Genomic DNA, 72,089 nt, shown 5'->3' on the forward strand with positions numbered 1-72,089 from the left:
TATGATACTCATTATAGGGGGAAAAATCAACAGAAACAGTTTCATTTTCTAAAGCATCTAGAAAAGACTTGTCCTATGCATAAAAGTTTTCCTAACACAGGCCAGTTGAATAAATGAATGCACTATCGTGGAAGGAAAAATGCTTTCATACCTGAGTGAATGAGGTAAAATTTATAGGATTCGGAGAGTGAGCAAAAATGAGACAATGATAAAACTAGTTTCAAGCTCGAGTGGCTGCCAGTGTTAGGGATAGTGTTAGGTCAGAAAAACTGCACATTGATTACTGAGACCTGTTCTCATTAATTTTGGAGTTGCTGATCATCCTAGGCCACACATGCAATCCTGGGAGCAAAGGACCGTAGTACATAAAGAGCTGGCTGCACAGATGAGGTACCTGAAGGATGTACATGGTCAAATCTGGTAGCGTATACACCCAATCATCAAATTTCCTGGGGAAAGGTACAGAGAGAGGAGAGGAGAGAGGGCCAGAAGCTTGAAGAGTGAAGTTATAACAGATGAGAGTTATCTGATCAGGACAAGGACGTAGACATCATCAAAATAGCTCTTTTCTAACATCTTAACTATTAAAAAAAAAGAAACCTGTTCCTCTGGTATGATGCTACTGTTAATAAATTGTAACCCTTTCTCTCTCTCTTTTTTTTTTTTTTGTAGAGACAGAGTTTCACTTTATCTCCCTCGGTAGAGTGCCGTGGCGTCACACAGCTCACAGTAACTTCCAACTCCTGGGCTTAGGCGATTCTCCTGACTCAGCCTCCCCAGTAGCTGGGACTACAGGCGCCTGCCACAACGCCCGGCTACCTTTCTTTCTTTTTATTCCAAGAAACAGCTCTCTTGTCCTCCTGCTTTGAATTAATAAAGTAGGAATATTCGAACTCATCTCAAGATGACTGTCCATTTTAAGGCAAACATAAGGGAAATTATTAATGAGATCCCAAAGATAAGATAATACAGAATGATTTTTGAAAAGTAACATTTACCGGGCGGCACCTGTGGCTCAGTTGGTAAGGTGCCGGCCCCATATACCGAGGGTGGCGGGTTCAAACCCGGCCCCGGCCAAACTGCAACCAAAAAATAGCTGGGCGTTGTGGCGGGCACCTGTAGTCCCAGCTACTCGGGAGGCTGAGGCAAGAGAATGGCTTAAGCCCAGGAGTTGGAGGTTGCTGTGAGCTGTGTGATGCCATGGCACTCTACCGATGGCCATAAAGTGAGACTCTGTCTCTACAAAAAAAAAAAAAGAAAAAAGAAAAAAAAAAGAAAAGTAACATTTACCAATATTTTCTATTTGAAAAATTATTTAGCTGTTATGTTGTATTACTTGTTTTACAAAGCTTAACTTTTTTTTTTTTTTTATAACATTTGAATCCCAAACTATTAGTGGGCAATACAAATCTTAGGTACCTTTTATTTTTTTAAACAGAGAGTAAAATTATATATACATATTAGTTTAGAAGATTATAAGAATTATTCAACATTTTAGAAATTGAAGTGCTAGGTAATGAAGAAAGAAAATATATATCAAGATTCAAAATTTTTATACTATTTAACAGAAATGTATATATATACAGAGGGTGCCAAAAATGTGTACACATTTTAAGAAAGGAAAAAACTGTATTAAAATCATAGTACTCTACCAGTGCCTGTGGCTCAATGGGCAGGACATTGGCCCCATATACCAAAAGTGGCAGGTTTGAACCTGGCCCCGGCCAAACTGCAACAAAAAAATTGCCGGGCGTTGTGGTGGGCAACTGTAGTCCCAGCTACTCGGGAGGCTGAGGCAAGAGAATCACCTGAGCCCAGAAGTTGGAAGTTGCTGTGAGCTGTGATACCATAGCACTCTACAGAGGGTGATAAAGTGAGACTCTGACTCTACCAAAAAAAAAAATAGTACTCAAAATATAACAATAATGTTTATCTTGTATAATCTTGTGTCTCCTAATTGCAGAGGTCAAATGTGACTTTTGAGTACTACAATTTTAATGCAGTTTTTTTCCCTTTCTTATAATGTATATATATATTTTTTGCGCCTTGGTATATATGTATGTGTATGTGTGTGTATGTATATATATATATATGAGAGTAGAGAGTAGATCTTCCAGGAACTTATCCATCAACAGGTAAACTCATTTTGGAAATGCGATGCTTTCCTTGGTAAGGGGCAGCCATATTGAAGGGTGTCAGACACATGTGAGAGACAGGAGGTACCCATGGAAAAGCCCATCCTAGTTACCATAAAGGTATATGATAGGAAGAGAGCTCTGTTTTACAAAGTAGCTTGGGTATCGGCCCTTCTATCTGATCAAGTCTCCCTGAAATTCTGAGATCTGCTTGGTCACTACTTCTCTTCTTCCTTTTATGCTTTCATATCAAAATATTCATTTCTCATTATTAGCAGGACATCAACTTCATTGATTCAATTGTGTATAGAGTGCCTAGTCTAGGGACATACATAACGTGTACAGAATAAAAAGGAGGAAAAATGATGGGAAAGCTGTAGGATATCATTCTCTGACAAACAAATCAAAGCTAAATAAGAATCTTAGAGCATTAGAGCAAAAGGTCTGAGAGATTACTTAATAAATACTTACCTCCCCACCACTGCCTGCATATCTCTCAGAAAGCATAGAGGTTAACTCACATCACTAAGCTGGCTAATGGTGAAACAAGCTCGCCATTTTCTCTCTTCTCTCACCTCTCTCTGTCTCTGCACGTACACGTGTGTGTGTGTGTGTGTGTGTGTGTATTGTGTGGTTGGTGAATAAGTAAGAGAGGAGGGAGGGGCTGGGAGAATGGGAGAGAGACTAACCATGAAGCAAAACTTTCAAATTAAAAAATAAAGAAAATTCAAACACTCATTCTCTCTATTCTTCAAGTCTTGATTTTGCACTCACTACCATTTCAGCTGAATGTTATTCCACAGGGAGTAACAATATAATCAAAGCAGTATTCATTTCTGTGAGCTTTGTAGTCCTCTTTCGCCATTAGAATTCTAAATGGTGTAGTAAAAAAGCATAGTGGAATACCCCAAATTTTCTTGCACTCGGTGGAGACAGGGTCATAATCTCCGTGACACATTGGGCATTTGCATACAGAGGAAGGGGGTTTGGAACAGAAGACAATCAGCAGGGACAAATACACCACCAGAGCACAGGGATCCCATTTCCAGGTAAGGACTTTGCTAATGAAGAGAACTACAGAAGAATGCCAACGATCACATAAATAGAATCCTCCAAAAATCCACTCTAAATTTAACTTTCTATATAAAGCCTTGTTCAGAATTTTCCATAACCTATTAAAACATCTTAATGAATATCATATTGAGATGGAAGGAGGCCATTACACTGTGTGGAGAATTTGCATTAATAGCTAAAAAGGTATTGGTCTCTTGCTCCTTAGCAACTGCAAATGATTTCTTGTAATATTTTTCCTAATTTTAAGGTGACCTTGTTCTTTTCCTTCCTAATTTGTAGCCCCCAAAAGATAGTCACAAAATGGTTATAAAAAATGCAAGTTTTATGAATGTGCTCGTTGTCGAACTAATATTCGGAAAGAGATAAATTCCTCTCACTCTGTAAACTGTTCTAAAGGGGTGGTATTGTGTTTGTGAGATTATCTTATCTTAATGAAATCTACAACAATTATGTCTAATATTTGTGGAGAGCTTGTATGTGTCAGGATCTGTTCCAAATGCTGTGTGTGTATTAACCCACTTCCAACCCTGTAAAGTTAATGCAAATATTATCCCATTGTACACATGAGGAAACGGAGGCAGAGAGATTAAACAACTTGCCTATTGTCACCTGCTACTGAGTGGTAAAAGCAGAATTAAAATTGAGTCAATTTGCCTTAATTTTCAAGCCAGAGAGTTTCTCCCACTGAACAAAATATAGGTTCCACTGTTGAAGTTGGCACTCACTCCCAGGAAACCAGGAGAAAGACCCAGGCAGAATTTAGCAGCTGGATGGAGTTTGGGAATTCTCAAATCTGAAATAGTAAGGGTTTAAAGAGTTTAAAGAGTTTAGAAATCATAAATTCTAAGGCCCCATTTTATAACTGAAGATCTTGAAAATAGTTATGAATTTAGCATATGAAAGAGCCAAAAGTCATATAGACAGCTAGAGGTTTCCATTGATGCTGCATTAAATCTTAGGTCAGTTCAGGAGAGGGCTCTGAACAGTCATATGTTCTCATGGATTTGGGAAATTCATTTGTACTGGCATAAATAATTTCAATAAATGTTTGGGTACTGTATATTAGGTTATAGGTTACATGATTTTATATACGATCACACACATTATCCTTATTTTCAGGTGAGAAATCTGCAATTTAAGTTAAATGTTACAAAATGGTTTTGTCTAGTTTATTTTATTTATTTATTTGTTATTTATTTATTTTGAGACAGAGTCTTACTCTGTCACCCTGCGTAGAGTCTCATAGCATCATCATAGCTCATAGCAACCTCTAATTCCTGGGCTCTAGTGATCCTCCTGTCTCAGGGTTTTCTACTTTTAGTAGAGATGAGCTGTCATTCTTGCTCAGGCTAGTCTCAAACTCCTGAGCTCAGGCTATCCACCCACCTTGGCCTCCAAGAGTGCTAGGATTACAGGCATGACTCACCACACTTGGCCAGTTTTTGATCTAGTTTAATTCAGAACCTGACTTTTCTATTTCTAAGCAAGCTGTTATAATGGACGCTAAACTGCCCACTGAACAGAGCTTTCACATCCAAGGCAACGTCCCTTTCCCAAGGGTAGCCCCAATTCAAAGAATGCAGAGGCTAATTTTCAGGGACCATTTCAGCCTCTGAGCTCCTTAAGAGGTGGTAGGGTTGGCTGAGGCCATATTGTGACTACTTGATGGTCCAACTTTTCTTTCTGCCAATCCTGCTCTCTTTACTTCCTTTCACAGTTGTGAATTCATAGTTGTGAATTATAAAAACTCTTTCCAGCAGATTTCCTACAAGCTCATGTCTACCTTAGAATCTGCCTTCAGAAAAACTGGACATGTGGCATTCAGCTGTGCTGGAAGTAAGAATTTTTACCAAGAGCTAAGAACAGTCTATGCATAGGTGCAGCAAACACAAATAAGAATGCATATAAATATAAACACCTCACTTTTCTGATCATCCACCCCTTATCCTAAGGTAATATATTCTCATGATCTAAGCTTCATTCCCTGGAATGGAAATGCTTGGCAATGGCATTTCAAGTTCATTGTTCTTAGATCAGAATTTGATATTTCTGAGCCCTCATGCTTTTATTCTTCAACTGTCCTTGAAATGGAAATTGGGAGGGACCTAGCTCAGTGTGAAAACATCATGTGAACTATACTCCTTTCCTGGGGCTTCCATAACAAAATGTCATAGACTACATGGTTTAAACCAACAGAAATTTATTCTCTCATAGTTCTGGAGTCTAGGAGTCTGAAATCAAGTTGTCATGAGGGACACATTTCCTGTGAAGACTCTAGTGAAGAATGCTTTTGACTTTGGAGGCTCCAGGTACTCCTTGCTGGTGACAGAAAGATTACAGTCTTTGCCTTCATCTCCACATACATCTCCACATCTCCTTCTTCATATATCTCCGTGTTGTCTCCATTTCTTACAAGGAAATCAGTTATTGGATTTAGGGCCAACCTTATTCCAGGACGATTTCATCTTGAAGTTCTTGACTAATTATGTCTGTAAAGACCCTAGTTCCAAATTAAGTCACATTATGGGGTTCTGAGTAGATGAATTTGGGGGTGGAGAATACTATTTAATCTAACACTAATAAATAATTATTATGACAGCTGCTAGCTGCTCTCACCGGCACTCACCTCTGTTTCTTAATCTCAGCATCCCCACTCCTATCTGTTCCTGTCAAAAGTATGGTCAGTTCCCACAAGTTTCTTTCCTCCAATATTGCTATATTAGAATTTGGAATTTACTTTTCATTAACTTATATACTTTTAAAATCTAATTAACAGAGGTGTATCAATCAGCATTCCACCATGGAGCAGAACCAATAGGATGGTAAAGTAGGATAGAAAGAGATTTATTTCAAGTAGTTAGTGTCTAGGATTGCCGGGGCTGGCAAGTCTGAAATTCGTAGGGCAGGTGGGGAGGCTGAAAATTGGCCTATGCTGCAGCCCACAGGCAAGATTTCTTCTTTCACAGGGAAGCCTCAGTTTTGCTCTTGAGGCTTTCAGTTGACTGGATGATGCCCATCCTGATTATCAAGAAGAATCTCCTTTCCATAAAGTCAACTGATTTTAGATTTTAACCACATTTACAAAACATCTTCACAGTGGCACCCAGATTAGTCTTTGACGGAATAGCAAGGTACTATAACCTAGCCAAGCTGACTCATAAAACTAACTACAGCAAGAGGGGGAGTCCATTATTGCCGTAACTACTTTATCTATCTAGAGAGGCCCTATTTGACAATATTAGAAATCAGTTATTTTTTTCCAGCTAGCTCATCATAGCCCAAGTACAAAATTACTTTGTCCACTGTGAATTTTTTCAAGAAATAAATAGTTTTACTATTTGAACCCTAAAATTGTGATCTTTTACAGAGCAGGCAAACATAAAAATATTCTACAGAGGACAATCCTCAAAACATAAGTAGAAACCTATTATATCTTTCTTTTTTTTTTTTAATTAAATCATAGCTGTGTACATTAATGTGATCGTGGGGCACCATATCCTGGTTTCATAGACATTTGATACATTTTCATCACACTGGTTAACATAGCCTTCCTGGCATTTTCTTAGTTATTGTGCTAATACATTTACATTCCACATTTACTAAGTTTCACATATACCCTTGTAAGATGCACCGCAGGTGTGATCCCACCAATCTCCCTCCCTCTGCCCCCCTCCCCCGTCCCGCTCCTCCTTTTTCCCCTTCCCCCTATTTTTAGGGATATAGCTTTCATATATTAACCAAAGTTAGCAATGCAAAGCATTGAATTTCTCACTGGATAACTTCCCCAAGGTCACAAACTGATTAATAGGAAAGCTTGGATTTGAACTCCCTCTTACCGGATAATAGAGACAAAGAATACTCTTACTGGTTCACTAAGCCATTAACTAGAAAAAGCAGGACTGGATCTCAGGGTTCCTGACTGTCCAACACTAGATCTCAGGGTTCCTATTGTCCAATTGGCTGAAGCCATATTGTGACTGCATGATGGCCCCCAACTTTTGTTTCTGCCAATCCTGCTCTCTTTAGTTCCTTTCACAGTTGTGAATTCACAGGTGTGAATTATAAAAACTCTCTCCAGCAGATTTCCTGCAAGCTCATGTCTACCTTAGAATCTGCCTTCAGAAGAACTGGACATGAAATGTAAGTGAAATGGCAGAGTCCCTCAGCAGAAGAAGGAGGGACAATATAGCCTCAAAGTTAAGTTTAGCTGACAAAATCTATTTTTTTTTTTTATTGTAAGCCTATGTCTTCAAATCTAGGCCAAAACAAATCTATTTAGGTTTATATAGGCTGGTGTATCTTGCACAATATAACTGATAATAGCAGGAGAAAAGAACTATGCTTTATCTAAAAATCCCCTCATAAACTCAGTGTACATTAACTAGATACTAGTCTTACTGTGATTGGTAAATATTAATAAGCATAGTTCAATGATAATCTCATTCTACCTTTATAAATCTATAATCTAAAATAATTTTCTAAAAGTTGGATTAGTCATGACAGATCAAATAGGATATGTACATATGTACACACACACCTAGATACATTTATAAAAGGGAATTTATTAGAGAAATTGGTTCACATCATTATGGAGTCTGGGAGGTTCCAAAATATGTCATCTGTAAACAGCAGAACCATGCCAGATGACCTGGCTCAGTCCAAGTCTAAAGGGAAGCCAGGGAAGCTGATGGTGTAATTCTTAGTCCAAGGCCCAAAGCCTAAAAACCTGGGAGACCACTGGTGCAAGTCCAGGAGCTCAAAGGCCAGAGGGGAGTATCTGGATTTTGATGTATGAGGGTCCAAGGCCAGGAGAAAATGTGAAAGTGTGCCCTAGCTCCAGGAGGGGCGCAGGAGGGAAGAGAGACAGAGAGAGAGAATATGAATTCACATTTCTTTTGCCCTTTTGTTTTCTCAAAGTGGTAGGCTGATTGGATGGTGTATGCCCCTCCTGGACGAGGGCAAATTCTTCCTTACTCAGACCACTGAGTCCATCTTTTCTAGAAACACTCTCAAATACCTACCCCCAAATAATGTTTTATACACTGCCTGGGTATCCCTTACATCCTATCAAGTTGAAATGAAATTATCCATTGCAGGAGTACAATGTCCAAGAAACAAAAACAGCAGAGCATCATGACTCAGCCCCTGAAAATGTCTAAATTATAAAAGTTTGAAATACTAATGTGGGCTTCCCCAGGAGAAACTTGTTAACAAATCTTAGGCTACTGTAATGTATCTTTCATGGTCAGGCAAATGTGTGAAGCAAATTGAAGTCAACTCTTGTCAGTTGGGACATATTTCCATGATTCTTATTTTGTACCCATTATTCCTTGTTAATTTCCATAGTTTTAAAGTTTGACAGCAGTTTCCTGAATAATCATATTATTTTCACACGAAATATTGCTTACAGCTTAATGTCATTTCTCAGCTCTGTAATTCTCTATGAAGGCAACAAGAATTTAAATGCTCAGCAGGAAGGGGTTATATAATTCACCTTCAACATTCATTTTTATTTTTTTGAGACAAAGTCTCACTTTGTCTCCCTGGGTAGAGTGCTATGGCGTCATAGGTCACAGCAACCTGAGTCTCTCGGGCTTAAGCAATTCTCTTGTCTCAGCCTCCCAAGTAGCTGGGACTACAGGCACCTGCCACAATGCCCAGCTAATTTTTAGAGACGGGGTCTCACTCTGGCTCAGGCTGGTCTTGAACCTGTGAGCTCAGGCAATCCATCCGCCTCAGCCTCCCAAGTGCTGGGATTATCACCTTCAACATTCTTAAACAAAACAATTTTCAGCCCAGAATTCTATAATCTGCTAAAATAAGCTTCAAAATTGATGGAGAAATCAAATCTTTTACATTGCTGGTGGGACTGCAAACTAATACAACCTTTTTGGAAGGCAGCATGGAGAACCCTCAAAGAACTCAAGCGAGACCTCCCATCTGATCCTACCATTGCTGAGCACCTACCCAGAAGGAAAAAAATCTATTTACCATAAGACTAGACTATTTGCACTAGACTGTTTGTTGCAGCTCAATTTACAATCTCCAAAATGTGGAAACAGCCTAAATGCCCACCAACCCAGAAAAGTACCAACAAGCTATGGTATATGTATACCATGGAATACTATTCAGCCACTAAAAAGATGGAGACTTTATTGTATTAACCTGGATGGAGGTGGAATACATTCTTCTTAGTAAAGCATCACAAGAATGAAGAAGCAAGAATCCAATGTACTCAATTCTTTTATGAAGGTGGCAGATGATCCAATATAAGGTGGGGGGTAGGAGAATGAGGGATGGGGTGACGGGAGCCGGGAAGGAGAGGGGATCACAGTGTATGGCACGCCTCTTAGGGGTGGGACAATTACAAGAGGGATTTTACCCAACAACCACAATCAAGGTAACCTAATTATTTGTATCCTCAATGAAACACAAACAATAAAAAAAAAGTAAAAACAAATTTTTTTTCTCAACATTTTTTTTTTTTTTTTTGAGACAGAGTTTCAAGCTGTGGTCCTGTGTAGAGTGCTGTGCCATCATAGCTCACAATACCTTCCAACTCTTGGGCTCAAGCGATCCCCTTGCCTCAGTTTTTCTATTTTTAGCAGAGATGGGGTCTTGCTTTTTTGCTCAGTCTGGTCCTGAACTTGGGAGCTCAAGCAATCCACCCACTTCGGCCTCCCAGAGTGTTAGAATTATAGGCATGAGCCACTGCGCCCGGCCTTTCTCAACGTTTTAAAACAGAATATATTTCTTTTCTTATGTCATCCCCTCAGCCAGCTGTGAAATCAGTAGGTGCTTTTCCTGATCACCCAGACTTGAAGCCTTCGAGCTGGGTTTGTGACTCCCAGGCCTTCAGGGAATAGACACACATGAGATTAGAGAAAAATGGGGGCTCTTCTCGAAGGAGCGTCCACACACCCTCCCACTCTACCACCACCAGGCCTGCCACGTTTCACCCCATCTGGCCTCTTTTTCGTTCTCTGATTTAGACATTCTACTTATTTCTTTCAACCTTGTTATCCATATCTATTGTCACCAAAGCTTGTACCTTCTTATTTCCTGTGTTCCTCTCTTGCTTCCTTTCAGTTCTACAGCAATCACAGTAATTAATCCCGTATCTCTCAGACTTCCACAACATTTTCATAGATGCAATTTTTGTTTTTACTAAATTTGTCTCTTTCTAAATCAATTTTTTCCAAATTTTCCTTTTTTGATCAATCCAAGGATGTATCATTAAATTAATGTTTACATAACCTTTTTAGTCATAAGATTCCAGCTCAAAAATATGATAAAACTTCCTATCACCCACAGGTTAAGCACAGACTTGTTACCAGGATAGTAAGATCAGTTGCAACCAAGTGGGAAGCTGCCTCCCAAACGTTCCGTACACTGTACCTTACAACCAGTTAAACTAGTCTTCTGGTAATATTGAGCTTCTTAATGTTATGATTTGGTTTATAGTATCGCACTCTGTTTATAATGCTCTTTTTGTTCCTTTTACTTCATTTGTTTAATTCTTCCCCACCTCCAAGGCCAACTCACATAAAGCATCTTCTTCAGTAAGTTTTTCCTCTTAACATGACTAGAAGTTTCCCAGGTGTCAGAATCCCTTTGGATATCCTTTAATGTTTACAACTTGCAATTTGTATATATCTCTTACTTCATTTAATTCTTTTTTCTTTCCTCCTCATAAAATTGAACTTCATCTTCCCTTGGTTTTTCTCTCAATATCTGACATTTAGATAAGGTTCCCATACTTAGAAACAGCAGGGAAAGAATTATTCTAGCTTAGTTTTTAAAAAAAAATAGTTATTATGGATAAATACTATTGTACATATTTATGGAGTATTTGTGATATTTTAATATAAGCATTTAATGTACAATGATCAAATAGGGGTAACTGGAATATTCATTACCACAAGCATTTATAATTTCTCTGTGTTAGGAACATTACAATTCTACTTTAGTTATTTTGAAACATATAATAATAATTCCAGTTTAAGAGTGGTCTAAAGAGCTAGTGAAAGGTAGATCTTTTCTGCCTTACAGTTAGTGTTCCCCAATATTATACCACCAGGCTGGTTCATGTTCTAAATAAGTTGATTGTAGGTATTTCATCATACCTTAGATGTTTGATGTTTTGAATTCATAACCATTTGTTATTGTACTCAGCCCTACTATGAAACTAATTTATGGCTTTCATATGAAAGCTATAACCCAGTTATAATCTAAGAATACGGGGAAGGGGGAGAGGGAAAGGAGGGAGGGGAGAGGATGGGCGGAGAGAGGGTGATTGGTGGGGTTACTCCTGTGGTGCATCTTATAAGGGTACATGTGAAACTTAGTAAATGTAGAATATAATCGTCTTAACACAATAACTAAGAAAATGCCAGGAAGGCTATGTTAACCAGTGTAATGAAAATGTGTCAAACTGTTTATAAAACCAGTGTATGGTACCCCATGATTGCATTAATGTACACAGCTATGATTTAGTATTAATAAAAAAATAAAGTGCTGCAAAAATTTCAATAGAGAAAAGTATGTGTGTAGAAAATAAACAACACATGTAAGTTACTAATAATACCTGTAACATAAGAGTAGCATTATGTAATTTATGTTTAGGAAACTTTAGATATATGACACATCATTTCTAAAATTTTAATATGTAGTAATGAAGCACAACTAAATGGTCTTTGAAAATCATTAAGATATACTGAACATTTTCTGTCAAATTATAAAACATACAGTAGAAAATGGATGGTTCGCCTGTAACAAGGAAAAACTATTTTGTATTGAGGCATTATTTAAATATTCAACATTATTTTAAAAGAAAGAAAGCACAAATTGCAACGGTGTTCATATCAAACATCAATGAAAATTACATAGTTTGATTACTTAAGGAAATCAAGTACAAAGGATAAAACGAATATTCCTGTATGTAATTGACATATTGTGAAGGTTAATGAAATCAAACAACCTTGACGGGATGTAGGTGATGGGTAATATACTACTCTGAATTTTTGGATTAATATTATAATAAAACAACCTGATTTATTTCTGTTTATTCCAATATTCAAACCAAGTGAAACTCCTGGGAATTATTAGAGAGACAAATTAAAACAACAGATGGACTTGCAGTTGCCTGAATAAGAATGTCTTTTCACAAAGCCTCCTGACAATTTCAGAGATTCTAAGGTGATCTATTTAATTTCAAATAAATAATGCCACATTTTCTCCTCTTACCAGGCTGTCAATCTCTGAGGTTCCCCTCCCACCCCAAATGACTTGAAAACACAATGAAAGTATTTTCTCAGGTGTTTTGAGTGTTTTGTAAGGCACATCTTGATGACTGGGATGAGACTACTTTTAAATGATAATAAGAAGAAAAATAGGCAGGCAGTTTCCATCTCCCAAAGTATGATCTTCATTTTGGGTATGATATGAAAACAATTATTTTTATGGAATCAATTTTTGACATGAGTTTTAAAGAGAAACTAACCATTTTTATAGTATATCTTTATTGCGCATAATTAAAAGATTCTGTTCCTATTTTATGGATCACTGAGTTACACTAGTCAATAGACGAGTGGCTATGTTAGCACCTGGCTCTGTATAGGTTTTGCCCCTAGAGTTTCAGGTCTGCAGCTAGGAAATTTTGTTTTGCATTATTTTTGAAGATGTTCTAGATAAATAAATATTTTGGTCACTCATTAAACCTTGTAAGAAAATTTCATCTTTTTTTTGATAGGAGATTCGTGTAGATACCCAAAATATATTATGGGAATCTTTAGTGTGGACAAAAGCCTAATTTCAAAGATTTAATTGTACTAATTATACTGAAGGCTTATATAAAGAAGACTATATGTTTATAAAATAAATTATCAAAATGGGCCCTAGGGATTTCTGCTACCAAAGAGTGGCTTTGGCAGATCAACCTTTCTTCTGAGAATAATTGGGAAGGCTAGAATTCTTTTAATCTCTGAAAGCCTCAAAGAAGTAAAAACAGGCTTAAGGAATCATAATCCTAGAAGCAAAAATAAAAAATACCCAAGGTAAGGCACCCAACCTTCATCACCACCTTTCTCTTTGAGGTATTTGTTGGTTCTTAAGAGGTGATAACCTTGAGAAGCAGACTTTGAGAAAGTAAGCAGAGCTGGCAATGCTATTTGTCTGGGAGCAAGCAAAATTTTGAGTATATTGACCACAATGGGAAAGAGACTCTAATAATTGGTCTTGAGTGTCAGAACTGATGGTGGATGACAACCTGTGGTAGGGGGAAACAAATGGATTAGTTCTCAAGGACACTGAAATCTAGCTAGAAATCAGATCAATATTTGATTGGATTAGAGGGATGTATTCTTAGCCTAAATAATTATCAGAAGCAAAACCAAATGCCTTCCAGATAAATATAACATCATTATTTCTATTTTCATAAGTTAGATACAGCAATAAAAAATTTACAATGCATTCCATGAGACAAGATAACAAAATGAACATAAAAGGAAAACAAAATAGCAGAAACAAATATTTGAACATTTGTAAATTCATGTTATCAGACATAACTATTATTAATATGTGCAGATATATAAATGACATATTAGAAAATGTTACCAGAGAACTGAAAACGATAAAAAGAATAAAATGGGTATTCTACATACAAAATTTAATAACCTAAATAAAAAATAAATACATGCATTTAACAGCAGAAGAGATAAACCAGAAGGGAGGATTAGGAACTGGGTGATACGGTGATAGAATGAAACACACATGAAAAAAGATGAGATGTAAAGGATATAGAGAAAAGATCTGAAATGCATTTAATTAGAGTCTGGGAGGAGGAAGGAAAAAGAATGAAAAAGAAATGATATTTAAAGAAATAATGACTGGGAATTCTATAACACCCATGAAAGTTAAAAATCCAAAGAACTAAGAAATTCTAAGAGCCTAATATGGACTCATAAAGTAGCAGAACTAATCTATGATGTTAGAAATCTAGAAAATTATTAAATTATTTTGGGAGAGTAAGAGCTGAACAAGAGCAGGAGGAAGGGTTGGAATTTGGGCATATTCTTTTTCTTGTTGGAATGCTTTATTTAGATATGAAGGTGAATTCAGTTTGCAAAAACAGTTGTATTGTACACAAAAGACATACGCCCTTTTCTCTTGTTTGAAGTAAAAATGTATAATAATAATACTAATAAAGAAACTATCAAAAATTCCTAAGTAAGATAAATACTATGAAAACCACTTATAAGTACAGCAGAGTAAAATTCCCGAAAACAAAACCCAGCTATGTGCTGTTTACAAGGCACACATTTTAAATAAAGGGACAATGCAGGGCTGATTGTGAAAGGATCAAAAAGAAAAATTAGGCTCATCTCACCAAAAGAATGCTTATATAACCATACAAATATCATACAAAGTAAACATCAAGGCATAAACAATATGAATAAGGGCATTTCATAACAATAAAGAAAATAAGCCACCAAAAAAATACAATTCTAAATTTGTATGCAATCCAAAAGGTAGTTTCAACTTATAAGAAGCAATATTTTAACAATCTCTCTTTGTGGTGGATAAACTGAACAGGTCACAAAACCAAATTAGACTATGGAAGACCTGCCTAGCACAATTATAAATTCAAACTGAATGTTAATTATGAGTAAAACAAGATAGAGAACATAAATTATTTAGAAATACTTATGAAATGCTTACCCAAATTAACTTAGTCAAATGTACCTAGTCATTTTATAAACTGTGACATTGAACTGATTACCTCTGAGAGCAGGAGAAATGAATCAATTGGATCAAGGTTATAAAGTAGAGAAGAGCTTGTGTCAGAGCACAGATCTAGAACCAGGTTCACGGTGCTACAGCCTCTTCAACATAAATAAGCAAGACAAGAAGCATATTCTAATAAAAGCTTTGCAACTTGATCTTCTGGTAACCTAGACAAAAGGCAGCTATAAAGATTGTGCTATAAACAAAACAAAAAAAAATTTAGTGACTGTCACTTTCTGTATCAATTAGTGGTAAAATAATGTCAGACAATAGGTAAATTCAGTGCACAAGTATATTGAGGGAAGCTTACAATTTATGTTAGACAGTATTATCAAGGTGTAATGCCCCAAACATAGCTTATAATAAGTGATTGCAATTTGCTCCTGCTTATTCTAGTAGACTACACATGATGAGTATGAGTCTCTGAAACTTTCAACCCCAAACTACTATAATGAGGTGAAATTTGACAGTAACTAGGTCTATAGATATTGTTTCTGTGTATATATTGGATATGAGTGCAACTCTTCCCTAATTTCTTTGGAAATAGCAACAAACAGAGGAAAACAGTATAAATATTTAATGAGTGCTCTCTATACAAAATATTAACATTAGCAACATCTATAGGATTGAACATTCTTATACAATTGCTACATCGGCCGCTATTTTTGACCCTATGTTCCAGGCACCCTGCTAGATAATTTACATATGTCATATTTAATGTTCACTAGAAAATTTTAAGGTGAGTATCAGTCTCCCTTTTTAACTTATGGAGATCCTTGAATTTCAGGGGATTAAGTGACTCACCAAAGGTCAACAAACTGAGCTAAGTTCCTATATCATGTCTATCTTCAATGTCTACTCTCAGTCTATTTCTACCCTGAAATCTGAAGTAGAAAGGTAATAATTCCAGGGAAGAGTGTGAAATATAGAACAACAACATATGATACAGAATCAGAGTCCTGATTGAAGAAATACCAAACAAAACCAGAGCAAACGGTTTGACCCTATGAAACAGTAGTTAGAGAAATCCAACCTGCCTTATTCATAGTTTGGAAAGAATATGTGTGTTACGAGGGGAGGAAGATGTGTACATGTGTGTGCAAAAGATTATATATGTAGTATCTTTTAAAATTAACTGTTTAGTAAACTGTAATTTGCTTATTTCATAGCATGGATTAATTTTCAATTAATCCTTTTATAAATTAATCCTTTTTGGTAGGTGATTTTTGAAATGTGAGCATGCATCAACATCATCTAGGGGGCTTGTAAAATATGAATTACTGGGTCCCACTATTAGAGTTTCTGATCCATTATATTTGGGTGAAATCCAAATTTTTCATTTCCAACAAGTTTCCAGGTGATGATGATCCTGGTCTGGGAACCACATTTTGAGAACCACTGCTTGAGATATTGAAGTTGAATGACCGTAAATTTTCAGGGAGGGATAAACTAGTAAAACAAGTAGTTGATGAAAATAAAATCTAATATTTACTGAGCCATTTTTTTATTTTCTGGCACTACACTGAATACTTTACACCTTGACCCCATTTAACCTTCAGAACAATCCTTTGATGTAGGTACTGTTGGATTTGCATTTTATAGATAAAAAAAATAGAGCATGAATATGTTTGGGTAACTTGCCCATGGTCTTGTTGTTAAAACTATTTGAACCCAACTGGTCTGACTCCAACAGGAGTCCCAAATCTATACATATGTGATCCTTAAGTAATGGCATGCAAAATGGGTCATCCAAAAAGTTTTATACAAATTCAGATTTCTGGATTCTATGTTCAGAGATTCTGGCTCAATATCTTTATAATGAAGTACAGAAATCTGCATTTCTAATCCATTTTTAGACATTGTATTAAGCTGTAAAATGTTCTGGTCCCACAGCATACAGGACAAGTAAGTAGTGGAATCCATTTTATTACTTTGTAAGATAAAGCTTTATTCTTGTCTGCTGGTATTCTACAGACTCCATAGAGTTTTTCATCAATGTAGAGTATGAAATAAAGCTAGATTTATTTTGTTTGTTGTTTAACCATCAGTCTAACAATTCTATAAACATGTAAAATACAAGGGCCATTATCTATGGTAATTACATCTGTTCGTAATGGTCACACACATATTTTACTCTCAGTCAACTGCTGGTCTCAACTTAGTAGTGGTTCCCCAGCGTTGAGGTATATTAAAATCCCTCAAGAGTTTTGTTGGTGGGTGTCATTTGCTTGTTTTAATGACCTTTGGAGATGCTTATTCAGTAGGACTTGGGTGAAGTTCAAATGGCTGTATTTTTACATTTTAGGAATGATATCATCAGCCAGTTATGGAAACCACTGTTCCAGATCATTTTCTAATTTGTTATGTCTAACTAAAAATCTGAGCTACAAAGAGCAAATTCGAACTTTTCGAGTATATATCCCAAGTCAGCCCTTTCATTGGGTTCCCTGAGTCACAGGTAGTGGTCCTGCCATCATATCAGCCTGGCCAACAGCTACAGTGAGAGTTTGGAGAGGGAGCTGAGCAGAAGGGGGGATCTCATGACCCAGACCCCTGATACTGGCACTCAATTGAAAAGTAACAAGTTTTTACTGCACTGATTTTTCTCAAGTAGTCAAATAATTTTAAGTAAAAAACCCACCCACTTGGTTGAGAAAAGTAGCAGTAGGATGGTGTGGAGAGAGTTGCTGGAGCTGAGCAAAGACCCTCCAACATGCCCCCAGTACGTGCTGCTCGGTCAGTAAGTGCAAGGCGCTGTTCTCAGTGTTGGTAAGCTGCAGGAAACGAGAAGGCAAATGCCCCGCACTCTTTATGTCTTAAACTGATTAGTGGGAGTAAGAAATGAAAGACATGATTAAGTCTGACTGCGATTGGCAAACACTATACAGAAAATAAACCAGAATAATCTGAAAGTGAAGGACTGCGGTTGAGGTGGGGCCTCTTAGTAAGGTGGTGATGAAAAAATACTTTAATGAAATGTCCCTTGAGCAAAATGTTAAATGATGAAAAGAAATTAGCCATGTGAAGAAAAAGGATAAGAGATAGAAGAGAGGCCATGTGTAACCATTTTGAGACTGGAATAGCCTAATGCATCACGGAAGCAGAAGGATAAATGGGTCTAAAAAAGGAAGGATGGGCCAGATCCCGAGGCTGTGGCCATTGACATGACATCACACACATGCATAAAAACCTGAATTCATATTTAATATAAAGGAAAATTATATTCTCAGGTTAAAAATTATAAAGATGAAAACTTCCCCTAAAGAAATATGAAGAAGTTTTTTGTACTTGATAAAGGAATTACAAAATTGATGGAGTAAAATAAAAGGCAAGAAAGGAAAAGGAGATCCAGGATAGAGAAGTAACCCTTCTAGGTTTTAAAATGTAAAGCCTTAGTAATTTGAAAAGTATGGCACTAAAACAAGAATCAGTTTTCACCCATCACACGGAGCTATCAGTGGAGCAGAATAAGACCTCAAAGGTAGAGGCAAATAGACACAGAGCTTTAGAATACAGTAAAGTTTGGCATTTCAAATCAGTGGGGAACAGATGTGTATCAATAAAAAGTGTGATGGGACAACTGAATAACCATCTGGAAAACAAAAGTTGGATTCATCTTTCATTCACAGGCCTGAGTAAATTAATTTCAAATAAAAATGTGCATATGTTATATGTTAATATGAAAATGCAAAATACTATAGCTATTTTAGAAAACACTTTGGCAGTCTTTTATAAAGATAAACACACACTAACCATGTGACCCAGATATTCCATTTCTGTGCTCTAAAGAAATGAAAGCATATGTCCATACAAAAAACATGAATTTCTATATTGGCTTTATTTATAAAAATAGGAAACAACCAAAATGTCCCTCAACTGGAGAGTGGATAAACAAACTGTAGTGTGGCCATACTATAAAACACTCTGCAAAAACAACAAGAGACTAATTATTGCTACACATTTTAACAAGGATAAATCTCACATGCATTATGCTAAAAGAAAAAGTTAGATTCTCAAGGCTTCTTATTCTATGATCCCATTTTATGACATCCCGGAAAAGGCAAAACTATATTCACAAAAACCACACTAGGGATTTTCAAAGTCTGAGGGTGGCTAGAGGGAATTGATTATAATCTTTTGCTCTCCAAAAATGTATGGAACTACAGAACCCAAGAGGGAAATTTTCATTGTGTTTAAATTTCACCTCGATCAAGTTAATATGGTTTATTAAACCATAAAAATATTAAAAGAAAACTTTGTGGAACTGTTTCATGACCTCTCAGTGAGAAGACTTTTCTGATAATGATGCAAAATTTGAGTTCTAAAAAATGACTTCAACATATTTCACTACCCAAGAACTCAAAAAACTTATGCAAGGAAAAAAAGCATTGTTAAAAAATCCAAAGACAAATAATACATTTGAAAATATATTTATAGTTTTTATCACAGAAAAAGTGTTATCCTTCTTAATATAGGAATTCTACAAATAGTTTTTTAAAAAGCAGTCCAATAGACAAACTTGTAAATAAATAGATATTTCACAGAAAATGAATCAAAATTAAACAATTTAAAAGATAACCTCAGGAGAAATAAGGAAAATGCAAATTAAAATTTCATTCTGACTAAAATATTCATCTGTAGTATTTTATATATATATATATTTATATAAATACAAAACATAACCCACAAGCAAAGCTGTAAAGAAATGTTACAAGGTACATGTGAAACTTAGTAAATGTAGAATATAAATGTCTTAACGCAATAACTAAGAAAATGCCAGGTAGGCTATGTTAACCAGTGTGATGAAAATGTGTCAAACTGTTTATAAAACCAGTGCATGGTGCCCCATGATTGCACTAATGTACACAGCTATGATTTAATAATAAAAAATAAATAAATAAAAAATAAGAAAAGAAATGTTCCCTCACGCATTTCATGTAGGAGAGAATATCGGCACAGCTCTCTGGAGGGTAATTTCTTATATAACAGAATTACAAATCAATATTAACCTATCTATGACTAGGCAATCTAAGTTATGGAATTTTTTTCCACAAGTATACATTTGTGAAATGAAATATATATAAGATTAGGCATTGAAGCAATGTCTGTAATGACAGCAATGGATGTTTATTCAGTATTTTCCATGGTGTACCACTCCCATTCTAAGTGTTTGCAGGTGTTTGACTTCATCAGCTTCCTATAACCTCTCTATGGGGTAGGTTCTGTTCCTGCATTGTACAAATTAGGAAACAGAGACACAGAAAGTAAACTTGTCCTACATTTATTTACCAAATGGTTGCCTTCAATTAACAAACAGGTGCTCTGGCTCCAATATCCATTATCTTAACACTTACACACCATACAATGAGAAACCAAATAAATTTCCATCAGTAAAAGAATGGCTAATTAAATATGGCACACTAATAAAGTGAAACACTACACAGCTGTAAGAAAGAACAATAGCACTTTATGAACATGTATAATAAGACATTCAAAATATTATTTTACCACCTATGTAAAAAGGAGGGTAATAAAAAATATGTTTGCATTAAAATATCTCCCAAGAGAACATAATAAATTCCTAACAGTAGTTACCTTTGGGGATGAGGTCATGGGAAGGTCTATAAATGGGCAGGCACTTGGTGCTGGGGTTAGATGGCCAGTAAAGAGTCTTTTCATTTTACACCTTTGCATGTTTTTGAGATTGAATTAAATAACGTAAATGAAATGTCTAGTGTACAGTTAAATAAATTAAAGATAAAAATTAAGAACTACTTACCAACATATATCACAAAATTGAGTGAAAATTACATCAGAAAATATTTGCATTTCTTATAATCAACAATACTTTACAGAGTATATAAGGTATTAATTTCATTCTAGAAGAAAAAGTTTAAATGACACTATAGAAATATGAAAAGGGATTTTACAAAGGAAGAAACATGAAGTAATGAAAGATATGAAAAAGAGGCTCCGCTCCCCTGGTAATTAGGAAAATGTATTAAAACCAAAATCATATATCTTTCAAGCTTGCCAAAAAAGTAATAAAAATGAATGATAGTCAAAACTAGTTAAGGTTGGTGGTCATCTCTGGTATGAAAATAATAGAATGGAATTAGGAGATGAGCCCTGTACCTCTATCTGGTCCCCATTAGGTGGGAGCTTAGAGAACCCCTCCCCATCTCCCTCTTTCTAAATTTAATTGTGTTTGGTTCTGTAGTTGTTTGTCTGCTAGTATCAAATCAGTATTGAGTACATGGGATGCTTGATTTTAGTTCTTGAGATATTTCATTAAAGCGAATGTTCTTCTACTCCATCCAGGTAATTATAAAAGATGTAAAGGCTCCATCTTTCTATGGCTTAATAGCATTCCATGATATGCATATTATGTGAATCTTGATTGCGTTTCATCTCTTTGGAAGACAAAACTAATCAGAAACTTTCCTTTGTTCACCTTGACGCCTATGGTGGACATTTGACCTAAGCTAGGTCAGTTGTAATTTTCTACCTAGTATTATAAAACTTACATGAGTTAAAAAAAAAAAAATGAAAGGAAGGAAAGACCTAACAGTACTGGGGATTGATAATCAAAAAAGTAATAAAAATTATTTTAAAAAGATGTCAGATATTTTATACCAGTTTCAAAACAAGATCCTCTTTCTATTATTGTTTATTAAAGGATTCATTCATTTACTATGTAAATACAAGAAGGCTGAAGATTAGTTAGATAGATGGTCCTACTATAAATAGAATGAACTTCTAGTCTAGGAACAAGGTCATATAGACACAAGAACAATGATACTGCAGCAACCACCAACATGATTATAGCACCATGTAAGGAAGGAAGGCTATAACCGAGGATACATCAGAGCTTTACAGAAGCATTTTACAGAAGAAATTGAGTCCATCTGGCTACAAGGGAGAGGGAGGAGGCAGAGAAGGTGTCAAGAGAATACTGGAAATTGAGTAGAAATTCACTACACAGTCAAAAGGAGAAAGTCATTTCAGGAATTAGAATATTAAATGCAGAAGCATACGGCCATGAACAAACCTAGCATATCTAAGAAAATGTGAGTAGTTTTCCCGGCAGTCAGCACAGTATTTTTATATGGAAGCTATTCAAATGTTAGGTTAATACATGATTGAGTGAATGCATGCATGAATAAAGCTAAGCTTTGGGCAAATTTTTGGTAATAGTGTAAGTCAATAATTTACCAGCCTATTTGTTAGCCTATGAGCTTGAATGAGTCTAATTTATTTATGAGCTTAGTTTGAGAGAGAGTCCATAACTAACATTTTTTAGTTGTCTAAGGAATCTATTAATAACACTTTTATTTATGAATATTTTGATGCCAGTTAAAATAGAGGTCCTTAATCTTAAACTGAAAAATGTCTTCATGAATTTAATAGAAAATAAGAAGTTTAAATACTATGAATATTAGATTAACTTATTCATCACTATCATTGTAAACCCTGAGTAATTATAAATTTAAGAATCAGTATGATATCATATTAAAAGGTAATTAATAGTATGAAAAACGTGATTTCTTCTTGGAGACTAATGAGAAATATTAAGATATAGATGGTTTTTCATATTTCCTTTAAAATTTTGACAGGAATAAACAGGGTGAAATGCCAGAAATTTTAAAATGCTTTTAACGTTTTATCCTGTTGTGTTTATAAAATAAAAAGTCATTCAAAAACAAATGCCTATATATCTTACAAATAAAAAATTAAAATATATCACTTTACATTTATTTCTATCATCTCCTAAATAAGAGTTAGAATCAGCTGACTCACTAAATATTTCCGGGTAGCCAAACCTTGTAACACTTCAATTCTTTTGAAACTGCTAATGTAAACCTTCCAATTTATTAGATTGAAATTTAAGTCCAATTATTAGAGTATTCCATTTTCAACCCAGTAAGAATAGCTCACATCGCAATAGCTCACCGCTGCAGATGCTGACACAAATGTGGAGAGAAGGGAACACTTTTACATTGTTAGTGGGATTGCAAACTAATACAGCCTCTTTGGAAAGAAGTATGGGGACTCCTCAAAGAACTCAAAATAGACCTTCCATTTGATCCTGCAATCCCATTACTGGGTATCTATCCAGAGGAAAAAAATCATTTCATCTTAAGGACATTTGCACTAGATTGTTTATTGCAGCTCAATTTACAATTGCTAGGATATGGAAGCAACCCAAGTGTCCATAAACCCATGAATGGATTAATAAATAGTAGTATATGTATACCACAGAATACTAGTCCACTAGTCAAAAAAGATAGAGACTTTACATCTTTTGTATTAACCAGGATAGAGTTGGAGAACATTCTTCTTTGTAAAGTATCACAAGAATGGAAAAGCAAGTCTCCAATGTTTTCGACAGTAATATGAAGCCAGTAGACAAACTAATACAAGCCCACACAAGAGAAAACCTCAATGTAATTCAAGTTGGGGGGAGATTAGCGTGCTCTTAACTAACAGGCCCAAGGTAAGGGTACATGGCACACCTCCTGTGTGAGGGGCACAACTACAACAGGGACGTTACCTAACAAATGCAAACATTATAACCTAATCATTTGTACCCTCATATTAACCTGGAAAAAGCAACAACAACAATTTTTTCCAGCTGATGAAATCAACGGAGGTAACTAGACCTACTTGAGGTCACACAGTCAATTAGTGGCATTGAGGACCAGAATTTGGGGCTCCTGACTCCTTTCCAAGAACCCAGCATGTCTGCAAATGTATACTATGGAAGACTAAGCTCACCATATGCTCTGGAATATGTGTTCTGAGATCAAGGCAGCAGGGAGGGCCACAGGCTGTCACTCTCTCTCAGAGATTCACAAGTGCCTTTGCTCAGGGAAGACCTGCAGCAAAGGAAACCTGCTTACTCCAACGTTTCCTAAACTTACATGTAACGTTCCCATTGATCATCTAGTCACGTCTTGAGGGACGTACACAGGGAGAGAGAGTTGTGTTATGCCACACTGTCTGTCCATTTAAAATGGAAAGGATACCTGAAGACATGAGAAATGTCACAGCAGATAAGGGCCACAGTCCTAGCCCAGGAATCTGCTCTCTGACAGGGCCACCGAGAAAAATGTTATAACAGCATATGGCTGCCCTTTGCTTAGGTCAAGCTTAAAGGATGGAGACAAGGTTTTTCTCATGGCCTAATGTCTTTTTCTGATACTGTTGTCCCTCAGTGGATTTAAACTTGGGAAAATTTCAAGTGGCTTACACTGAATGAGTCCCATGAGAGCAGGCTCTCGTGTTTTATGTCCTCAGTGCCTGGAACAGTGACTGGTTCAAAGCAGGCCCTCAATAAAGACTTGCTAAAAAAAAAAAAAGTATTCTCACTTTTTTATTTTTCTATTTCTAGGTTATTGCTAACCTTCAGTGAATGTGTATGGTCCCTATATGTTTGCTATTTAACATTAATCTTTTTTTTTTTTTTTTTTTTTTATGGTTTTGGCCAAGGCTGGGCTTGAACCCACCACCTCCGGCATATGGGGCTGGCGCCCTACTCCTTGAGCCACAGGCGCCGCCAACATTAATCTTTTGTTTCCAGAATTAAGAAGACCAGTGCTGTCTCATGACTAAGCATAGTATAATAGTTTTAAACATATTCCCACGCATTTATATAGAATCCATAATGCAATGTGGTAAATTGTCTGACTTCACCCAATATTCTCATGTTGAATTCTACCTTTCCCTTTGAAGTCTTTCAACCTCTCTCACCACTATACCTCTTCAGTTTCTTGATGTTAATACATGACATTTTAGACCTTATCCTGTCTTATATTTTTGTAAATATGCAACTTCAGGCATTAACTGAATGTCAGTGGTGGTCTGTTCTAATGAGACGTTCACTGTTCCATAGTATAGCCTATGGGGTTAGGGGCTGCTTTGGTCCACAGAATTGAAAAGAGGTGTTAAGTTTTCACACTCTCTCTCTCCCTCTCTTTCTCTCTCTTTCCCCAATTTCTCCTGCTTCTACCTTAGTTCAGGCCCACATTTGCTTTTGTCTAGATTATTGTAGCAGCAGCTACCAAATCTCACTGCCTCTAGAATGCTGCTCTAATTCATTTTCTAAAATTAAAACTATGATTGTCTCTTCTAAATAAAGCTTAATCAATATTATATAGTCCCTTATTTTATACTAAATAAATGTTCTCTAATATCTACCCGTGTGCTATTAACCACACTGATTACAATTCCCTGTAATTGTGACAATCTCATGTCAGAGATACATTTCCATAACCTTTAATACAGGTAAAATTTATGTGAACAGTACTCACTTGCATAATTATTAGGATAAGGACAATAAAAACAATAGTATACATCTTGGGCAGCCAGCTCTGACTTCCTCGGGAAGCAGTAATTGTCTTTTCTTTATGTTTCTTTGGTATTTAAAAAATAACTGTGCTATAGCACTTATTCCAATGTATCATATTCAATTGTTTTATTTCTCACTTAAATTGTTAACATTTCTAGATATGTTTTCATTCATTTTTGACATTTTTTGCTTCAGAGCCTATAGACATGTTTACTAATGAATACTCAAGTTATCAATCAACCCCATTTTGTAGAACAAAAATTGAAACTTTTGATTTTAAATGACTTGCTAAGATTGAACAAACAGTAAGATGAAGGGTTAAAGTTAAGTTCTAATGTAAGGTCAATATTCAAGTAATTAATACAATATTACTCTCCTCAGAAAAGAAAAAAATGTGACTCCTGATAGACATTCAAAACACATGAAGGCGAATGATTTGTAATTTTACACCTTCCATGCCATGCTGATAATTTATCCTTGCAACCCAGACCAGGATACTGATGATCATAATAAGCACTGATGTATAATGTGCCAGGCACAGTTCTCAATGTTTCATATGTCTCCTTCAGTCCCCAAATTTTCTGAAAAAAAAAATTCTGTCATCTTCTGGCTCCTACACTGGCCTTTGAGAGGACTGTTCTCATTTAATGGTGATTTTACTCTAGTCTCACATTTCTGTCCTATTTTCAAGATCTTCTCTTTGTCTTTAGTGTTCTGCATCTCACCAGGATATGGTGAGATGTGGATATGTTTGTTTATGCTCTGCTGGGAATGTGCTATAATAGCTAAAATTGAGAATGCATATCTTTTGTTAAATTGGTATTTTTTGACCACTCTGTCTTTGGATCTCACTGTTCCTGAATTATATTTTTCTCTCTGAAATCTTTACCACACATATTTTGATGTTTCTCATTTTTTTCCCCATGCCTCACTATATTTTCTAACTACTTCAGAGCTGCCTTTCAGTTCACCAATCTTCTCTTCAAACGTGCATACTTTGCAATTCAATCTGTTCACTAAGTTTTTAATTTTAGTTTTTTAATTTTTTAATTTCCAGAAGCTCTACTCTGTGCTTTAAAATTGACCTTTTATGGTGATTGTGTTCTTTTCACATCATATTGTTTCAGATCATTGTTAATACAAAACATACTTATTTTATTCCTAGCTTGATAGTCCATAAACAGAGGTGGTGCCACTCTTCAGAGGGTGTCTAGAATGGGCAGGAGTCCTCGATTGTCACAGTATTGGAAGGTGGGGGCTGCTAAATGTGGTTGGCATTTAGTTTCAGGGTAGAGCAGGAATACTAAATACTGCACAGAACACAACAAAAAATCGCCCTGCTCCTAATTGAAAGAGAAACATAGGTACTAAAGAAAAACAGACTTAGCCAGAAGTGTTAAATCTTGCATCCAAATGTCTTCTTAGGCCTTGTAACACTTAGACTTGGTGAGTTTCTTCCTTTTTCATTTTGAAATTGTAGTTGTGAGCTTATTTTGAAGGGTTGAGGCTATTTCTCTTTGAACAGATTTTATATTTCCTTATGTTAGGTGCCCCTAGAGTATTAGCAGACCACAACAATATGTTAATTTATTAGCCCAGGTCACATATATGCCAGGTCGATTTCAATACCTGTGTAATGTCTGGCAGGTTGGTGGCTATGAGATCGTGAGGAGACTTTTTTTTTTTTTTAACTCAGAATAGAAACAAGGTCACTTCAACGTCTTCTCTCCCTTGGTTAGGCAAAACTTTTACTGGCTAGTCTTTTCACTGATGGCCTCTCGAAGGTCTTCATCTTGGTCCTGATTCATATTTGTAGATATCAGTTACAACTTATAAACTCAAATGGAACAGAGACCCTGTTTCTGCTATTCACGTGGGCATTAATCTCACCTTCTTTCAATAATCAAGACTGCAAACTCTCTCTGCCCATGGGGCAGCCACAGTGAATTCAAGTTGTAACTCTGAGTTTCAGATATTTCCTATGTTTATAACTCCAAACTCAGGAAAGTATTAAGAAAGAAGTTTTTTTTTTTCAGTGTTTTAAGTTTTTTTTTAATTTTTTAAAATAAATGTCAGGTTATCTAGTTTGTCATAGTGCTCTGTTCTCCACACTCTGAAATTAATAGTCTTTTCCCATTCTTACATTAGAGTAAAACAAACACGCTCCAGAGGACAAAGACTGAACGTGCCAGTCCTAGCATTTGCTGGCCATTTCAACATTAAATATTTAAATTTAATGAAGCTTTGACATGCAGACGATGGATCCTAACGTTGGCTACATTTACAACAACACTCAATATTTATGGCCATTTTTAATCTAATAGCTAAAGCTGTGTTACAGTAGATTTCTCAGAGCGTGACAGCAGTAGAGCTAATGGAAGTTACAGAGCTAATGCACTGACCCATTCACAGGATGATTAGCCAAGATTTCTAACTGTCACAGAGAAGCAAAAATGTCCTGATTTACTTAAGAAATTTCTAACACATGGAAATGTGAAATGGCTCGATAGGAAACTATTTCTTCTGTCTTAATTTCTGGCCTCTTTTCATAGCAATACACAAAACTGATCAATGCACATTTTCTCATCTATGTTGGAAAAAAATAACTTTTCAAATTCTTAACAATACACTTTTCTTTTTCAATTTCTGAATATGCCACAGAATTTCAAAGGCAGAGTGTTAATTTCTAAATTTGATTATTTTATTTATTCTAGACAGAATAGTCATATTCAAGGTAGATGACAATAAGCAGAAACTGCAGATAAGTTGATTTAGTCTAACATAAGCAGAGTGTTACTAGGAGAAAGCACTAAGCTAAATGCAGGGCATAGTTTTGATCACGCGTTGTAAACCCACAGTTGAAAGGTACATCTATTGCTTGATTGTAAACTGGGTTCCACCTATAAAACTCTGGTAAATATAAGTGCAACAGCATATACAAAATTATATGTATCCTTAGAACAAAAACCAAGGGGTTATTTAAGTGAATCATTCTTAGTTATTGATCACTATGAAACATCAGTAATTTAAAGTACACAATAGTCTCCCCCTTACCTGTGGCTTTGTTTTCTATGGTTTTAGTTACCCATGGTTAACCATGATTGGAAAATAGATTAGTACAATATAATAAAGTGAGAGAAAGAGAGAGAGACCACAATCAGACAACTTTTATTATAATATATTGTTATAATTGCTCTTTTTTCTTAGTTACTATCATTAATCTCTTATTGTATCTAACTTTCAAATTAAACTTTATCAGAGATATGTTGCATAAGAAAAAACATAGCATGTATATAGGGTTTGGTACTATCTGTAGATGCAAGCATCCACTGGGGGTTTGAAACATATCCCCTATCTTACTGGTGTATAATTTGTATGAGTATATCATATTGATTTAAATTTTATATATATATTTTATATATATATAATGATTATTTCACATTACTCGTCTTTGGTGATTTGCTTACTATGTGACAAAACCTAATTTCAAAAGAAGAAACAGAGCTGGTGAGGCTGAAGCAAAGGGGAGTCCGGGTTCCTACCCTGGTCCAGTGACCCAAAGGACAAGCTCCATAGAGTGTTCCCAGAAGCTGAGGCTGTGGTGATGTCTCCTCTTCGGGTACGTGTAATACATTCTAAGACCCACTAAATACAAAGGTGGTGCCAAGAGACCCAGATTAACTCCAAGAGCATATAGTGTCTTCAGAGTTGGCCAGCACAAGGGAAAGGCTAGTGATGTAAATGTAGTTCTTTTATCTTTCTAATCAAATGACAGAAATTGCATTGCTAAATAAAGCCAAGGAAATCTGTTTTCCAAGACTATAAGTAATTCTATGGTTGCTGCCTTTGTGGTGAACTTGGCTTTCATTCCAATTACCAATGCTTGGGTTACTAGGTTCAAATACAATTAAAGTTAAAATCAAACTTTGATCTTCCAGCAGTCAGTGTGGTTTCTAAGACCTGAATTCCAGGTATTAGTGTTAAGCTGAAGGGCAGTGTTAATTACTTGTATATTGCATAGTTAAAAGGGATCACTGTTGAGTTTCTACTTTAATTACCGAGGGCTTTTCTGACACTCAGATCAAAGAGTGTTAAGTATTCTCTCAGGTGAATTTAAAACTGATTTGATAAATTTGCCTGCTTGGACTCCTTGTCCACAAATACTTTTTACTTGGTTGCATTTTTTTATTTTTTTTGTCTACTCTCAATGTTAATTTTTATGTGGTATTGGACATTGTAATGTTTTTCTGGATTTTATTAACATCAGCTAAAGTAAAAATGATGCTTTTTTATAATATCACACAACCCAAGAACTATAAATATAATTTGTTGTATTAAATTTGTGTTTTAAACAATTGTGAGTTCTATGCTGAAGAATTACACAAAATGTAAGCATATGACTTTGTAAAGAGGCACTGAGGGAAGAATTTCAGATCCACTGGATTAGGATGTGGAGAGAAAATTCATTGATCCATCATGAAGCGCAGGTCATGGCAAGTGTGTTTGTGTGTTTGTGGGCCCCTGGTATAGTGTACCTGTGTGTATCACTGTATACAAGTGTGTTGTTTATTTTTGAAATAATAGCCTGAAGGAATATGAGGCCATTTCAATTAGATATAATTAAGTTTCTAAATTAGCTTGATTGGGACATTACCAGAAAGAAGGAAACCTTCTACATCAGTGAGTGTATCTAACCAAAGAACTATCTTTCAGAAAAGGTGGTGAACATCTAAAGTGAACAATTACTTAGATTTAATTGTTAAAGATGCACTGTAAATAATCTATATTCTTAACATTATAAATATTAGCTGTGGGTGTCATAGATAGCTTCAATCAGTTTTAGAAATGTGCCACCTATGCCTATACTCTTCAGTGTTCTAATTAGAAAAGGATGCTGGATTTTATCAAATGCTTTTTCTGCATCTATTGAGAGGATCATATGATATTTATTTTTGCCTCTGTTAACATGGTGGATAACGTTTATGGACTTGCATATGTTAAACCAGCCTTGCATCCCTGGGATGAAGCCTACTTGATCATGATGTACGACTTTTTTGATGATAAACTGTAATCTATTGGCTAGGATTTTGTTGAGAATTTTTGCATCTATATTCATGAGTGAGATTGGTCTGAAATTCTCCTTTTTGGTTGGGTCTTTTCCTGGTTTTGGTATCAGGGTGATGTTTGCTTCATAGAATGTTGGGGAAGATTCCTTCTTCCTCAATTTTTTGGAAAAATTTCTGCAGTACAGGAATAAAAAAATCCTTTTATCATAAGGACACTTGTACTAGACTGTTTACTGCAGCTCAATTTACAATCGCCAAAATGTGGAAACAGCCTAAATGCCCACCAACCCAGGAATGGATTAACAAGCTGTGGTATATGTATACCATGGAATACTATTCAGCTATTAAAAAAAATGGGGACTTCACATCCTTCGTATTAACCTGGATGGAAGTGGAAGACATTATTCTTAGTAAAGCATCACAAGAATGGAGAAGCATGAATCCTATGTACTGGATTTTGATATGAGGACAATTAATGACAATTAAGGTCATATGGGGGGGAAGGAAAAGCAGAGAGAGGGAAGGAGGGAGAAGGGTGGGGCCTTAGTGTGTGCCACACCTTCTGAGGGCAAGACATGATTGCAAGAGGAACTTTACTTAACAAATGCAATCAGTGTAACCTGGCTTATTGTACCCTCAATGAATCCCCAACAATTAAAAAAAAAATTATAAATGTATTCTAAAAGCTATGTGATCCATTTCATTCTGATCTTATTTTTACTTATTGGGTAAACAAATAAGTCAACTTCTGATTGATTAAACCATAAAGCTCTAGAATCTTTCACCGTTAATTATTAGTTCTGTTTGTCATGCAGCTTAGTCTCTGTTGGCTTAGTCACAGGGACTTCCTTAAACTAGAAAAGTGCTAAACCTGAGTGCTAACACGAATTTATTACTCTATAATTTAAAGATTGCTTCATGGTCTTAAAATTGACATTTAGGTATTATTCTCATGAATTTTTGACTATTTATATTTAAAATTATTTTTAGACCGTCTTATGTTATTTAGACTTTAATTATTTTGCCCCCCAAAGAACCCCCAAAATGCATTCTCCCTTTCATATATGAGGGATTCTTAACATGATTTGTGATTTCCTGGCCCCTACTCATCCAATCCCTCCTAGAAACACTCTTCTCAGTGAGTGTTGTGTAAATATTGTTGAATGATTAATTAACTCCAAAGTCTATTGAAAAGAGACTCGTGTCAAAGAGCCCTTGCCTTACACATTTTAGCTAAATGCCTTTGGGCCACTTATTTGAACTCTCTGGGCTTCATATTTCGCTGACAGGACTTCTGTGAAAATAAAATAAGACAATGTAAATATAGTATATAGGACTTTCCCCCTGAATTATAATGGTAAGTGTTTAATAAGTATTTTTTCATCAAATGTGCTTTTATAGCACAATTGTCAGGAACATGGGTAGAAACTTCAGTTGAGCCACCGACTACCCTGCACCTGATAAGAAACCAGCCCCTCGAGCCTCTGTCTCCCTGGTCTTCTCTCCCCCTATATTCATTCTCGCACTTTGCAACTTAGCTTTTCCTCCACTGACTTCTCCATTCCTTAGACATGGATGTTCCAATTCCAGCAGCGAGTGCTGCTACTTTTGTTTCAGTTAAGGGAAATGAAGCAAGGACATATTAAGCAATGTTCCCAAGACTGCAAGGTTAGAAGTGGCAGAAATGGACTCCAATACCGTAGTTGTTTAGCTTCAGATACATGATTTGAACAGACATGCTATTCTGCCTGTCTATGAAATTGCTTTTACATATCAAACAAGTTTGATTTTAGCCTCTGGGTACTGTAATAAAATGCAAAATTTCTAGGATCTTTCAACTCAGAAAAATCCCAAGGACAGAATAGTCTTTCCCTTAAGACCCGGGATTTCTGTGGAGGGACTCAAAGCAGCTAGTTGGAGGCAAAACAGAGCCACCTGTTCCTTGTGTTGTCAATGAAAGGAAGATCAAGCCTGTGCACTTTCAATCGTTATGAACAAAAATATGGAAGGAATGCATTCCTTCGTGAATGGTGGAAGTCACCATTCATTCACCAACAAATTTCTCCATAGAAAGCCACTTTCTCTGTGAATCGTGTACAAAGAAAGCCTTCCATACAATGCTATAATAGATTCACTGATTTCCACTCTATACAAAGACGTGAAAGGAATATTAGCCTATTGATTTTACCAAAATCATGAGTCAATTATCTAATATTAGCATGAAAATACAGAGGTAGTGTATACAGTTTGACATAATTTGCCTGAGCTAAGTTCATCTAGGGATGTTCTTATGTGAACCATATAATTTATCTACTTTCTTTCAAAATTTAGTTATCCCTGATGGTACTTAAAGTAGTATTTTCAAATAAGAGAAGGCCTCCTGAACAAAGCAAACATAAAATCAATTTTATTATACATTGAAAATATAACCTTTTGTGTTTCAGGTAGTTAACTTGATAGAATATTATTAGAATTAGTCCACAGTATAAAACATAGGGGATACTTATACCTGGTAATGATTTCTTTGTAAGATAAATGTGACAAAATATTTTTAAAATACAGTTCAAAATGTATCTTTTTTTGTTTTGTTTTGTTGCAGTTTGGCCGGGGCCAGGTTCAAACCCACCACCCTTAGTATATGGGGCTGGCGCCCTACACTGAGCTACAGGTGCCACCCTCAAAATGTATCTTAACAATCTTTGATAGACATATTACAAAACTCCCATCTAACAGATGTGTCTGTGACAGTAAAACAAAAATAAACTTGCAAATATTCATGGGCATGTTTGCCCATCTTTCAAACCCGCTGTGCAATTGCTATGTACTTGAAAACCAAGCACCTGCAAAGTGGAATAATTGATTGACTGTGACTAAGGGCTGTGCCAAAGTTTTCTGAAGCCTTCTTGAGGCTCCATAACAAAACACATATAACAATGGTTGGTCACAAAGATAACATTGACGATTAAGTTTCATGAACTAACTGAGATTTGCAACCTTCTGGTTTCAATTTTACAGTTCAGTTCTGCCAGATGGAGTAGGGAGAAAATAACATACATAATTAAAATCAATGAAGTTATATCAACCCCAAACACCAAAAAATAAAATAAAAGAACAAAGCAAGAATAAACACCCCAATCACATGTTTCCCTACATCTGTAGTTAAAGTTTAAAATCTACAAGTCAGGCTTTGGAAGGCTTTCATGCCAAAAGGTTGAAATAAATCATTTCAACCAGGACAATACATAAGAATGTAAATAATTATCTACTGAGCAAAAAGTCATTTATTACATGGCCGGAGAAAGAAGGAAAGTGGCTATTTAGAAAATCAATAACAAGTAGAAGTATGCTACCAGGGCAAGAATGGATGTACTGGTCAGTGGAAAGGAGAGAGAGTGAGTCACACAGCAGCTGACAGAGTGGGCCCTTAATAACTTTCATTTAGATAGTGGATTATTGACTATAAAAGACTCTACTTTGCATCGTCATTTAATCTCCGATAAGGTATCACAAATGAATGGGTAACAACTACATAGCTGTTGAGGACTAGAGAAATTCAAGCCATCATATTACTTTCTGACATGTGTCAGGTAATAAATGAAGCTCAAGGGGAGAGAAATAAACATAATTGAATAAATCCTACCTCTACCTGGAATGGGACATTGTTATTTTTCATGTTTTTAACTTAAAAGGGGGGACTACATCTTATTCAGCCTACTGATTGCACATACAGTTTTTTTATCTCTTCCCCTGAAATTCCTTTGAAATTACAAAATAAATATATCCCAAAAACCTTTAACAATTAGACAAGTGTTAGTGGCTGATGAAAATAGTAAGGATTTTATGAAAAATATGGAACTAAAAGGAACGGATGACATTTCAATGACAGAGTTAAGGAAATATCAAACTGACAACCAAAACAAGTGAGAATAAATATCCCCTGTCTTTATAAAGGGGCTCAAAACTGAAATAAAAAATAGTGTAAAAGTTGAGATATAAAATTACATATTAGAAAATATTCAGTATGTGGTAGGTGTTTCCTGAGAGCCGTAAAATTCAACAAACCAGAAATCACTACAACCTAAGACTTTAGGAACAAAAAACCCAACCACTTGAATCTGTAGTGATGCCTGTAAATATTGCTAACAGAGAGCCACTAGAATAATCAAAGTCCAATATTGGGAAAAAAGCTTAAGAACAAGCTTAAACATCTCCAAATCTACCAAAGATGACATTGTAAGGAAGATACTAGTACTTTTATATGCCTTGTTCTTTCTTTACTCCTAATTATAAAACACATAAACAGACAACATTGCAGCTTTATTAATTATATGATAATATAATTATCACAATATCACATAGTATCACTTTAACCTACTACTACTGTAGAACATGAGATTCATCAGAGAAAAAATTTTAAAGATGCTTGGAAAACAAAAAGGAAGGCCAATTGACTTGTAATTAAGGCATGGAAAGAAAGGGAGATGAGAATAAGAGACAGAAATTGTGTCCTAAAATAAAAATGACTGTGTAGCAGATTGTGAAAAAAAAAAAAAAAAAAAAAAAAAACTAAAAAAGATTTAGCTTGATGGTAAATTGTCAGTTGTAAAAAGCTTGAATTCAAATGGACTTTATTTGCTTTGTTTACTGGAGCCACTCAAGTAATAGCAATTTCTAACAATTGCTAAATTCATTCCCAAATGTCAATCTGTAACTTCTGTTTTAGAATCTTTATCAGAAGAATACTTTTTTCTCCACTGTGATGTAATTTCTACTAGATAGAGACAAATGTAACTTTCAGATAAACGCATTGCAGAGAGATTATTTTAGAAGTTTTTGTAAATTTTCCCACACATATCCAGAGTATAACTGATTTAGACTTCTGAATACTATCACTATTTATGCATCAAGAAATTGCCAAAGAACTAGCTATAGTCACAGTGTCTCTATGGATAAAAGAATTTGCAAACATAAGTAGTTTAATTGTAACAGGGCCATTGACTGTTGCTAGATGATCATTGTAGCAGGTTGAATAGTGTGATGCTAAAATAAAGTCACTGCAGACGAAATCAGTCAAGGTGAGGTCATTTCCACTGGATTTGGGTGGGCCCTACATCTACTGACTCTTTATAAGCTCTTGAAGAGAAGACAGAGATGCAGAGAAGGGAACACCATGTGAAGATGAACAAAGAGAGTTCCCTTCTCTTCATAACCAAGTCAGCATCTGTGTCTTTGGGACCTTGTAATGTGGGTCATTCTCATTAGGGTTAGGTCATAGCTCAAAGTAGTTTTGATTTGCACTTCTCTAGTAATTAGAGACAATGGGGATCTTTTCATGACTGTTTGGCCACTTGTCTGTCCTTGTAAGAAAAGATTCTGTTCATACCTTTTACCCAAACTTTTATGAGGTTGTCTACTCTTTTTTTTTTTTCTTGATTTGCTTGAATTCTTTTTTTTTTTTTCAATTTTTTTTTTTTTGTAGAGACAGAGTCTCACTTTATGGCCCTCGGTAGAGTGCTATGGCATCACACAGCTCACAGCAACCTCCAACTCCTGGGCTTAAGCGAGTCTCTTGCCTCAGCCTCCCGAGTAGCTGGGACTACAGGCGCCCGCCACAACGCTAGGCTACTTTTTGGTTGCAGTTCAGCCGGGGCCGGGTTTGAACCCACCACCCTCGGTATATGGGGCCGGCGCCTTACCGACTGAGCCACAGGTGCTGCCCTGCTTGAATTCTTTGTAGATTCTGGTTAATAGCCTTTATTGTATTCACAGCATGCAAATATCTTCTCCCATTGTGAAAGGTTGTCTCTTTGCTTTGTTGGTTGTGTCCTTAGCTGTACAGAAACTTTTTAACTTGATCAGGTCCCTTTTATTTATTTCTGTTGTTGCTACTGCCTTTGAGGTCTCCTTCATAAATTCTTTCCCAGGACTGATATAATTGAGACTGAAAACTAGTACAGCCTTTATGGAAAGAAATATGGAGACTCATCAAAACAACTAAAAGTAGACCTTCTATTTGATCCTGCAATCTCATTACTAGATATTTACCAAAAAGACAAGTCATTTTTACCATAAGGACCTATGAACTTGAAGGTTCATAGAAGCCCAATTTATACTTTCAAAGATATGGAAACAACCCAAGTGCCCTTCAGCACATGAATGGATTAATAAACTATGGCATATGTATACCATGAAATACTCTTCAGCCATGAAAGATGGAGATTTTGTATTTTTTGTGACAAGTTGAATGGATTTGGAGAACACTCACTTATGTAAAGTATCACAAGAATGGAAAAACAAGCATCACATGTGCTCAATACTAATTTGAAACTTGTGGATTAACAACAGGGTGCTCACAGGAGAGAAAAACTCAATTAAATTCAAGAAGGGGGGAAGGTGGAGGAGTTGGTGGGTTGCTACACAATGGAAATGTGTGGGCGTGTGGCATACTTCTTGGGTTAAAGAAACAACTACATCTTGGACTTTATCTTACAAATGCGAACAATGCAACCTAATTCATATGAGGGTGTGTACCCTCATAAGAATCTGATATTAAAAAAAAAAGAGAGATGGAGGAGGAGACTGGAACAACGTAGCTACAAACCAAAGTATGCCAAGGATTCCCAGTAATTACCAATAGTTTGGCAAAAGTTATGAAATTGTCTGTCAAAGCCTCTAAAAATCACCACTGGACTAATCCTTTGATTTTAGACTTCTAGCCTTCAGAACTGTAACAGAAGAAATTCCTTTTAAGCCTCTATGTTTGTGGTAATTTGTTGCGACAGCTGCAGGAAACTATACAATCATAAATCTTTCTTTTTGTATGTACAAATATTTAAGCTAGGCTCAATGGCAGGCCAAGGCTGAGACTTGGCCTCAGAGCAATTACAGGCCTCAAATAAATTAGTTGAACCACCTTACGATCTTCTACAAGGATGATTAAATCTCATATTACTAGGAAGAGTGAATATCTATTGCTAAATGAAAGCACCAGAATTTTCTTTTACTAGTTGGTTAACATTATGAATTATTGTTACAGTATTCATCTCATAATGACATCATGCTCTTGGGCAATCCTCTTCAAAGAACTTTATGACATTTAACCAATATAGTGTGACAGAATCCTGCGTTTTGTAATTCACGCCTGTCCTGGGCATGATCATGAACTTTGTTGTGTTTACACTTAAAAGGGATAAAGGCTTTCAAGGTGTATCTAGTCTCTTTTAGGTTTCATTTTTTTTTAAACCAGAAACCAAATGAGTCCGAGTGGCAAACATGTGTTCCTTTCCGGTGCATGTCAAATTATTAAAACAAAAAAGTAAATATGAGCAATACGTTTATAGAATAATGTATTTTTTGAGATGCCAGAAAAGCAAAGAGATCTCTTGACCTACTCAGAAACTATTTTAAAATGAACAGCAAATATGAAGTATTTGATGCCTTTTAAAATAATTGCTGTTGTTAGGTTGAGGCTCCCAATAATGGAAATATACCCAATATAGCTTACTGCATAATGGATACCATGAAAATAGGTTTTTAAAAAATACATTATAAATACTTTAGAAAGACCATAGAAATATCATAGAAATATTTTAGCAGTTTACCACACTATACAGGCTTTGTATAGAGTAATAATAACCAAAAAGAAAAAGGAAGGAAGGAAGGAAGGAAGGAAGGAAGGAAGGGAGGGAGGGAGGGAGGGAAAAAGGAAGAAAGAAAAAAAAATGAAAGAAAGAATTGTTCTATGAAGAATTATGGACATAAAACGTATGGCTTCTCAAATTTTTGAAGAAACACTGGAGTGATGGAATCATAAGATCCATGAAAATTAGACTTGGTAATAGCCAGATGGCTACTAGATAGCATCAGGGAAAAAAAAAATGAACAAAAACAACCAAACTAAAAAACTTTCAAATATTCACTTGCCAAAATCTTGCATGAGGAGAAACATCATGGTAGGGGCACACTGATTGTAACATTTAATAAAAATTGGTGGGAAAACTATTTTAAATAAAATATAGTGGGCAATTCATGCATCCTCTGTAACTAATGTAATTATAGAAAAACAATAAAAGTGAGCATGGAACAGAACCCACCCTTAAGGATGCTTTCAGCATCTTCAAAGAGATTTTCTACAAATACTTCTTTCTGTGACTTATAAATATATACTAGTGATAGTATGTGCATTTTGACATGCAGGGGCTATGTGCTCAGGGAAATGATCTCATAGGTGCCAAGAGAGTATGTACTTAAGGAAATGATTTCCAAAAAGACTACATATGATTTTTCTCCACTAATCCTTCAAGGAACTGCCATAAAATGCTTAATGTTTGACATCAGCCTTACTACTGTAGGACTGAACTTTGCTCCTCCGGGATTACTGAGTCACTTGGTGGCTTGCCTTCCAAGTCACAAGAGATTTCCAGGCTTGCCAAGAGAATGTCTTGTTCTCAGCAATTCCTCAGATGAATTATGAAATTGGTGGCTGATGTAGTAAGTAGGATTTTTAATCCTCTACACTGGATGGTTAGTATCATTTTCCTGTTAAATAAGTCATAGCATTTAAACAGATAAAAATAAGTAAACAAATAAATAGTTTGTATTTCCTACCTGAGACATTGCAACTTTTCTAGACATATGGTAACACATTTAACTGAAATAGTTACTCTTGAATTATTCAAGGCTTTGCTGATATTCAGAAACTACACTCACCTAATCATTCCCCAAATTTTAGACAAATAGAAGGAATCCTAGCAGAACTAGAAAGGATCTTAAACTGAAGTTATCCAGAGAGCATCAGGAAGCAGGATGACCCACTAAATTTCCCATCTAACGCAAGATTCTCAGTTGCCAGGGGCAACACGAAGCAGATAACTTCTGCTTAGACCACTCCTCTTCAAATGAGAATATTCTGTGAGTTTCATGATATTGTTATTCTTTTTCCTGTTTACTGATAAAGCATTGGTACTTGCTAACATAGCCTATTTTTCTGTGATTACTAATAAAAATGAATTATTTAAGTTTTACCAGAAACAAATCATCCCTGTAACTCCACACTTTTGAGTTCTCCCCACCATTTTTAGTGCAATCCATTAAAAAAATAACAATGATATAAAATATGGCACACTCACCTTACCAACAATGATACACCTTTAAACAATAATAAAGGAAGGAAAAAGTCTTTGTATTAGGAAAAAGGCAAACTGCAAAAATGACTATCACAGCAACATTCAGAGACAGTACCCTTGCAGAGCCTGAAGGTTTCCCCATCTACACGTGGACTTGTGTTCTTCAGTGTCAAACCAGAATAAAAGCTAATTATTCTGTAGGGCTACTAATTAGATTGACTTAAAATTTAAGACTCTCCAAAGCCTTCAGTAAATAAGGTCTTCATATAAAAATTCTAAAAGGTGCACCATAGGTGTAATCCCACACGTGAAACTTAGTAAATGTAGAATATAAATGTCTTAACACAATAACTAAGAAAACGTCAGGAAGGCTACGTTAGCCAATGTGATGAAAATATGTCAAATGGTCTATAAAACCAGTGTACAGTACCCCATGATCACATTAATGTACACAGCTATGATTTAATAAAAAAAAAATAACACTTACAAAAATTCTAAAAGGGTAAAACTCCTGCTGAGGTAAAAAACAAAATAATAATAATAATAATAATGATAATTCCTGATGAAATAGACTCTAAGGATCTCAATATTGGTAATGGATTTAAAGAAATGAAGGTGGTCTTCAAAAAATGTGACCCTCAGCTCAGTGCCCATAGCTCAGTGGTTAGGGCACCAGCCACATATACCCGGGCTGGTGGGTTCGAACCTGGCCTGGGCCTGCCAAACAACAAGACGACAACAACAACAACAACAACAAAAGTAGCCAGGCACCTGTCGTCCCAGCTACTTGGGAAGCTAAGGCAAGAGAATTTCTTAAGCCCAAGAGTTTGAGGTTCCAGTGAGCTGTGACACTACAGCACTCTACTGAGGGTGACGTAGTTAGACTCTGTCTCAAAAAAAAAAAAAGTGACCCTCAATTTGGCTGGTGTGGTAATAATATAGGCCAAGTCCTGTAGGCACAATAAACTGATTTAATATTCCCGGTCCAAGAAGGATGGATAAGAGCATAGTACTACATTATCTCTGGGTCAGTGGCTACTCAGCCTGAACTATTTCTAACCCTTCATGCTGAGTTGCATTAACACCGTGAAAGGAGAAAAATGTGAATAGTGGAAACTACAAAGCCTCAGAAGCATTTGTCAGAAATTAGCAAAGATTAAAAAATAAATAAATTAACAGATCAACACAAGGTGCCCAAATGAGATTAAATTACACATTAAGAAAAAGGAAAAAAAGTGAAATTCAATAAAATATGTTTTTAACTATTTTCTCTGTATATTCTATATAACAGAAAGAGTGAGAGGTTTCAGAGCCTACTAAAATCAGTTTTGTTTCTATTCAAAGTCATCTAATTATTTGTTTTCTTCATGGATTCTTTTTTCCTGCAAAGAGATCAGACTTTCTTAGAGCTTGAGCAAGAATTAAACAGGAAAGGTAAACATGAAACATATTAAGAAAAATAAGAATCATACACATGCTTTTTTCATACCTTGCTGATTTTTAATTCATGTGGTCTGGGAATAAGATATGCTCAGGAGTTTTAATCCATAATTGGTTCAGATAAGAGAAGGTGACATATAACCAACCTTAGAGCTATTTGGGAGAACAACAATGCCCCACTGCAACCTACAATTTAAGATCATCGTTGTTCTTGGAGTATTTAGATGATTGAATCCCCAGAATGCATTTTCACCACCAGCAGATGATGATGAGCTGAAAATGGTATGACAATTTCTATCTGATTTTACTGGTGAAATAAGCTTTGAAAAGTGATATAACCTCTGCAGAAAACATTTAATTATTAAACTCTCCCCATAGTTGCCTGTAGGCTGCTTATTACATCATTCTGTTGATACCAAATACTCTGGGTCTCATCAACTTCTTTGGAAACCCTTACCCTAAAATTTAGTCCACAGTCACATCAACAGTTGAATCCTGATTCTATGTAGGAAATTAAGCACACACATAAACCAAATTCATTCTCTCTCTCTCTCTTTTTTTTTTTTTTTTGTAGAGACCGAGTCTCACTGTACCGCCGTCGGGTAGAGTGCCGTGGCATCACAGGACTCACAGCAACCTCTAACTGTTGGGCTTACGTGATTCTCTTGCCTCAGCCTCCCGAGCAGCTGGGACTACAGGCGCCCGCCACAACGCCCGGCTATTTTTTTTTTTTGTTGTTGCAGTTTGGCCGGGGCTGGGTTTGAACCCACCACCCTCAGCAAATGGGGCCGGCGCCCTGCTCACTGAGCCACAGGCGCTGCCCCCTCTCTCTCTTTCTCCTGCCGCCCCCTCTTCTTCTCCCATAGCTGGGGAAGAAAACTGGGGAACTTCAGATTAAATTTGGGCTTCAGCAGTGCCAAAGTAGGGAATCTCAGCTGCAGCTTCTAAAATTCATGGTGGTCATAAATTAGCAACAGCCCATGATTGGCTCTGGAATATTCAAAAATGTCTATGCCTTCCATGGTATTTAGAAGAAAATGTCTGCCCAGTGGTCAAAGTTGGTGAATATTCCAAATTTCCCTTCCTTTTTCAGAAAAGCTCTGCAAGAAAACCAAGGGTCCTTTGAATTCCATTGTTCTCTTTTAGGGTGTATCTCCCACAAAGCAGGCAATAGTTGGGGAAATAACAACTTGCTAATCAGACGATAAATTATTAGATTAAGAAGAAATTGAAGTGGAGAGCATAACAGGGAAAGGACTCAAATCTGAAAAGAAACATGTTAGGGACACAAAGAAAATCTGGGACAGCTGTTCAGGGAGTCTCATTAGAAAAGATTTGCAACAAACTTGGGCTAGAAAAGCTAGCAGAGAGTCATTACTTCAACTCACTTGGCAAACCAATGAACTTGGGGAAAAGCAGCTCTTTAATTCTGAAACAACTGCGATAAAAACTTGATCCAGATAGACATACTGATCAATCTATTTCAGAATTGATGCTTCGGAAAAATGCCCTGAACGTCACTGGTGTGAATCACAATGAGGTACTTAAAGCACCACACTTCATTGGGATTTATTTTATAAAAATAACATAAAAGATGAGTAAGAATTACTGTTTCAATCTGAAAAATAAACCTCTGTCAACCAAAGCATGGCAACAGTGTTTTTTTTTAAACCCATCTTGACTATGTAATTTTCTACCCAAAATATGACAGATGGCTTTACTTAAATAAGTGATTGCACCGTGTGACATAATAGTTGGAATGCTATTTCTCCTGGTGCAGCTACACAGTTCTGCAGTTCCACATATCAAACGATTTCACCTTCCAAGGACATGAGGATGAATGGACTAATAGTCATTATGTTTCCAAGATATACAGGATACTGCTGAAGACTTTATACGGATGCATAAAACCATTAAGATGAAGGTTTATGGCAGTCATAGACGAAGACATTTCTAGGTCAGGCCCCAATTTCCATTGTCAAGCCTTACCTTCTTCTGGATGAAGCTGTAAGAAATAAGATGCACAATATGTGAAACTTGGTAAACGGTCTGTGAAGCTAGTGAATGATGCCCCATGATTATATCAATGTACACAGCTATGATTTAATAAAAAAAAAAAAAGAAAAAAGAAAGAAGATGCACATAGAGAAAAAGGGAAACGCAGAAATTTTAGAACATTCCTTTTATTTTTTTTTCAAGTTTGCTTCCTTATCAGCTTGTGCAAAGCTGCTGGAAAGTAACAGAGATTTTGCTGCCAGGTCTGAACGGCAGGGGTGGAATTGGCAGCAGTAAAACCACAAAGATTGAGCAAATAGAAGATAATATAGATTGTCTCCTGTTGTGTCTGTTTTCAAATTACTGTGTTTAAATGAACTTCTTTTTTAGCAAACTCTCTTTAGTCTCTCACTTTCTAGCTTCCAATGACCTTTCTCTGATTCTCTACTGTGTTTGCGTCTCAAAAAACATCAGAAACTCTGGTCTTTCTCTCAAAGGCTTCGTGAAAATAAATTCCATATAGGCTTTTTGGATGAGCAACTTGATCAGGATTTATTAACTATATGGGCAACAAAATGTAACTTGACCTTTTGCCCCAATTTGGTGTATTTGCTACAAGAAAAACAAGAAAAAGGAGATTAAAAGGCAAAATGTAAATCGAATGCATTTCATCTATAAAGAAGTATGATAATACTGAAATAAGATTAGTTCTTCCTGTGGTCTGTAGTATCAATTTCAGTTTGTTAGAGTTAATTCTCAGAGTAATAGGATTCCTGCCCCCCCCACATGTGTTTTGATAAGGACTAAACTGCCTTCAAATGAAAAGAAAAACAGAACTCAGGAGGAGGAAACAACAACCATAGCAATTCTAAATCAAACAACTAGGAATTGCAAAAATAATTTACCATTTTGATCGACTAAAAATGGCAGGTTAGTATGGTTCAGCCTAACAGGTGTTTATGGGAAAATGGACAAATGAGAGAAATCCCTTACACCTGACTTCCGTAGCTACTGCTTCATACCTGTGATACAGTCTTCTCTTTAACTGGATTGTCAATGAAAGAGCCACATCAATCCAACTGCCCTTGAATAATCACTATACCCTGTGAGGCCCTAATATTAGGAAATTTTGTTTCTGCATATATCCAGTAATGCTTTCGTAAATAATTATGTGTATGAAACACTCAGATAAAATGCAGGCAATTATATAATAGCTGTCATTAATTAGTCATTTTGTATCTGACAGTTATATTTGTCTTTTTAAATTTGGGGTTAATGTAAAGGTACATACAATTAGATTATATTGTTTGTTGTTTGTTAGGTAACATCCAAGTTGTGGTGCAGTCCTTCACGAGGGGTGTGCCATATACCCCCACATTTTACTCATTAGGGAGGAGCTTGCTGAGTCCCCTCCCCATCTATATCCCTCCCTTCTTCTTGAATCTAATTGTATTTTTCTCTTGTGTGGGCCTATGGTTGTTGGTCTACTAGTTTCAAATTGGTATTGAGGACATAGGGTGCTTGCTTTTCCATTCTTGAGCTACTTTACTATGGAGAATATTCTTCAGCTCCACCCAGGTAAATACTATTCAGCCATAAGAAAGATGTAAAATCTCCATCTTTTTATGGCTGAATAGTGTTCCGTGGTACACATACATACCTAAACATGGGTTTGTGGGCACTTGGGTTATTTCCATCTTTGTGATTATGAATTGAGCTACTCTAAACATTCTAGTGCAAATGCCCTTTTCATAAAATGACTTTTTTCTTCTGGGTAAATATCTAATAATGGGATTGCAGGATCAAGTAGAAGATCTACTTTTAACTCTTTGAGGATTCTCCATACTTCTTTCCCCAAAGGCTGACAGTTATATTTGAAGACTTCTTCTCATCCTTTTTTCACTCACCTTTCTTTACCTTCATCCTTATTATCAACTACTAACATGATGTATCACTTTTCCAACCATTACCATATAATTTTGTGTGTTTATACAATGATACTCTTTTCTGTTTTTTAATATTATAGATAAATGCTGCCTTATTTTGATTTACTGATGATTTCAAGAAATGATCACACTGAAATGAGATCTCATCACTCCTCTGCTTGCAGTGTAATCATGGTAGAAACCAGAGCTGCTCCAGCCCATGCAAATCCTCAGTGTGATTTTTGAGCTATTTCTCTCTCCCTTCCCTTCCATTTCCCCCATTGCTCACTGGGCTTTAGCAATGCCAACTTCTTTGCCTTGGTATTTTTGTTTCTTTTTCTAGGAAGGTTTTTAAAAAAAAATAATAATTATTTTACTGTGTTTATATAAGGTTTACAACATGACATTATGATACACACGGAGATAGTAAAATGGTTAAGCAAATTACCCTATTCATTATCTCACACTTTTAGGACAGATTCATAACATTATTCAGTACCTATCATAATCTGGCTTGATTGATTGATTGCATCCCACAAGAATATAAGTCCAAAGAAGAATAAACTTTTGGGGGGGGTGAGTGCTGTAGCTGTAACATCTAGAGCAATACCTGCCACAATAAAAACAAATGAATAAATTAATTCTCTGAGCTTCTATTTGTCAGTGCCTGCATTTCCAAAGGATAGTTTTTCTGGATTTAAAATTTGCTTTTAGAAGTTTGAGAATGTCATTCCCTATCTTCTGCTATCAACTTTTTTTCAGTTTAGGAACCAGCTAAGTTTCTTATTTTTGTTCTCCTGTGTGTGATGAGTCAAGTTTATTTTATGTCCTTGGCTTTCATTGGTTTAATTATGATGTATGTAGGTATGGACCTCTTTTTGTTTATCATACTTCATGTTATTGAGCTCCTAGATCACAGATTGATATTTTTTATCCATCTGGGGAAAGTTTGGGCCATTATTTGTTCTATTTTTTCCCCCTTTGTCTCTCTTATCTCCTTTTGGAACTTTGATCGTCCATCAGTTGGTATGCCTGCCATTGCAAAGTCCCTGAAGCTCTGTCAATTTTACTTCAATTCTGTTTCCTCTTATTATTCAAATTGCATAATTTCTGTGGTGTGTCTTCTGATTCACTAACTGATCTCGCTGTAATCTTAAATGGGCGGTTGGACACATCTAGTGAATTTTTCATTTTAATATGACTATTTTGAATACTAATATGTCCTTTCTTTCTGAGTATAGATTAGACTTTCCAGAGTGTTTTTTTTTTTTGGGGGGGGGGGACTGATTGTATTTCTGCTTTGATACTGGATATCTTATACAGAATATGTTTCAGCAATTCTTGATTCTGATATTTTTTCTTTTTTGTTTTTGTTTGGTTTTTGTAACTTACCTAAACGTCTGCTCAGTTATCGTATTCTTGTTTTTAATTTTAGTCTGACTACCCACTGGCTTGCTCTGTGTCTGTACAGCTTAGTGAACAATAAGTCACATATCTGGGCAGACGTTGTGTTCAAACACCCAAGTCAGTAATGCTTTCATCTACAGCTGGTCTAGCTGAGTCAGGATTGGAGGGTGCATTGAGAACGGATCTATTTTGGAAGTCTCTTTGGCTTTCATTTTCTGCTAGGCTCTCTCAGGTAACCCTGCTGTGCTCAGGTAGTTTTCTATACAAGCAGGGATATGATACTCACACCCTACTGAGACCACAAAATCAAGACCAACAAAGCTTCAGCTCTACCTTGTTTTTTTTTTCTAGTTAATCACTTTTAGCCAACAATGTTACAAGATGTTTCTCTCCATCCTAAACCACTCTCTCTTGGAGTAAAGCTTCTTATTTTTGCATCCAAATGCATATTGATAAAATGATCATTCTCACCAACTGACTTACGGGTTGGCAAGAAGAGATGGCAAGAAGTCCACCAACTTCCAAAGTTCTTACCCAAATATCTAGCTATCATTAAAAAACAAACACATCACATTTTGGTCCAACTTTGGTCTATCTCTAGAGCTCTGAAATGAATGTCTTTGACAAATTTATCAATTTTTACATTTTTGAAAGGGAATTAATTCTCTGATCTTTTCATATATTGTGGCTAGATGTCATAGTTAATAATATAATTTTAAATTATTTCTGGTGTTCAATTCTACCAAGTAGCACATATAGGTGTGTATTTTTGTATCACTATTTAATATGTAAGAAAACTAAGCTCCTAAAAATATGTGCCATATATTATTTATGACAAAGTTTAGTGGTAAAACATAATATAAAATTGTATTTTCTGAATCTGAATACAGTTGACCCTTGATGAACACAGGTTTGAACGATACAGGTTCAATTTACATGTAGACTTTCCCCCCCATAGTCAGTGTACCATATCACCAGCTTCCTCATCATTATAGAAAATAACAGTATTCACAGGATACAAAGCACATTTATAGGGAGGACTGACTTTCATGTTCTCTTTCAAGTCCAATCCAATTAAAGACACATAGAAAGCTAATGAATTAGTAATGGTCATTCAAGGGAGTAGATGAAGATTTTCAACCAGGAGAGAAAACTCTTATATTGCCAACTTTATTGCTATGGTCTAAGGACAAATGCAGAACCTTATAGAGAAATGGTTAGCAACCTCTCCTTTTTACGTGTCATTTAATTACATATACATAAATAAATTACTTCATTTGTCTTTTCTGTCTGCTTTCCTTATACCTACAAAAAATTAGAGCCATATGTAAATTAAAAACTAGGTCTTTATGAGAAAATGTTCAGTACTAAATCAGGAGAACGGAAAAATGGAATGCAAACCCACTTGAGTTAGTGGCTTCACGGGTAATTACTAAACATGAATATAAACTTCCAATAGATTCTGGAGTTTAAACAAAACACACCGTAGATGTACAGAGGCATCTCATGTGCCAGCCACTGTCCCCCAGGTGATCAGAACTGTGAGAACTGAGACTAAGTCTCTCCTCTGATGCAGGTTGGTCTATCAGAAGTATTAGAAATTCAGACAGTGGACTTGTCAATTATTCTTATATTATCTAATATTATTTTGTGTATAATCTTTTGGCTAACCTTTCAGCCATCTTTATTTTTAGAGAGACCTAAAGAAGAAATGTTCAGAAATAATTTCAACTTCTGTAAAGGAGTAAAAAAAAAAACAGAGACCACATACTTATTCTGCAGTTTTGGATCCTTCCTATCTACTCCATCAAAGAGCTTGAAATCTCAAGGTTATGGGGCATATGAATACCAAATAATTACATAAAAATTTTACACTCAACACTAAATATGAACACTTGCACAGTTACATGTCACTTGAACATAAAATCACTCAACGGGAAGTGGAGAGATGGGAAGCTTATATAAATATGTATTCTAGGGCATGAATGCAGTCAATAAAATGCTGAACTGAATGTTTAGGTTTACTTTAGTACTCTTTGCAAAGCACCCCTTTTTATGGAGGGCTTTATTTTTCTCACATGCCTATTGCCATAGTAACTAAGAAATTAGGAAATACGTGTTTTAGACTAGCCAGTAATGTTGCAGGGGGATGCTTTATTAAACACCACTGGTGTACAAGATGAAAGCAAGAGTTTTCATCCAGAACAAGAGTAACAGACCGGCTTATAGACTGGGAGTGAAGAAAGGATTTGGCCAAAGTTCAGCTGTTGGCTCAGCCCGTAGCAGTGGCCCACTTCTGCCCTGACGTGTTGCTTCTACACATTCAGCACTGCACTAATTTACATTGACTCTGAACACCTGTTCCTGATGATGAACAGTAGATTGCAGCTTTGCAGACATCTCCTCTCTAATTTTTCATCAGATAAAGAAGCTGGAGCACAAGTCCCAGTGTCACTTTATTGGTGAGCTGTGTCATTGATTAATACGTTTGCCCCAAAGTTTACATCTTATGGTATATTTTTATCTCTCATTAGAAACCAGATTTATTTTCTTTCTGAACATCTTTATTGAGTATAATTTAGTGTTAAAAAACTCTGCATATTTAATGTGTACAATTTGACAAGTTTGGACATATGTCTACACCCACAAGACCATCACTCCAAGTGAGGTAACAGAAATATCCAACATCTTTGAAAGTTCATTTGTGTTCCCTTTTTTCTTTTTTTGTGCTAAGAACACAAAGTATGAGACCTATACTTTTAACAATTTTTTAACTCAATATACAATATTGTTAACAATCGAGACTGGGTTATTCAGTAGAGCTCTAGAACTTATTGATCTTGTATAACTGAAATTGTACACCAATGGAACGACCACATCCCATTTTCCCCTCCTTTTAGACCAGCGGTTCCCAGCCTGTGGGTTGCAACCCACAGGAACTGTATTAAAGGGCTGCGGCATTAGGAAGGTTGAGAACCCCTGTCTTAGACCCTGGTATCCATTGTTCTTTTCCAATCAGAGGGATTTGCATTTGCTGTTGTTACAAACTGTGACAAAAGTGAAAGTTATGAAGCCACATTGGATTCAAAGGCATTTGAGCCCCGTCTATAACATGTGTGCTGATACGGAACATAGGTAAAGCACACATCATTGCCCAGATGCACACACTACACTCCATAACTGTTAGCTTTTATGCTTATCCCCAATAAACCATTTTTTAGGCTTTAAATTTTCTTCATGTTCTTGCGCACCATGAATCTGGTACTTCTGAATAAAAGTATCATCATGCCCTAACTACCCTATATTGCCTATCTCTAATAAAATATTTGCAGGTGAACGGCGTGTGCATCCACAGACAGAGTGTATAACAAGAGAACCCAGGTCCCTTTACTGACATCGGCTGCAGTTCCTATGAGTAGGAACTTACCATTAATTTTCAGGTTTTTAAAACTACAGGACAGTTGACTTAAAATTTCCTTAAATACTGAAATTATTCAGTCTGAAAGTTCTGTGCACGTAATCTTTTAGTTGGTAAATTTAATTTTCAACTTGACTTGTGTATCTCATTTGCATTAGAAATATGTTTTTCATTTCTAGTCATCAACAAGATTTTCATAAATTATATGAATAATACTATAATTATTTGGGAATATTCACATAAGTGTGCGTTGATATGTATATGTACAATATAACTTCACAGGTATATAATTACAGGTAAATATAGAAATGTAGGCTTTGCCAGCCTGACTGAATCAATGAACATTAATTGTATGCACATTAATTATAATAGTTGAGCTTTCTTATTATTTTTTTTTGTCTTAGAGAATCTAGCACAGTTTCCTCACTAAGTAGACCCCCAATAAATATTGTCGTAAATAATGATGAGTAAGGACATGAAAATATACATATTTACTACTAGTAAAGATGCAAAGTAGATTTTACTGTGAACTTAGTTGAAAACATATATTTTATTATTTTAATTTAGAAAGTAACTGTAATATTAACAAACTTTTTAAAAAGCCTAGTTACAGCATCAAAAAGCATACTTGATGAAATTACCCCAAATAATCCAATATCGTGTACCTAATTATACTCACTTTGAAATTATCCTTAAGGAACTAGTACTCTATTTCATCTTTATTCACATATGGAAGATAATTTGATAGCATCAAGATGCAGAAATAGAAATAGATTCTTCTTGATATCTGTCCTGACATAAAGGATTTTTGAGCAGATTAAAAAGCACCAATTTGCAAGCATCCCTCAGCTGTAGATAGAGTTGGAAACAGTTCCACGAGCATAAGTTTAATTCCTATGACACCACTGCTCTAATAAAGACAAATTATTGTTCTTTTCTTCATTTATTCATCCATTGAGTTATTCAATTATTCATCTTTGATTAGCCAATAAGTTTGTTTAATAATTAATTTATTTAACCAATATTTATCAGATGCCTATTATAATGGGCACTAAAGATTCAGAAGTGAATAAAACAGAGTCCCTGCCCTCAAGGAACCTATAATCAGGAGAAATATGCATGTTTATAAATTTGAAGTTACAACTCAAACTGGAAACATTACGATAGTAATATACACAATATATTTTTCAAAGTCCAGAAGAAAACCAAACCAGCTAAGAAGATAAAACATAAGAAATGAGAGTGGGTGGTCAGTGATGCCTTCCTTGAGAAGATTCGACTCTACCTAAGAATCACAGTTCCGTTTCAAGTGGTCCTTAAGAGGAGGGTGAAACTGATCCTGTGGACATGAAGAGATCACTTCTCTCCTCCACACTCTAGTCTCCACATCAGAAAAATATCAAAGTGAAACCAGCGCATGGTACCCCATGACTGCATTAATGTACACAGCTATGATTTAATAAAAAAATAAAAAATAAACAGGAAGAAAAATAACAGAAGTTGAGGAAACAAACAAAAAAAGATCAAAGTGAGACATGATCTCCAGATTTGCTGTTATTACAACATCCTGTCCTTCTAGAATGGCAAGGAAGCAGGAAAACATCCATCACCTCTCTACTCCTGACAGTGTCCAAACTGCCACGTACAGTTTTATAGCCATGGTGGCTGGAGAAGTCTCGCTCCAAAAGCTTGAGTCTCTAAGGTAATTTTAATAGAGGGAGCACACAGTTTGCACACACACTTGTAAAATAATTATAACAACAAACACAGACAAATTCAAATGAGGGAGGTGGGAAATAATCAGAATGTGCGCAGAGGGAAACCGTGCACAGAGGGGAAGAGTATCCTGTGGGCATGGATGTTTCTCTTGGTGTAGCTGAGTGAGCATAGCTAACAATCTACAGGTGCACGCCGTGGGAGTTGCTGGGGGTGAAACCGAGAGGCTGTAATGACAGTTCTGAGTCAATGTGAAGCTCATCCTGGCGCAGACTCATCCATCTGTTAGGCTGCGGCATATTCTTTTCATTAGTGCTTCCTGAGAGCACAGGCATTTTTACTCTCTCCAAGAGCCACAGTAGGAGAACCCCCAATGCAAAGAAAATGAAGGGATGGAGAAGTTAACAAGGCATATGTTCTTTGAATTGCAATCTTGGTCCTTTTCTCTTTTTCAACATTGATTCATATTTGTGTAAGGAATAAAATATTTAACTATATTTTATTCTATCTATTTATAGCAATCTATCTTTACCATATCTTATAGGAAATTGGAAAATGAAGCAAACTTTCAAAATCAGATTTTTCAAACTTCCTTTTATCGGGGTGCATTTGTACTGTACTATAATAATTTTATTTGGCTCTGAATCATGTGGCAAAATTACCACATTTAAAAACTTTAAAAAACTAAGCTAATTTTGAGTGCATAATGAATCAGGGTGACATCACATGGCTCGTTTCAATAAAACAATGGAGAGTAGACTAAGTTGCAGTGAATCACAGCACTATGTGCTTTAGTTCATCCATAGGACTCTCTGTAACTCTAAGCAGAGCTACCAGAAAAATATATGTTTGTGTGGGGGTGTGTGTGTTTGCACATTAAAATTATGATCTTTTAAATAGGATTGGAGAGACAGCAGGGTGCAGTTAGCTGAATTGCCATAGAAGAAGTTCCTTGTGTATTACCTATGAGCCCTGTATGTGTGATTGTGATTGTGCAACCTATTTTTTAAAAAGCAAAGGGAGGAGCCGGGTGAGGTGGCTCATACCTGTAATCCTAGCACTCTGAGAGGCCAAGGCAGGTGGATTGTCTGAGCTCATCGGTTGGAGACCAACCTGAGCCAGAGCGAGACCTGGTCTCTAAATAGCTGGGCATTGTGGCAGGCACCTGTAGTCCCAGCTACTTGGGAGGCTGAGGCAAGAGAATTCCTTGAGCCCAAGAGTTTGAGGTTACCGTGAGCCATGTTGCCATGGCATTCTACCAAGGGTGACAAAGTGAGACTCTGTCTCAAAAAACAATTAAAAAAGCAAAGATCAAATGTAATGCTATTTTTAACATCAGTTTTAGAGATAGTGATACCCATTAGTAGGCATCCAGTTTCTCCACTGTGGTAATAAACATAATTTTTTAAAAAGAGTTGTAATGTCTTAATGATTCATTCATTTATTTGTTCGTTCATTTGGCAAATAGTTATTGAGGGCCTGGTATGTTTCAGGCTGGAGTTGAATCACTGAGCTCTCAACTATACAGACAAATTTCCTGTTTCAAGGACATTATCATCTAATGAGAGAAACAGACATATTTTCAGACAATTACATTATAATCTGATCCATTATAATCTAATCTTACATTAAATATGGAGATATGGATAAATTGCCATGCCAGAGAAAGGATGGAGTTCCAGGAACAGTCCTAGGGTCAGGGAGGTCAGGAAATCTTCTACAGGAAGAATCACCTGGATTCACAAGACAAAGGGGCTATTTCCAGGTGGCTGCATTTCAGAAGTGGAGCTCACATGTGTGATAGAAGGATCATCAGGTGCTAAGAAATAGCAGAAAGAGAGCATAGGTCAAAGTGGGAGAAGTTCAAATGGTTTGATATAAAAGAGAGAGAGAGCTGATTCAAATGGGTAGAACACAAAGATTAAAAGAACTTGGGCATTTTTCTGAAGAGTTCATGTTTATATTACAGAGTATAGGAGGTTATTGGATAATTTTGAGAAAAGCAATAAAGTCATCAAATTTAGTTTTAGAAAGATTACCACACTCGTTTTCTAGTGTTGCTGTAACAAAATACCACAAACAGAATGGCTTAAAACAACAGAAATTTACTCTCTCACCATGCAGGAGACCAAAACTTTGAAATCAACAAAATCAACAGGGCTGGTTCCTTCTTGGGGTCCCGAGGGATGTTACATGCCTCTTTCCACCATCTAGTGACTGCAGATAACCCCTGACGCTCCTTGACTTGTGTCAGCACAAATCCCAACTCCGCCTCCACCTCCGCCTCCGCCATCACATCTCTTTCTCGTCTCTTGGCTCTGTGTGCAAATTTCCCTCTTCTTATAAGGACACAAGTCATACTGGAGTGGGGCCTACCTCAATTAATTATTACCTCATCCTAACTTGATTATATTGCAAAGACACTATTTCCAGATAAGTTCACATTCATAAGTACTGGGGATTTGAACTAGAACACATCTTTTGGGGAGACACGATTCAACCTACAGTAACCACTATTGCAGCAAAGTAGTAGATGGAGGCTACACCTGCTAGAGTCAGGAATAGCAATAAGGAGGCTTTTGTAGTCTGGATGGGAGTTCCTAAGGGTCTCAACTAAAGCAACAGCCATGAGAATGACAACATAGAGTTTGGGTATGATAATCAAGCGCTGATGATTAATTAAATATTCAGAATAAAGATGAGGATGTAGGTAAGGCAGCTATCATTCCGGGGTATATCAGACCCCAAAATAAATATTTGCCTTATAAAGACCCCTTTTAAAAAAATTCTCTACATTTGTCGCTTTATTATAATTGGGGTTTTCCATTGAAAACTCCTACGATTGCATGATTCTCATGTCCCTTTAGGACACCTTTTTAAAAGGCACTTGTGCTGTCTTTCACCTTTCCTATCATCCCTACAGTTTCTCACCTCAAATCCTGAATTATTCCTTCTCCAACAGTGAAGAGCATAACGTCAAATTTGTCAAAATGCACATTTTTGGTCTCACTTCCAAATATTCTAAGTAATTAACCCTAGAGTTTCAACTGGGAAATGGCCCTATAATCAAAATGCATATGATACGATCCCTAGTGACACTTAGAAAGCCAATTCACATTCTTTCCATGTGAGAGTGTGACTTTCTAGTTTATCAAACTCATGACTTATTTTTTCACTAAATATTAGGACACTGGGTAATATTCATTATAAGGATTTCCATCTGTATCAACTCCTCAACTCTGAGACGTCATTCAATTGTACCAAACTCTTATCTGCCCCACCTTACTTCCCAATTTTAATAAGTATTAAGACCCACATCCTCACCCATCTTACTTAGTGTGCATCACACACTTCAGGATGTTTTAAACAACTTTCAGAAATGCAAGGAACTTCAGCAATTTCAGACCTTGTCACCCAAATCTCCCAATGGCTTTCCACAAACATCATTATTGTCCTGAAACATCCTGTTCAACACATAGCATCTGCTATGAATTGTTTCTGTGTCCCACCATTCCTCCCACCCCAATTTATGTGTGGGAGCCCTGCCCCCACTGTGATAACTTTTGGAAATAGGGCCTAGAAAAGAAAGAGTGAAGGCTAAATGAGGGCATAAGGGTCAGACTCCCATCTAACAGTATTGGTGTCCTTTTAAGAAGAGGAAGAGCATGCATTTGTGAGTGCTTTCTCCGTTTCTCTTTCTCCCCTCCTTCTCCATAGCCATCTTCAAGCCATGAAGAGAACCCTCACCAGAAACCAAATCCACAGGCACCTTGATCTTGGACTTCCCAACACCCAGAACTGTGAAAAAATAAATTTCTGTTGTTTAAACTACCCAATCTATTGTGTTTGTTATGGTAGTAGGAGCTGACTAACAGCATCTGATCATTACCCTCACGGGTTTTGTAAACTTTCCCAGAATGATCACATGGCCAGCCCTGCTTCCATCTAAATCTATTGTGTTATTGATAATCTTTGTTCAGCACTTCTAGAAGAAACCACACTTGCCATGTACATAGGAGGAAAGTATGTCTACAATCTATATCTGTGCATAACTATAGTAATTGTATTCTATTGTTTTATGTTCCATCTCTGCCTGTCCAGGATGCCGTAACCAAAGACCTTAGACTTGGTAATTTATAAACAACCCAAATTTATTTCTCATAGTTCTAGAACGCCATAATCTAGGTGCCAGCGTATTTAATGCCTGATGGAGGCCTTTGTCACACATTCTATGTGTCCTTACATGGTGGGAGGAGTGAAAAAGGTCCTTCGGGGCTGCTTTTGTAAAGGTACTAACTATATTTATGAGGGCAATACCCACATGACTTAATCATATACCAAAAGCATCATGTCTCGATACTACCACATTGGGGATTAAGTTTTAAGAAATGATTTTTGGGGGGGATATAAACATTGCGACCATAACATGGACCCACTATTATATAAATGTGATAAATTTTGAAAGCTCATCAATAAAAGCAACTGTTACTTAAAATAAATGAAAGATAATTTGCATATTTTATCTCTTCTTATCTTTACCACAAACTTGCTGGTAGGTTTCATTGTGTTAGAGTAGGGAAAACAGAGGATCATCTTTCCCAAGTTGTAATTTTTGCTGGAGTCAGGATCCAAACACAGATCTGTCTGCTTCCAAGGCCATTTTTTTTTTTAATTATTAGACTACTTTGTCTTCCAAAAGTAAAAGTCATTATTACGTAAATCCCAGTGCTCAATCTCTAGAATGAGTACAGTGAAAACACAAGTTCTTACTCATTTTGGAATGATAAAGATTATTGTGAATAAAGTGTTGATTGGTCAACAAAAGTTTCTGAAGATTTAACTGTAGATTCAAAACAATAAAATGTTTGTATTTCTCATTGTGTATTTGCAAGATTCTCAAGTGTTCTATAGCTATACTTTTCAAGTAAAGTATAACTATTTTATTATTACAAATAAAAATAGCTATGAATTTCCTGTTTTATTATAATGTATTTTATGATACCTGAATATTGAATTCCTTTTTGTTGTTTGACAATGACCTTATAAGTTGACTGATATCTGCCTTGAAGCACTACAAGGGCCTTTAAAATTGGCATTTAAAGATCATATTTATTGTTCATTGATGAGATTCTTTCTTTTATATGAGTGTGGTTCGTAGTTATTCATTTTTTACTTTTTGTCCAAGGTCAAATGTAGGATCAATTTAAAAGTTGTGTAAGTCCCTGTCTAAAATTCTGTTCTACCATAACCATTCTGATCTACAAGACTGCTTCCATCTCTCATTTCAATATGAGAAAGTTCTATTAGAATTTTAGGTGACAAATTGCTTGCAGCATGAAGCTGGAAAAAAACAAATTAGAGAACTTCCTAGCAGTGTTGTTAGGGCATTCTCACTACCTATCAAATGGCAGAGTTTAAAATCAATTGGATTGTACAAAATGCATTTTTCAGCTCCAGCTCATGTTTCTCCTTTCCATGAAAAATAAGGAAATTGAATGCAGCATGGGTATGAAACTAGCCTAGAAATCAAAAAGTGTTGAAGTACTGAAGAATTGAAGACCTCATCTCAAAGATCTAATATGTCAGAAATTTCTCAGTGCAGCAGGTTCTGCAGCTGTTAAAGTGTACAGGAAATGCCTTTTGGAAATGGGATGAAAATTCATGAGAAAACATGTGAGTCACACTTTCCAGTACACAAACTAGGTACTACTGTAAATAGTGCAGTTTTCACAGCAGCATTAACTCTTTGTTTATAAAGGTTTTCCCCTTCCCATTTCTTTCACATTCTCAGTTTGTATAGCCTAAGTATTTAATCTACTATTCTTGTTCCTCCTATCCACCCACCTCACCCCACTGCTGTTTTCACACACTTGCAAAGCTTCAGCTCTAACATCATCAACAAACGATCCACACGGCTACACCTATAATTTCTTTATTTATTATTAGTCTCATTTCTCTAATTACCTGTGGCTCATGATACCCCGTTTCCCCGAAAATAAGACAGTGTCTTATTTTAAGGTGTGCTCCCAAAGATGCGCTAGGTCTTATTTTCAGGGGACGTCTTATCTTTCCTGTAAGTAGGTCTTATTTTCGGAGGATGTCTTATTTTCGAGGAAACAGGGTATCACTGACATCACTGTTTTATGAGACCGATGCTTCCTCTAATAGATCCAATGTTAGTCTATTGTTCCATCACACTTCCAGTAATATCTGGGAGTCATATTTGATGCCTCTGTTTTACGAAATATTTTTACATACTTATGGGGTACATGTGATGTTTTGTTTCATGCATAGAAGATATAATGGTCAAGTCAAGGTATTTAGGGTATCCATATCCTCAAGCATTTATCATTTTTATATGTTGGGAACATTTCAAGTCCTTTCTTGCAGCTATTTTGAAATATACAATACACTATTGTTAACTATAGTCACCCCACTTTGCTGTCAAACATTGGAACTTATTCCTTCTAACTGTGTATCAGTACTCATTAACCAACTTCTTATCATTCCATCCCCCATGCACACCCTTAGTAACTGTCATTCTACTCTCTACCTCCATGAGATCAACTTTTTCATTCTATTCTCTTCCCACATTATTTACCAAGCTTCCTTGATTTGTGTGTGTGTGTGTGTGTGTGTGTGAAGTCCTTCTCTTTCTTTCATTGCCAATACTACTAGGTTTTTCCGAAATTTAAACATCTCTTGTGTAGATTATTTTTATCACTTTTCCTTTATACCATGGCTTTATCCACTCCAATCCAGCCTACCTATTAATCATGTATTTATCTTGAAGCAAAAATATAGTATCATTCCAATTGCTCTTTTGCTCCTCAGTCATTGACATCACTCTGCTTCCAAAGGGATAAAGCTTATATTAATTACTTGGCCTACAAATTTCTTAAAAATACAGATCCTCATTTTCTCCCAACTTTCTCTTTCACTACTTTCCTATACCATTCCATTAGTAGTTTCATTATTTTCTGGACATGTTATGTAGTATCAACTTCACTTGTTCCATTTTCACTTTTTTGAATTATTTCTTTTCATTTTCCAGAAGGCCCCAGCTCCTCCAACTCTTTATTATGAACTCTTGTAAGCCCCTCTGTGAGTGATTCCTTATTTTTAACTTCTAAGCCACTTTCTCTCTGTCACATGTCTTCAGCATATGGTAGAACAATAACAATATGCATGGTCTTCTGTCTTCTCAGGTGTGTCATAACGTTCTGGAGGAAAGACCTTTGTGCCCTTATTCTCTATGTGACTATGTAATTACACGGCTGTCACAAGAAATAGTTTCATGGGCCCCTCCCATGCTCATGTTCGTAAGATCACTTCAACCTCAGTTGAAGTTGGCATAAATTAAAATTTAGATGATCACAGAAAAGAAGGAAGATAGTCTCAGAAAATAAAAAGAACTCTGGAAAACTCTGAGGAAATATATAATAATTGATAAATGAGCCATTTAGTATTCTGTGAGTGGACAAAATTGTTCTCTAAGAATCTGACCAGATTAGAATTGAGTAATGAATACAACAAATGTAATGGCCTGATATTGGAAAATACCCAAATATCTAGCAAGTAAAAAACATAAATTATATATTCATGCAATGGAACACTAAACAGTCATGTAAAAGAAGAAACACACTAACAGAAATAAAACTTAGATGTTGTGTAATCCTGTTCGTGTTGAATTAAAAAATAGGCATGATTATCACTGGAAGACAAATAAATCACTATCGTTAGGGTACTGACTGAGAGAAGTCATGAAAAAGTCTTCTGATATGCTGAGAATGTTTTATATCTTGATCTACATATATACAAATGTAAAATTACTAAACTATACACTGAAGGTTCTTGGTTTTTTTACTGAAAAATATGACTAAAGCAGCAGAAAGAAAAAGAGAATGTTGTTAAATGTTATTATATGCCAATAAAATGCCATTTCTTGCTATTTTAAACAGAATTCAGATATCAGCAAAAATATAACTTCAAGAATAGTTCTTTTATAGATTATACACATATGCACTCAAATAAATTTAGGGATGAATACTCAATTTTAAGGCAGTGTTCAAGACGGACTTGTTTTTCCCTACATTTTTCTACAGTGAGCATTTAAAATAATGAGACTCAGACATATAGGCCTCAGAAAATTTAATTATACTACAGTTATGGTAAAGTAGGATCACTAATGTTCCAGTGAATTAAATCTTTCATAATACAGAAGGACTTTATATATTGGTATCATCATAATAAGCACTCAATAAATGGCAGCTATTATTTTCTGCCAAGTACTCAAACATATTCTAAACACATTATCTCTTTTACCTTTTATTGCTGATCTATAAGTTTAGTACTACTATTGGTATTTTAAAGAAGAGGTAATTAAAGTTCAGAGGTCAAGTAACTTTCCCATGAACACATACAGTAAGTGGCAGAGCCAATATTCAGAATAGGTCTGACTGAGGGCAAAGCTTGTCCGGTTAATTATTGTACTCCATTGTCTCAGGACATTTGGAAATTAAATGTGGATGAAAGTACTTTAGGAAGAAATGTTGGCATAGTACACGATAGTATTTTAAGATTCTCTTGTATCTATGCCTATTCCACACAATGAAATAAAGAATAAAATACAGGATGAAATATCATCTATATTTATAAAAGAAAAGGACACAGGTAATACCTAACAGATAAAAAATAGAACTTTAACCACAGAGAGTTACTGAAGGAAATGTTAAAAGGGTGAACTTCAGAGAATTAGGTATTGAAGTGAAATTTAAAAGGCAAACTTTAGAATATAACAGCCCCCCGGGGGAAGGTCTGAGAGATAAATAAAAAAGAATGAACAAAGAAATGTTTAAAATGTTGGTAAATATTTTTAAAGTACTTCACAGCGAAAAGAATGACGATTATGGTGAATTTGGGAGTGAAAATAAGAGATAAAATAAGGATTCTGGATAATAATCACCTATTAATAACATAGGGATAACTAAAATGAAAACATTCTATAGTCATAATGTTGTTTGGGAGAAGGGTAACAATGTTTAATACCACTAAGTATATAAAGTATTGTAATTTAAAATGATAAACTAAAAGAATAGAATAAGAGTATATAACTTCCGAAGTAATGAGAGAAAATACACAACAAGAATAAAAGAAGAAAACAGTTTAAGGAAAAACAATAAATAGAAAACACAAAATTACATGAGAGAAATGAAGCCAAATAAACCAATAATCATAATAAATATAAAATGGATGAAAATAGTCAGCTGAAAGAATCAGATTATCATTATGGCAGAGACTGTTAAATACCAAGATCTGTTTTTCTTTCTTCTTGGGCACAATGTGACTCCGTACCCAAGACTTTTTTTTTTTTTTTCAGTTTTTGGCCGAGGCCGATTTTGAACCCACCACCTCTGGTATATGGGGCCAGCGCCCTACTTCTTTGAGCCACAGGCACCATTCTCACACCCCAGACTTTTTAGGTATCCATTTTTTATTATGTTCTAGCCAATGAAATATGACCAAAAATATACTTACCAATCTTCCATCAAAGCTGCCCATATGGATACTTCCATACTCTTTCATATTTTGCTGAATATTTATTTATAGATAAATGTGCATATTTATAACATAATGGACACAATAGAATCTTATTTATTACTCATAAAATAGTCCTGGCTGCCCTGAACAGTGACATTCTGTAGGGCCTTTTTGTCTCTTGTGATAGCAAATTAAAATTATCCTAAGAATGCAGAGGAATTTTAAAGTAGAAAATCCATTAAAATTCTATTCTATTCTATATGTAATATAATTTCTCACATTAAAAGATAAAAATAATCAAAAATAGAACAAAGTATTACATCAAACTAAAAAAAGCTTCTACACAGTAAGTAAGATAATCAAGAATTTTAAAGTGCAACCTACAGAATGGGAGAAAATATTAGAAAATGATACATCTAATAAGGATTAATATCCAAAATATCTAAGGCACTCAAACAACTCAATAGCAAGAAAACATCCTGATTAAAAATGGGCAAATAACCTGAATAGACATGTCTCTAAAGAAGAAATAAAAATGACCAATAAATACATGAAAAAATGATCAAAATTACTAATCATTATAGAAATGCAAAATCAAACCACAGTATCACCTTACATGGTAGAATGGATATTATCACAAATCAAAAGATAAAAAGTTTGGGAGAAAAAGGAACCCTTGTATGTTGTTGACAGGAATGTAAATTAGTACAACTGTTACAGAAAACAGTATGGCAATTTCTCAAAAATTAAATTAGAACTACCATATGATCCAGAAATTCTTCTTCTGGATATACCCAAACAAAATGAAATCAGTGTGTTGAAGAGATAGATACACCCATATTCACTGCAGCACAATACACAATACCCAAGATATAGATTCAACCGATGTGTTCATGAAGAGATGAATGGATAAAGACATGTTGTATTTATACATAATGAAATACTATTCAGCCTTAAAAAAAGAAAGAAATCCTATCATTTGAGACAACTACATGAATCTGGAAGATGTGTTAAGCAAAATAAGCCAGACATAGGAAGACAAACCATACATAATTTCACTTATACCGATGCTCCTTGACTTCTGATAAATTCAATGTAAGCTGAAAATATCATAAACTAAGGATGCTTTAATACACCTAATCTCCCAAACATCATACCTTAGCCTAGCCTGCCTTATATGTACTCAGAACACTTACATTGGTCTACAGGTGGACAAAATCATCTAACAAGGCCTAGTTTATAAAAATATATTGAATAGTTCATATAATTTACTGAATACTGTACTGAAAATTAAAAACAGAACTGTTATGTTACCTAAAGTACAGTTTCTAATGAATGTGTATGGATTTCTCACCATTATAAAGTCAAAATAATTGTAAATCAGCCCATTACAAGTCACGGCCTATCTGTATATAGAATCTAAAATATCTGAACTCATAAAAATAAAGAGGAGAATGATGGTTACCAGGTGTTAGGGGCTGGAGGAGCAGAGATGTTGGTCAAAGGATACAACATTTCAGTTATATACAAGGAATAAGTTCAATGGACCCATTGTACAAAATGGTCACTATACCTAATGTTTTGCATTTTTTGAAAATTGCGAAGAGTAGATTTCAAGTTTTCACACAACAAAAATTGCTAAGTATTAGCTGGGCATTGCAGCAGGTGCCTGTAGTCCCAGCTACTCGAGAGGCTGAAACAGGAGAATCACTTGTGTCCAAGAGTTTGAGGTTGCTGTGAACTCTGATGATGTACTCTGATGATGTCATGGTACTCTACCCAGGACATAAGAGTGAAACTGCCTCAAAAAAAAAAAAAAAAAAAGAGTGAAACTGTCTCAAAAAAACAAAACAACAACAAAAAAAACTAAATATATTAGGTAATACATATATACATATATTTTTTGTGTGTGTGATTTTTGGCCGGGGCTGGGTTTGAACCTGCCACCTCCAGCATATGGGTCCGGCGCCCTACTCCTTGAGCCACAGGCGTCGCCCAGGTAATACATATGTTAATGTAGTCATACCACAACATATGCATATTTCAAAACATTATATTGTACCCAATAAATATCTACAATTTTTTGTCAGTTAAAGTAAGTAAATATTTTTAAATGATTAAAGGAAAAAAAATTTTTTTTTTTGGCAGTTTTTGGCCAGGCTGGGTTTGAACCTGCCACCTCTGGCATATGGGGCCAGTGCCCTACTCCACTGAGCCACAGGTGCCCCCCTAAAGGAAAATTTTTAAAAGATCACATCATATAACTCCTAATAGCTTAAATCTCAACATCCATTCCTCACAACCTAGAAAAAAAAAATAGTAAACTACAATCTGAACAATAGTATATTCCAAATAGTAAATCAAATCTATGGTTAAACATTTGAAACATTTCTTTTAAAATTTAAATTACAGTACAAAGTTTCCTGTCTGTGTTTCTATTAAACACCCAACTGAAGGTCCAAGCCAGTGAATCAAAGTAAGAAAATGAAAAATATTGTAAGCATTGGAAAACATGAAAAAAATCCTCTCATAATGTATTATTGTCTCCTAAAGGGAATCTAGATAGAAATTATTACAACTATGATAGAATTAACCAGATATGCTATGGGATCAATATGGAAAAATGATACATTTTTATGCACTAGAAATTAATAGTTAAAAAGTTATTTAGAAAAGAATTTGAAGTAGCAAACAAGTTTTCAAAAATATTTAGGAATAAATCTAACAGAAGATCTGCAAGCCCCTTATGGAAACATTATTAAAATTTGTTAATAATCTAAGAAAACAGTGTCAAGAAAACAGGGCTGGCAGCAAAGAAGTAAACCCACTTTAACATATTTCTTCTATTCATGGATCGTGTGGTATATGTATACCATGGAATACTATGCAGCAGTAAAAAATGGAGACTTTACCTCCTTTATGTTTACATGGATGGAGCTGGAAAATATTCTTTTTAGTAAAGTATCTCAGGAATGGAAAAAAAAGTATCCAATGTACTCAGTACTACTGTGAAACCAATTTATAATAACTCACGCTTACATATGAGAAATGAAACACAAATTCAGCCTAGGATGAAAGAGGTAAGGGGAGGGAAAGAGGAAGGCATGGGGCAGGACAGTAGGGGACCACAACGATGGAGCACATTGCAAGTACAAGTTGGTTCTATCATGTGCAGAACACAAATGTCCTAATGCTATAATTGGGTAAATGAGATGAAAGCTATGCTGATTGGTATGATGTAAGCACTCCAATTTGTACAAATAATCAACACACTGAAATTGGCATAAATGTATTTATGATCTATGTACAAAAGACTTAATAAATAACTTAAAAATTATTTCTTCTACTTATTACAACTAAAAGTTTTAGACATAATATCAAAAAGAAATCACCCGAGAATTCTGAAATACTAACAGTAATGCATATATAGGAAAAAGGAGCCAAAACATGAAGAATGACTCATAACAAGGATGGCTTTTCCAGATTATATTCTTCTTTATTACCTAAAATGTGATCTTTGCATCACTTCAGATACCTGTAGTAAAATCTCCAAGACAAATAATTTTATTCTGGCCAGAGGAACAGATTAAAAAAGACCCATCAAGTTGGAGCATATAGGAGGAGATTACTGTCTTCTTTTCATCTTATTTTTTCTTTCTTATTATCTCCCTGACTCCTACCCTGAGAGTTGCCCCAACTGGTGAGCTATACTGTAGCTGAGATCAAGTGGAGGTTAAAACCCTGGGAGGAACTCCTTTCTTTAGACAAAAAAATACAAAGGGGAAAAAGAGCTTCCTATAGTTTAAAGGGTATAGGGAATATTCTCATTTTTTTCCTCTTTTTTTCTCTCATAGCTTTGCCCTGAATGTGACCTGAATTATGCAGAAGTACAGAACAGTGTGAGCAGATACAATTGTAAGGAAAACTTCAGGTTTTTCTAGCTTCTGAGAGCTGGCTAGTGTTGAGTAAACTCCCATAGAACTGAGAACTGGAGAAGGGGATTCCTTCATTCTATACTTGGAAACAAAGCTTCAGGCTCAAGCTTGAGCATGCACAGAGCAGATCTAAAGCAATATATCAAAAAGCCATGAGAACGGAATTACAAGATAAGGCACTGATCAAATCGCACATTAATCTGTGAACAGCCCCTATGTATGGGACAGATCCAAAGGAATATAGCTTTGAAAACCAAACTGAACTTCTAGTAAACTGTTGAATAGGAGTGGCAAAAGCGGGTATTCAGTCTTGTTCTCAATTTTAAGAAGAAATCTTAACAGTCGTTCATCAATGAATGTAATGTTAGCTATGAATTTGTCATTAACAGCCTGTATCAGGTTAAGAAAATTTCCTTGTATTTTAAAGTTGCTAAATGTTTTTATCATGAAAGAATGCCAAATTCTCTTAAATGCTTTTCCATCTATTGAGATGAGTGTTGTTTTCTTCACCCTATTTATGTTACATTGATTAAGCCCTTGTATTTTGAGAGAAATTCCATTGGTTGTAATGTATAATCTTTTTTAATATGCTGTTGGATTGAGCTTGATAGTATTTTGGTGAAGAATTTTTGTACCTACATTTGTAACAGATGTTGATCTACAATTTGCCTAGGATACCTTTGTTGGGCGTTTATAGCAGGGTGATTCTTCAGAGGATGAAGAGGAGTGTTGCCTCCTCTTCCAATGTTTGGAAGATTTGAGAAGGGTTAGTATTCATTCTTCTTTAAATGACTAGTAGAATTGGCGATTGAAGCCATCTGGACATGGTTTATCTGTACTGGGAGGTTTACAAGTATCAACTCAATATTTATGCTTGTCATAGGTCTGTTCAGATTATCTGTTTCTTCTAGAGTCAATTTTTTGTGGTTTGTGAATTATTAAGGTATTGTCCATTTCATGTGGGTTACCTAATTTGTTGGCATAAAATTGTTCACACTACTCTCTTATAGTCCTTTTTATTTCTATAAAATTGTTCACAATATCTCACTTTAATTTTTCACTTTAATTATTTGAGTCTTCTATGTTGTTGTTTCAGTTAATCTAGTTTTAGTTGTGTCAGTTTTATTGATTTTTTAAAAGAACCAATTCTTGGTTTATTGCTTTTCTCCCTATTTTGTGTCTCTCCACTGTGGTCTTTCTTACTTTCCTCCTTTTGCTGACTCCAGGTTTAATTTTGTCTACTTACCTGAGCTCCTTTGGGTAAAAAGTTATTCTCGCAATTAAAGATTTTTTTCTTCTTTGTAGGCTTTTATAACTAGATTTCCTGCTGAGTACTGTTTTGCTCATGTTTTCATTTTCATTCATCTCAAAGTATTTTCTAATATTCCTATTTCTCCTTTGACTAATTGGTTATTTAGAAGTATGTTGTTCGTTGAATTAGTACGTATTTGTGAATTTTTCAGTGTTTCTTCTGTTATTGACTTTTGTTGCCATTCTATTATGATTAAAGAAGATCAGCTGATTTAAATCATTTGAAATTTATTGAGATTTGTGGCCTAGGGTCTACACTGAAATCTATGTATGCTTGAGAAATCTGTATACACTAACGTAGATCTCTTCTAGATAAATGATAGTTGACTCATGTTATTTTATCCATTCTGCTAATCTCTTCCTTTTAATTGTCAAAATGCATATTCTAATATCTTCAGGTGGCATGGTCTATATAATTCTATCAGATATAAAAGGCAATTAGTTGTTTGATACAAAAAGTAAAATAATGTAGTGCTTGAGAAATAACACTGACTTCAAAAAAAACCCACATTTCTTCTTGCAACTTATAGCTTAATTAGCTCTGTGACTCTAATTTACCTTCTGTTTTTCAGATTCTTCATCTGCAAAATAAAATTATGGGATTAGCTCATCTGAGAAGTTCTTATTGGCTCTGAATTTCCATGATGTATGTCAGAGGACAGAGTGTAATTTATAGTTTTTAGCTGAATATGATACACAACATATGTTCTTTAAAAGTAACCACTAGGCATTCTTATATCTAAAGAGTGCAGCAATTTAGAGAGAGAGAATCATAGTATCTTCCTAAGTCTGCTTCAGAAACTGGGTTTGAATGTTTAACATTGCCTTCAGCCTACTTAACATATTTGCTCACAGTTAGCAATGAATATTAATTGGCAAAATGTCAGTACTAATCGAAACAGGCCAAATTTTGCTCTTGCAAGTGGAAAATATATAAGTAACAAATTTTGAAAGATTTAAAGAGGTCAGTGATCTTTTATGGAGCATTGAATCATGTATGAAGTGGCCTAATTAAAATTGATCAATATGCAATTGAAAAATAATCAAATGCCTAATCACTTCCAAAATTCTTCTTATTTAAAATTAAACATTTTATTCAGTTTCACAAAGACTGAAATGATGCCTGTGAGATTTACACAGATCTGTAAAACTCCATATGTTTTTTTTTTGGGGGGGGGGGTTGGTGCTTATAATTTATCAAATCAACATATGTGTGTAGACTTAGAAACAAAGATCTGATTCTACAGTTCCATAGTATTTGACAAAGAAATAAGAGCTACAAACTTAACAACAATTTGCCAAGTACATGTATGTTATTAAAATTTAGTGAGGAAAATGGTTGTGTGTGTATCTTCTGGAAGTACTTGGCTCTTAAGGTTTATTTATAACTCGGTAAGGTTATACCTAATGAGTTTCTTAAGGAAAATAAAGAATTAAGAACTTACATTCCACATCAATTTTTCTGACAATTGATATTAAAAATAAAAATATTTTCATCTGTCACCACTGCAGTATAAAATGAATAGTTGCTAGTCACTGCAGAATTTAGCCAAATGTAAAACTTTTTGAAAGCATTAAATGGTTTATTCAAATGATTCAAATTCATTCAAATAATGTGATTATCCACCAAAGACAATGATAGAGCAATAGGCGTTTTCAAATTTCCACACTTCATGGGTTTTGTAGTAAGTTCTTTGGACACACTTTTACTTAACTCTCTCAGCAACCATGCAAGGTGGTAGTATCATTACCATGCAACTGAAAAGTTCAATGAGGTAAATTGCACTGTATGAACGTTCACGTGAAATTTGACAGAAATCACCATGAGAGAGTGCGAGAAGGACCAGCTTGTGATCCAGACCACCCTGGCTGTGTCACTTTTACAATGTTAATTTATTAACAAATTTATGACTTCCCTCATCTATAAAATGGGAGTAGCAGCAGCAGCATTCACATTGTAGAATCATTCTAAAAATTAACTAAAATTTTTATGAATTATCTGACAAATGACGGATACTTAGTAAATGATCATAATTATTATTGCAGTAGCAGAGACAGCATTCAAATACCAAGTCTATTTGCCCTGAAAATACTTTTAATAGTACCATTGTGATTTTTTACTTATAAACAAAACAAACAAAAACCAAAGACCCCTGCTTTACTGCACCATTACTGGGCGACAAAGGTGGTGGAAATATCACTAAGCTTGTCGTGGGGAGATGTATGCTCTTTCTCACCTGGGTCTTAAATGACAGAAAGAACTGTGTATGCCTGGAAAACTCATGTAAGTTCTCTAATGGTCAACCCTATAAAATCCTGTAGACTTCAATTCTGTAAAAACGAGCAACAACAGGAGTTTCCTTGCCCACCTAACAGGACTGTTGTTTGGTGTGAAATAAATAACAGGGTTATTATATGTGTGAAATAAATTTCAGAAATCTTAAAGTGTATGATATATTATGAAATTATGGCAGTAGATACATACATGTAGCATATAAATTAAGGTATTATTATCATTAGATGACAAAATTATATTATTTTAATGACATTATGTTTTCAATTTATAAAATGTTCATATTTTCACTTAAGATCTAACTTTCCAAATATGAGCTAACTAAATAAGAGAACCAAAAAGGAAAACATTTATTTCACGACGAGACTTCTTTTAGGTGTACCTCACTAATGCTAATAGCCCTGCATTATATAGAGTGTACAGAGTATTTCTATGTGCAGGCACTATTTTAAATGTTTTACATATACTTTTATTTGATCCTATGTACATGGTCCTCCTAAATACTTAAGTATTCAATTTCCTCTTATAAATTATTAATGAAATTTGATAAGATCTGTATATTGCAGCATGCCTTGCCCTTTTGTATTTAGGTAGGCAATTTGAAGAGTTAAACCTGATTTATTAACTGCATTAAGGTTACTCTGTAATTTGATTTCAAAGGGGGTGCCTTGCTTTATATGAGCCAAGGACCTCTTCTTTCTCATCCTACTCTGTCAAGGTAGATGCTTATAACTCAACAGAGATTTCCAAACATGTGAGGCATCCATTTGATAGCTCTGCAAGCATCCTCATTCTCAACTTATTTTAATGACAACCCTTTGGCGGAGAGTCAATGAAAGCCCCCAAACAACTACATTTGTTTTCTGAGTAGCAACCATAGGCTTACAATTTTGAGTCACTTTAAAAATGTTTTCACTTTGACAGAAACTTAGATTATCAGAGATAAAGTATTAACATCGGTTATCAAATAGGATTTGCATACATTGTAAGGCAGTTTGTAAAAAAAAGGCTCAAATGTAATTCCACTAAAATAGAGGATAGACCTACTTGCTCATAGTTGTGTGAGTTCTGGAAGATCATGTGAAGTATTTTGCCAACTGTGAGAATATGGCCTCTTTTAACTCAGCTGCCTAGAAAAATCAAAGCCAGGATTTAATTTGCTGTAGTCCAAGGACAGGGTATGATTTAGCATGATAAGATTTTATTGTGGTTTAAACATTATAGGAAATCTTTTCTCATTGTGCCAATTAAAACTATACGCTCTTCATTCTTGCCTTATTAGTTTTCTCTTATCCGCATTTGTTCTTTCATTCATCTACTGCTTCACTCGTGGTTTGGACTTCTATTATGTGCAAAATGCCTACAAAGAGGGGTTCAAATGAGGGACAATTCAATGCCGTTTCTTAAAGATCCAGTGAGGCATGGAACAATCAGCTGAAAAATTTACTGTGCTCTCTTCCTGACATGATTTTGCAGTTCTTCAACATAATTCCAACGTTCAGAATTCCAATCTCATAGGAAGCAGGGTAGATCAATATTAAATCATTTCGCCTAATTAATAAAAGGCAGCAGCACTTCTCTTATGGTTCCTAACATTTTCTCACATCTTTAGTATTTTCTTACTTACATTTGTTATTTCATCTATTGGATTTTTCTGTCTCCTAAAACAATTATCTGCATGCACATGAGAGAGGCCTAGAAACAATTTATTCAACAAAAGAAATTTTTTTTAAATGACTGAATTTCAGATTACATTTATTGCTAGTAACAGTTTATTTCTTTTTCCTTCTATTTACTTCTTCAAAGCTCACTGATTTTTTTTTTTTTTTTGAAAGACACTGTTATTTCTATACGGAGAGGAGTGAAAGAATGAACTGTGTACCATTTATTACAAGCAGCTATTTGTATCATAGTGAGTGTAGTGGGTGCTCAGACAGGGTCTCATGAGGAGTCATCCCCATGATCTCAGGTCCTTAGCTTTGCAAGCTCAAAAACAAAAGAAGCCAAATATTCACTCAGGATTCTGCTGCGTGAATTGGTAACTTATTTTATTTAATCCCTCACAACAATTCCATAAAGCAGATGTTATCTCAGTTTGTAAAGATTAAGAACCTGAGATTCTTGGAGTTTTACCCATTGCCCAAGGTCATGCGGTTGGGGAAGAGGAAGATTTAGGTTACAAACATGGACTTATCTGACACTGAAGCCACTGCTTCTCTCAAAAAGATGTATGTATGTGATTTGTCTGGGGTAAATAGGGCTCCAGGGAATTGATGTCTTTTACCTATCAAGAGACAACAAGAAGTAAAGGAAAACCAGCAAGCACTGCTGGGTGGCTGTGGATGTTTCTTCATTATGAGTTCTGTACCTAACATTCGTTCAGTTTATCTGTACAGTGCAGGCTCTCTCCTGGTGCTCTTCCCTGTTTACTAAATTTGGGACTTCATATCAGACTTTTTTGACTTATAACTGCTGCCATGTATCTCTGGTTCCTAATTCCATGCGTGTGTGTCAGCCATGCACTCTGATGGGCGTTTTAAACCACATCGAAAGAAGGTTCACTTTCTGCTTATTGATTTTTAAAATTCCAGAAAGTTTATTTAGCATTTCTCTCTACGTGGATTTGTAGATCTTCACAAATGCAATCAGAGAAGCTTCTGTGGATATTCCTATGATCAAAATTACTTCTGTAAAATGAACCAAACATAATTTGTAGCAATTTCGTAGCAATTTCAAGGAGATTTTTCTAATTTAAATGGTAAAAATAATTGGGTTGCAGAGACTTATGGTCTACTCCATCTTGTCAAATTTTGACAAGGATTTTTCCCATCCAGCCTAGAGCCTTTGCTTCTGAAGAATAGAAACGGGGCTTTAAAAGCACTGTGATGTCCAAATAGAACTAACAGGAAACTTAGTTGAAAGATTACTCACTATTTCATAGTGCATCTCAACACTCCCCACCCCATACAAAAGCAAAGAGACAACCTACACAATGGGAAAGGATATTTGCATATTTTCAATCAGACAAAAGCTTGATAACTAGGATCTATAGAGAACTCAAATTAATCCACATGAAAAAAGCCAACAATCCCATATATCAATGGGCAAGAGATATGAATAGAACCTTCTCTAAAGATGACAGACGAATGGCTAACAAACACATGAAAAAATGTTCATCATCTCTATATATTAGAGAAATGCAAATCAAAACAACCCTGAGATATCATCTAACCCCAGTAAGAATGGCCCATATCACAAAATCTCAAAACCGCAGATGCTGGCGTGGATGTGGAGAGAAGGGAACACTTTTACACTGCTGGTGGGACTGCAAACTAGTACAACCTTTCTGGAAGGAAGTATGGAGAAACCTCAAAGCACTCAAGCTAGACCTCCCATTTGATCCTGCAATCCCATTACTGGGCATCTACCCAGAAGGAAAGAAATCCTTTTATCATAAGGACATTTGTACTAGACTGTTTATTGCAGCTCAATTTACAATCACCAAAATGTGGAAACAGCTTAAATGCCCACCAACCCAGGAATGGATTAACAAGCTGTGGTATATGTATACCAT

The sequence above is a fragment of the Nycticebus coucang genome, chromosome 19 (assembly GCF_027406575.1).
Source record: "Nycticebus coucang isolate mNycCou1 chromosome 19, mNycCou1.pri, whole genome shotgun sequence".
Classification (NCBI taxonomy): domain Eukaryota; kingdom Metazoa; phylum Chordata; class Mammalia; order Primates; family Lorisidae; genus Nycticebus; species Nycticebus coucang.